Source organism: Meriones unguiculatus (assembly GCF_030254825.1).
Source record: "Meriones unguiculatus strain TT.TT164.6M chromosome X unlocalized genomic scaffold, Bangor_MerUng_6.1 ChrX_unordered_Scaffold_31, whole genome shotgun sequence".
Taxonomy (NCBI): Eukaryota; Metazoa; Chordata; class Mammalia; order Rodentia; family Muridae; genus Meriones; species Meriones unguiculatus.
The window spans coordinates 191,842-263,930 of record NW_026843707.1 but is presented as its reverse complement, the minus strand read 5'-3'; the positions used below and the strand labels follow the sequence as shown (position 1 = coordinate 263,930).

The window sequence follows — 72,089 nt, the reverse complement described above, 5'->3', positions numbered from 1 at the left end:
AGACAAAATCTAAGAATAATAGGAATAGAGGAAAGAGGATTCCAGACTCCAAGTTCCAGAAATTATTTTCAAGAAAATCATAGAAGAAAAATTTCCCAATTTAAAGAAAGAGATGCCCATTAACATACAAGAGGCCTACAGAACAACAAATAGAAAAGAAAAGAAACTTCTCAGGTCACATAATAGTCAAAACGCTAAATCCACAGAACAAAGAAAAAATAACAAAAGCACAAAGGGAAAAATGCCAGGTAACATATAAAGGTAGACCTATCAGAATCACACCAGACTTCACATCAGAAAATATGAAAGCCAGAAGGGCCTGGTCAGATGTCATGCAGACTCTAAGAGACCACAGATGCCAACTCAGACTATTATACCCAGCAAAGCTGTCAATCAACATAGATGGAGAAAACAAATTATGCCATGAAAAAACAAAACTTAAACAATATCTACACAGCAACCCATCCCTACAAAAGATACTAGAAGAAAAACTCCATTCCAACGAATATAACTACACCCAAGAAAACACAAGATATAGATAACTTCACAACAAAAAATTAAAAGAAAACAATTAATAGTAACACCATAAACTCCACAATAAAATGAACTAACATTCTCTGGTCACTATTATCTATCAACAGTAATGGACTCAACTCTCCAATAAAAAGACACAGAGTAAGAGAATGATTGCTGAAAAAGGATCCAACATTCTGCTGCATCCAAGAAACATGCCTCTGCAACAAAGATAAACACTACCTCAAATTAAGAGCTGGAAAGAAAATATTCTCAAGGAAATGGACCCAGAAAATAAGCTGGGGTATGTATCCTAATATCTAAAAAAACAGACTTTCAACAAAAATTAATCAAAAATGAGGAGGAGGGACATTTCATTCTCAATGAAGGAAGAATCCACCAGGAGGACATCACAATCCTGAGCATCTATGCCTCAAACACAAGAGCACTTGCATTTGTGAATGAAGCATTATTAAAGCTGAAATCACACATCAATCACAACACCTTAATAGTGGAAGACTTCAACACTCCACTCTCACTAAGGGAGAGATCATCTAGACTGAAGCTAAATAGGGAAATAATGACATTTACAGAGGTCCTAAAATCAAATGGACTTAATAGATGTCTGCAGAACTTTTCACCCAAACTCAAAAGAGTATACCTTCTTTTCAGCACCTCACTGAACCTTCTTAAAAATTGACCATCTAGTTGGGCACAAAGCAAGCCTCAAACAGATACAAGAAGATAGAAATAATCCCTTTTATCCTATCAGACCACCATGGCCTAGAATTAGACCTCAACAAAAACAGAAATAACAAAAAGCCTACACACACATGGAAAGTAAACAACTCTCTACTCAATGATAGCTTGGTCATGGAAAAAACTGAAAAATAAGAAATTACAGACTTCCTAGAATTCAATGAAAATGAAGGCAGAGCTTACCCAAACTTATGGAACACACTGAAAGCAGTGTTAAAAGGAACATTTATAGCAATAAATGCCTACAGAAAGAAGTTTGAGATATCTCATACAAGCAAATTAATGGCACGGCTAAAAGCCCTAGGAAAAAAAGAAAGAAAGAAACAGGCACACACAAGAGTATTAGACAGTTGGAAATAATCAAACTCAGAGCTTAAATCAATGAATTCGAAACAATGAAAATAATTCAAAGAATCATGAGACCGAGAGTTGGTTCTTTGAGAAAATCAACAAGATAGACAAACCCTTAGCCAAACTAACTAAAAGGCAGAGAGAAATTAACAAAATCAGAAACGAAAAGGAGACATAACAACAGACACTGAGGAAATCCAAACAATCATTAGGTCTTAACTACAAAAGCCTATGTGCACAAAATTTGAAAATCTAAAGGAAATGGACAATTTTATTGATAGAGTCCATTTACCAAAATTAAATCAAGATCAGGTAAATAGATTAAATAGTCTTATATACCCCAAGGAAATAGAAGCAGTCATCAAAACTCTCCCATCCAAAAAAAAAGCCCAGGGCCAGATGGTTTCAGTGCAGAATTCTACCAGACCTTTGAAGAAGAACTAACTCCAATTCTTTTCAAACTATTTCACAAAATAGAAACAGAGGGAACATTACCAAACTCATTCTATGAAGCCACAGTCACCTTGATATATAAACTACACAAAGGTCCAACAAAAAAAGAGAGAACTTCAGACCTATCTCTCTTATGAACATTGATGGAAAAATACTCACTAAAATACTTACAAACCAAATCCAGGAACATATAAAAGATATCATCCACCATGACCAAGTAGGCTTCATCCCAGGCATGCAGGGGTTCAATATATGGATATCCATCAATATAATACACCACATAAAAAAACTGATGAAGAAAAACCACATGATAATCTCCTTAGATGCTGAAAAAGCGTTTGACAAAACCCAACATTCATTCATGTTTAAAGTTTTGGCGAGATCAGGGATACGAGGCAAATATGTAAATACAGCAAGGCTATAGCCAACATCAAACTAAATGGAGAGAAACTAAAATCAATCCCACTGAAATCAGGGACAAGGCAAGTCTGCTCACTATCTCCATATCTCTTCAAAATAGTACTTGAAATCCTAGCTAGAGCAATAAGACAAATAAGGAGATCAAGGGGATAAAAATAAGAAAGGAAAAAGTGAAAGTATCACTATTTGCAGATGATATGATAGTATGCATAGATGAGTGACCCCAAAAATTCTACCAGTAGCCTTCAGCTACTAAACACTTTCAGAAAAGTGGCTGAAATCAAAATTAACTCTAAAAAATCAGTAGCCCTCCTGTATACAAAAACCAAAAGGGCTGAGAAAGAAATTAGGGAAACTACAGCCTTCACAATAGCTACTAATAACATAAATTATCTTGTTGTGACTCTAACCAAGCAAGTGAAAGACCTATTTGAAAACAAAACAAAACAAAACAAAAACTTTAAGTCTTTGAAGAAAGAAATTGTAGAAGATATCAGAAGATGGAAAGATCTCACATGATCATGGATTGGTAGGATTAACATAGTGAAAATGGCCATCTTGCCAAAAGCAATTTACAGATTCAGTGCAATCCCCATCAAAATACCAACATAATTCTTTACAGACCTTGAGAGAACAATTCTCAATTTCATATGGAAAAACAAATAACCCAGAATTGCTAAGACATTCCTGTACAACAACAGATCGTCTGGAGGTATCTCCATCACTAATCTCAAGCTGTACTATAGAGCAATAGTAATAAAAACTGCATGGTACTGGCACAGAAACGGACTGGTGGATCAATGGAATTGAATAGAAGACCCAGAAATGAACACATACACCTACAGATAATTGATTTTTGACAAAAAACCAAAATCTTACAATGAAAAAGGGACATCATCTTCAATAAATGGTGGTGGTCTAACTGGATGTCTACATGTAGAAAAATGCAAATAGATCCATATTAATCATCCTGCACAAAACTAAAGACCAAGTGAATCAAAGACCTCAACATAGTACCAGACACCCTATATTTGTTAAAAGAAAAACTGGGGAAGAGCCTTGAACTCAGTGGCTGGTTCTTTGTTCACCTCCCCCCGACCCGAGTGGGGAGCAGCTTTTACAGGCCATAGAAGACAATGCAGCCAGTCCTAATGAGATCTGATAGGTTAGGGTCAGAAGGAAGGGGAGGAAGACCTCACCTATCAGTGGACATGGAGAGGGACATGGGAGGGGAAGAGGAAAGGAGGGCAGGATTGGGAGGTAATAAGGGAGGGACTATAAATAAGATACAAAGTAAATATACCCTAATCAATGAAAATTAAATTAATTTTAGAAAAAAAAAGACCATATGTTGACACCAAGAAACAATTCAAATATCATAATTTCAGGTGCCAAGATTCCAGTGCAAAAACAAAAACAGGATCAGCCAAGACAATATGCTTCTGCCAGAAGCCAGCAACCGTATTGCAACAGACTCTAAGAAATTTAGCTGAAGTACAAGAAAAGGACTTTAAAATTACAATTATGAATATGTTCAAGGATGATATGCTCAGAAAGGATATGAATAAATGTCTCAATACAGACCGTAAAAACACAGTTGCAGCAATGGAAACAATTCAAGACACAACAGGAGAATTTAACAAGGAAATAAAATCACTAAATAAAATCCAAACTGAAATAAAACTGTAAATGAAAACTTAAGATGTCAAGAAAAAAATATCAGAAGTAAGTCTCAACAATAGATTTTGAAACACAAAAGACAGAATTTCAGGGCTTAAAGACAAGGTAGATGAAGTGGAGAGGTCAATCAAATAAAATGCTACATCTGAAATATATAGACACAAAACTCCAGGAAATCTGGGACACTAATATATAGACACAAAACTCCAGGAAATCTGGGACCAAAGCTACAAACAATAAACATAGAGGAAAAGGAAGAAGTTCGGTCAAAGGCAGAAAAAATGTTTTAAATCATAGAAGAATAATTCCCCAATCTAAAAGAAAGAGATACCCATAACGGTATGAGAAACATACAGAATATTAAATACACATTGCCAGAAAGGAAACTCCCAACGACACATAATATTCAAAATATTATATTTACAGAATAGACAGAGAGGATATTAAAAGCTGCAAGAGAAAAAGATCAAGTCACAAATAATGTCAGAACTACTAGAATCATACTCCACTTTTCAGTGGAGACTCTGAATGCCAGAAGGGCCTGGATAGAGCTCTACATGTTCTAAGAGAGAACAGATACCAGCCCCAAAAACTATACACCAAGAAGGGATATAGGGATGTAATAACATTATAGTATGTAGTAACATTCCCTATGGTGTATAGGTAATGTTATAATATTTTGGTGAATTTTTCTTTAATAAGTATGTAGTTACATTCCCTACATACTTATTAAAGAAAAAAAATACCAAAATATTATAATTCTAAACATTTAAGCACAAAATACAAGTGTACTCTAGTTCATAAAAGAAACATTAATACATACCACATTCTGATCCTAACACAGTCAAACTGGCTGACTTCAATACCTCCCTCTTTCCTATAGACTGGTCATCTAGACAAAAGACACACTAGAAGGCATTTATATAATTACTCATGTTTCTCAAGTGTTGGAATCACAGGTCTGTGCCACTAAATTAGGCTTAAATTTTAAAATTTTCGTTTAAAAGATTGAATTAAGTAACATAGTGAAACTTATCAATACCTGGGTAATCCTACAAACAAGAATTTAGAGCCCTCCCACATCAAATATTAATTCAGAAAATTGCTCTGAATTTGTTAACAGAACAGTCTGATGGAGGCTGACATTCATTTGACCCTATTCCATGATGACTCCAATAAGTGTTAAGGTGACCAATACTAACAAGCCTAAAGTTTATTTAAAATAATTCTTTAATTGAATACAAGTATGTTCTTATGATTCTTTGCATTTCTACTGTCATAACATCAGCATTCTCATGTCTAGTTTTATGAATTTATTAAAAGCTCAAGAAGAAATACATACTGGTGACATGCATGTACATGTTCAGTTTTACATAAAGAATACACCCTTGCTTAATTTTTGATCTCATAGGACTTAGCTTATCTTCACCATTTTCAGAGTCAGTGTTTGAAGATAAAATTTTCAATGAAATAAATGTTGCTTTTGACATATGTTCTGAAAGAAGACATATATGACACAGCAGAAGGATGTTTAGAGCAATTTCAGAAATTATTGGAAATTCTTTCCTACAGACTAAAATTCATTTAATGATTTTTTTAAATTACTAGCTTTATTTTAAAATAACTCTTGCAAATAAAGTCACATACTGAAATTAAACACATACTGATACTAAAATGTCTATACATTTCAATTAATTTCTATACAGTTACAATAACAATTCACAATAGGGCTGTGGAGCTTAACATTGGATTTCATACTTTCACCATCAAATCTATTTTTATGCACTTATCCACCATCAAAACAAAAACAACATCAAATAAAACAAACCCAAGAATGAACTAGAAAATAAATTAAGTTTCTATCCTCTTTCATAAGTTGTTTATTCTGTGCATTCAGTCTCTTAAAATTTCATGGCTACTTCACTGTGGAATGTTGTAAGTTACATACTTTCTAACACCAAGAAATCAGTGCACAGTCACAATAAAATAAAATCAAACTAAAACTCAGCAGTGTAGATTTCAGTGCTTGACATGTAGGATCCACTCAGAGATCCTCTGGGTTCCAAAGAATATTGGGACCGGCATTTTGATTGTAGATTTGTAAGCATAATTATTAAGTTGCAGAGTCAATATTAGGCTGTCTTGAAATCACCCTGATAAATAAGTTAGCCCAATTGAAGGAGCCATAGAGGTCAAGGGCAACACAAGAAAACCTACAGAATTAACTAACCTGGGTGTGGAGAGCTGAGACTCAGACGCCATCTACTGGTGCTGACATCCGCCCTCAAAACTGTAAAGAACCTCCAGAACGCATGTGCAGGTTGCGTTAGCACGCTAAGCACGCCAAGCCCGAGCCATCAGATGGGGTAAGAGTGAGCAGCCAATCAGGGTATGACACGTCACTTAGGTGCGACCAGGGCTTATATAAACAGCGCCACTTCGGGGCCCTCTCGCTCTCCTCCATCTCTCCCCGCCCGGGGGTTGCCCGCCCCGGCCGCGGGACGCCGCAGCGTCGGGACGCCACAGCGTCCGTTGGCCAATGTGAACGCCGCCCGCGCCCGCAAGGTGGCCGGGGCCCTGCTGTGGCCTCGCTGCCACCCCGAGCGTCGTGGGGCCGGTCCCACGGCTCTCTCCTCCTTTCATCGCTTGACTGTAATAAAAAGCCTGTTGCAGAAGGATCCTTGTGTCTGCATGCGTTCTTGCTGGCGAGACGATCACGTGGCTTTCAACACCTGGGGCTCACAGAGACTGAATTTCCACACAGAGCATGCATGGGACATAACTAGGTACTCTGTACATACGTAACAGTTATGAGGCTTTGTCTTCATGTGAGACTCCTAACAGCAGGAGCAGGGCCTTTCTCTGGCTCTCTTGCCTGCATTGGGATCCCTTTTCCCTAATTGGGCTGCATTGCCTAACCACAATAGGAGAAAATTCACCCAGTCCTGTTGAAACTTGATATGCTAAGGTGGGTTGATATCCATGGGAAGCCTCCCCTTTTCTGAGGAGAAAGGGAGGATAGAGGAGGGGAGGTAAGAGGGAGGGACTGAGCTTAGATGAGGATGTTAATTAATTAATTAAGAGTTGATTAATTAAATAAGAGTCCCAAACTCTTTAATTTGGCTTCAGGTAGGTTTTGAGGGTGGCAAAAGGCAGCTACTTATTTTTTTTTTTCCAAATATCACAACGATGGTATCTCAGGTAGGGTTTCTGTTACTGTGGTGAAACACCATGACTATAAAGCAAATTGGGGAGGAAAGGGTTTATTCAGTTTACACTTTCAGATCACAGTCCATCACTGGGGAAAGTCAAGAGAGAAACTCAAGCAGGGCTAGAACCTGGAAGCAGGAGTCAATGCAGAGGCCATGGAAAAGTGTTGCTTACTGGTTTGCTCAGCCTGCCTTCTTATAGAAACCAGGACCACAAGCTCAGGCATGGCCCAACCACCATCGACTGGGAAGGTCCCCATTGTTCACTAATTGAGAAAAATGACTTACAGATAGATCTCATGGAGGGATTTCCTCTACTAAGGCTCCTTCCTCTCTGATGACTCTAGCTATGTCGTCTTACAAACAAAAACATCCAGGACAGATTATTTCTAGTTCATTTGCTAATATTGTTCCTCTCTGAAACATCTTGAGCTGGACCTCCATAGTCCACATTGCTCTCAAAACTATTGTCTTCCAAGCTCCTACTAGGGTGATCTGTTAAGCTTTGGTTACAGTTGTAACAGGGTGTCAGACCTTAGTAGCCCTCAAAACCTTACTTAGCAAAACTCACACCATGATAGAAGTCCCTTTCAGGCTGTGAAACTCAGTACATAGATAGCACCATCTGTCAAAATGAAAACAAAAACCTAATCCATCCAAATCCATAGTTCTGAGAAAGTCTATAAATATATTAACCTTGCCTTTTGGGTACTGTAGTTCTGCTTCTGGCTGTTTTTTGTTTGTTTGTTATGTTTTGTTTTGTTTTTCTTCTTAACTAAAGTATGTCAAGTCAAGGCATGGTTTTTGTTCTTAAAACACACCTGGAGGAAGGCTTGGGGCTACGCTACGCTGTTATCTTAAACATCCAGTTTAGTTGCCAGTGGGCTAATAAAGACTTTTAATTGGCTTTAACCCATATCTGAGAAGCCTTTTATTGTGAATACTCCACAATGTTTCTGGAGGTCTCAGAGCCCCTTGGATAGTAGAAAAGTGTGGTGGTCAAGGGACACTTAAGGGTGAGCAACCTGAGATGTTCTAGTTCCTCAGGATTCCCTAATTGCTGCCTAATACTATGGAGGGATTTGACCACTTCCACCCCAAAAGGAAAAAATTTACAAAGTCACCTTGTTTATCACCTCTGAATATAAGTCTGGTTAAGGTACCATCTCTTTGGACACACATCTCTTTGCTGATCCAGTGTGAGTCATCACTGGGTCCCTCTTTCTGTTCAGGTGCATGAATGTGTGGTGATCATCCCCGTTTTTTTCTCTCTCTCTTTCTCTCTCTTTCACTTGCTTTGTGTATGTCTGTTGGGGGGGGTTGTCTTTGTGTGGAGCCTTGATAGAATTTGAGGCTGCATTAGAGACTCCACTGGAGCTTGAAAGAGGGTCCAGCCTTACTCCATGACAGGCATTAGTTCACTGTAAAAAGGAGCAGGCCTAAGTTTCCATTTCCCTGAAATGAATCAATATTTACTGGAAAAAACACAGAAAATGGGCAGCCGATCCCTCTTCTGGACTATCTGGCAGGACATATAAGGTTGCTTAAGTCATGACCAGCACAAAAGTCACCCACGCTTTCTTTCCCCCTATGCTTATAAGTTTGAATGTTCCAATTATACTGAAGATTACCTAACCCACTATGAAATTCCCCCTGGGTACCTATAAAAGAAATCTGTGAGCTCAATTTGGGATTCTTCAACATTTTGGTTTGTATAAGAGAGGACCCCAGTGCATTGGATTGCTGCAGAATAAAATGTTCTTTGCTGTTTGCATCCTATCAGAGTGTGGGGTGCTTTCTTCAGTGTGCACCTGTCCCTAACTTATGTTTTTCTGTCACTTTTGTTTCCCTGCATTGAACAGTGGAATTTTTAGGTGGGAGAACACCCTGGCTTGAAACCTGTACACCATACGATTTGAAACCTGAATTTTTTTGGCTCTTCCTGGTCACCCAGAGAATCCCATTAAAACAAACAAACAAACAAACAAAACCTCCTCAACTTGTCCCACTCCAGGAGCAGGAACACTTGCTTGTCTCATTGCTTGATACCCTCGTGACTCAAGTTCACAGCTTCAGCTTGTGTATAAATGAGAGAGGGACTGTGTTCCTCATCTAGTACCCCCTTCCATCTAAGGCAGAATGCACACAGTGAGGGGGAAATAGTTTCCCAGGTCAGCATCCCCTCTGCTCTGTGACTGCTCTGAGAAACCTTGGGGAAAAGAAAAAGCTCCTCTGGGCTGAGCCTGAAAGAAAAATGTTCCCCTCTTTTCTCTTTCATAATATCTGTCTCCTTTTCAACTACTGACCCATAAATCCTACCATTCTCTGAAAAAAAAGTAAAATATTACAGCCTCTGGGCTAGGCAGGGGATCACTGCTAGGCAATGAAGCCTGGACAAAGGAGATTTTACTTTCTATCAAACATTGACCAAGGAGACTTTAAACAATGTTGAGTAGGTTCTTTTTAGAAAGATTAACAACATCCACTAAGAATGTTTCTTTGTCATCCATTTGGCCCCATATATTAAAAAATTATAAAAGTTAGAAAAATTTAAAAGTATAAGCAGATCCCAATTGCTGGAACTACCAAAAAAGGTGTTTAACAACAGAGAACTTGTTGGGACTTGGGACAAGGCATAAACTGAAATTCACTGTCACCTTCTCTGATAATGAGACTGTTAGACTTATAGATGCCCCCAAAATTTTGATGTGTTACCTTCTGTTAGAGGAATATCTTCTCGCTGAATGCTCTGCCTCCAATTAAAGGATACATTTAGACTATCCCTCAGATTGCCAACTTAGAGTCTCAGGGGTATGGGCAGAAATCAATCTCCCCAAGAGTGATCCAACACCAAATTTCTATAATTGTTTACCTAACCAGTTCAACTACTCCTGTTCAGATTAAACAATACCCAATGAGCCTGGAAACAAACAGAGAAATTGCAACCTGGTTCTCTGACAATCACACTGGAATACATCTCTCCTGCTTATGAAGAAACCTAGGCCCTCCAATTCTCATTAATCTGATTCTTTCAGAGAAACAGGTATACACTTGGACCTGAAAGATGAATCCTTCAGCCTCCCACTGGCAGAGGTGAGTCAAGCCATCTTTGACTTTAAGTTGACAGGCCCAGAAGGAGGTTAGAGTGGGCAACTTACCTGGACCCAAAGATTTAAAAATTCTTCAACTCTGCTTGATGAGTCACTAAATGCTGACCTTCCATGAGACATTTCACAGGAAAATAATTATAAAAGGGCCACTGAGGGACTGCTGCCAGAGTTACAGAATGTAAGCTATGAAAGTCCAACTTTGTACATCAGAAGTTACCTATCTTGGCTACCAACTGAGGGGAAGCAAAAGGAGCTTATCTTAGAGTAGGATTACTGCTATCATCTTTCAGATCCAAACTCCAGTGACTAAGAAACATGTTTGAGAGTTCCTAGTTGCAGCTAAGTATTGCTCCTTCTAGATTCCAGAGCTTGTGGAAATAGCAAAGACTCTATACATTAGCACAAAGGGGGACACTGAGCCATGAGTCCCCCACCTGGACTGAAACTAAACGGAAGACATTTGAGGCTTTGAAATCTGCTCTGATTTCATCTCTAGCCCTGGCACTTCCAGAGGTCTCAAATTTCATCTGTTTGTCCATAAAACAAAAGATATTACAAAAGGGATTTTAATGCACACTTTGGGGCCATGGAAATTCCCTGTGAAATACCTGTCCAAACAACTGGACCCTTTAGAGGTAGGATGATCCATCTATCTAAGAGCCATGGTGGCCACTGTTAGTCTATTGAAGAAAAAAGAAAAAAAAAAACAAGCAAACAAGTTAACTTTTGGTCAGTATCTTATAACTCACAGCACCCCATACTGTTGAGGTCTTCCTTTGAAAAATACCAGAACACTGACTATATAATGCCTTTGTGACCCAGTACCAGGTACTATTTATGGACCACCCATGAGTCTGGTTTGAGAAACCCCACTGCTGTCAATTCTGCTATCTTCTTGTCTAATGACTGTCATGAGATGAAAGAAGAACCAGGTATGTAAGAGCTGCAGTAGTTACTCTAACTAAAACAAACTGGACCCAAGCCTCAGCCCAAAAAGCAAAACAGTTTTATCTGACCCATGCTCTCAGTTGGGGAAAAGGAAAATCCACCACCATATACATGGATGGTCAGTATGCTTTTGCTATCACACATGTCCACAGTATCATTTATAGAGAAAGAGAGCTTTTCATCCTTGTAGAAAAGTACATTAAAAACAAAAAGAAAATCTTGGCCCTCTTAGAGGTTTCCCTTACAATTGCTGTCTCCCAATGCCAAGCCATCTGACATGGCTGCCTAAAAAATGGTGAGACCTAAGACAAGTGAGACCTATTGACATCCTGATGACACACCTGACACTGTGCTACCAGAAACTGGTGGGACTCTGTTGACTGACCTTCATTAGGCTACTCATCTGGGGTTTACAAAATGTTCTGAGTTGCTCAGACCAAGATATATCATACTATGACTGTATGTCTAGCATGGGATTTCTCAGCTAGATGTCAGAATTGTCCTCAGGTAAATCCAAAACAGAGAACTCTTACATAGGAAGAGTTCCAAATGCAAGACCAAATACCATGGCAAACTGTAAACTGCCTTCACTCAGATCAGCCTGCTGGGGGAAGATAAAAGTACTTGTTAATTTTAATAGTTTTTCTGGGTGGGTACAAATCTAAAGCTCCTCCAGAAACTGATTCCCTGATTTGACTTTGGAGTCCAACAATGGGCTGTCTTTCATAGCCAAAACATCTCAATTATTAGCTAAAGTGTTAGATGTAGATTGAAAACATGATTGTGCATATAGATGCCAGAATTCTAGGAATGTAAAACTCTAACAAAACTCACTAGAATTCTGTGAATAGTGGATAGTCTTCTTTCCTTTGCTCGGTAGCTGCATCCCATACAGTGAGGGATTTATTCTCTAAGATGGTGTTTGGAGGATCTCCCTGACTGCTTCTGCTTCACAGGCTCAGAGAACAGTAGTTGGAGGAACTCTCTAACAATGTCTTTCTCAAATAATTACGATATATTTATTGGATTATCTGAGAGATCCAAATGACCTCTGATTCCACCACCAGGTTATCTCCATTGGAGTCCAGTGATACCATCCGGATCAAACACAGGAACTAACATGGAAAGGACCCTAAAAGCTGATTCTCTTCATCTGTGGCAGTTTGTGGTAGCTGGTATTAAAGCAGGTATCCATCTGTCCAGGTTGAGAAAGCAGAAGCCACAAACATGCTGCCAATGGACTGTCTCCAGACTATGGACCCACTGAAATTAAGGCTTTGTGGGCCCTGGAACCTTCCACTCCCTGCCCAGCTATCACCTCCTGAGTCTTATGTTTTTCACTATAGGTATGAATATAGGGTCATGGTCAAACCCCCACTGCCTTCAGGTTAACTACTCTGTTATCAGAACTTTAATTCTCATTCTAACTGGATTAATGGCAGGGCTCTGTATTTTAAAGTAAAACAGGATGAGTCCATGATTTGACTAAGACCATTGGGGAATGTAACAGAATCCCAGACTTTAGCAGACCCCGAGACTTTAGCACAACTGACTCCGTAATGGAAGTGTTCTTCAGGCTGTAAATTCCAGCACTGAGATAGCACCACCAGCCAAAAGAAAAACAAAGACCTAATCCATCAAAATACATACTTCTGGGAAAATCTCTAAATGTACTAATCTTGCTTTTTGTCTTCTGAAGTTTGACTTATGCCTAACCTTTCTTATTAACTGAAATATGCCAACCAAGAATATGGTGTTTGTGCTTAAAAGCTCACCCAGATAAAAGTTTCAGGCTATACTGGGATCTTGAACACCTAGTGTAGTCCCTGGCTAGCTAATAGAGTCTTTTTATTGACTTAATCCTACGTGCAAGCAGTCTTTTCCTGTAAATATCCCTCAACAGAATGCTCAATCATCATCCTAGTGTAAAGTCCAAAAGATTTCTACATTCCTCCAAAAAAAAAAAAAAAGCAATGGTCAGGCTCTCACTGTAATAAAAGCTCACTTCATGTTACCAACTTCTGTCTTACCTACTCATTGATTACTTTGACAAAACACTATGATCAAGTGAAATTACAACACAAAGCACTTAGTTTGGGGTTCATGGTTTCACAGCAGGAGGCATGACAGTAAGCAGACAGGCATGGCAATGGAGTAGTAGCTGAGAGCTTTCACAATTATCTGAAGAGAGCTAACTGGGAATGGTGCTTGCTTTTGAAAGCTCAAAGACATACTCAGTGACACACCCCATCTAATAAGTACACACAGAACTAATATTTGCCAAACTGTTCCATCAACTGGGGACTAAGTATTCATATGTTTGAGAATGGTTTATGTGAGGGGCATTCTCATTCAAATCATCAGATATATATATATATATGTTTTTATACATGGAAAGATTTTCTTTCCCATTCATTATGAGAGATATTTTGCTTCTCTTACTAGTTTAGGTTGACCATTATTGTCTTTTAGTACTTTGACTGTATGGCTTCTACCCGATTTGGCTTTCAATTTTTTTTGAGACATTAGTTGTTATGGTGGGTTTTATCTTTATATGTGACTGTAGTTTTTTCTTTCTCTTGAAGCTTTCAATACACTTTTTTGTTCTGTATACTTAGTGTTTTAACTATGGATATAATATGGCAGTTTTCTTTCATGGTTTTGTCTATTTGGTGTTCTGTGTTCTTCTTCTACACAGGACATGTATGTCTTTCTTTAATTGTGGGAGTTTTCTTCCATGATCTTGTCATTCACTTGAGATTATTCTCCTTCATCTGTACTTATAGGGCTTGATTTTTTTCATGTTGTTCCACATTTTTGTATGCTACTTTTCTTTGTGTGTTTTTGAAAAATATTTCCTATTCCTTGCTTATTAGGTCTATATCCTCTATCTTTGAGTCCTGATATTCAATCTACTTAAATGATTTCTGCTGCATTACATTGAGCTGCCTGTTTGTATGTTCTTTAAAATCCAGAATTTTTTTTATAAACCTTATGATTGTTATTTCACGTTCTGTGTCCTGAAACACCTAAGTAACTCTAAGATCATGTAGGCAATTCTGATTGGCAAACATTTCTACAGGACTAGTGAGTTTTGGAGGGGAGATTCTAGCTTCATATTTTTTATATTGTTTGTACTTTGGTCATAAACTCTGGGCATATGGACTCTGTCTGATATGGACAGAAATGGTTGGTCCAGAAGAAGGTCTGTGTGGGTGAGTTGAGCTTAGACATTTGAAAATGCTTGGGTGGCAGAAGCCCCTCAGTTGAGGAATGGATACAGAAATTGTGGTACATCTACACAATGGAATATTATTCAGCAATAAAAAAAAAAAAAAAACAAGGAAATCACGAAATTTGCAGGTAAACGGTGGGAACTAGAAAACATCATCCTGAGAGAGGTATCCCAGAAGCAGAAAGACACACAGGGTACATACTCACTCATAAGTGGATATTAGACATAATATAGGATAAACCTACTAAAATCTGTACACTTAAAGAAACTAAGTCCTCAAGAAGGAGGACTTTGGCTACAATGTTCACTCCCCATTCAGAAAGGCAAAGAGGATGGACATCAGAAGAAGGAGAAAACAGGGAACAGGACAGGAGCCTGCCACAGAGGGCCTCTGAAATACTCTACCCTGCAGGGTATCAAAGCAGATACTGAGACTTATGGCCAACATTTGGGCAGAGTGCAGGAAATCTTATGAAAGAAGTGGCTTTTCCTCTGCCTTGGTCTCTTTGCCTCAGTGCCTCTGCAACTGACTTTATCCCTCTTGTCCTCTGTCTGTGTCTCTCAACCTCTTTCAGGATCTCTTGACCTCTCTTGCTCTTTCTTGTATTGATCTATTGTGGCCTTGCCTCTCTAGGGCCCTGTTCGTATCTCTTGGCCTCTCTTTCCTCTGCCTCTGCCTCGGCTGCTTCCCCAGTGCTTTGACTTTGTTTTTTGTTTGTTTGTTTGTTTGTTTGTTTTTTGTTTGTTTTTTGTTGTTTTTTACACAGAGGACTTGCATTCTACACAGACAAGTTTCAATTCTTGGCAACTCTGTGTTTAGAGTGTATGTGCTTGTGTGTGTGTGTGTGTGTGTGTGTGTGTGTGTGTGTGTGTGTGTGTTGATGCAATGTACATTCATTGGATAAGAAGTTAATGTTTGCATCAAATGGAGATCATTGGTGAAAACCACATTTCATCAAAATGCAAAGTTGTGTGGCCCAATCACAAAGGGCACGTGTACAAACAACTTTGTATCTAAGGCTCATGGGTCATTGCAGAAGTAGAGGTGGAATTATTGTAAGATCTAGAGAAGCAAAGACTTTGCTGTGAGATTGTCTCTTCAAAAGATTAGAAACTATACCTATGAATTCCCACCAACATGGCTAAATAAATATGACCTGAACAGGGATGACACCAATAAAAATGCTAATGTAGAAAGGAAAAAGAGCTTGAGGCCTTAGCCCTAGACAGAGGACTACCAGAAAATTTAAAAAGGCTGAGAGCTGGAGAAGTACCCTTCTCCAGAGAAGAGCTCAATATTTATTCAATACCAAATAGTGATCCATAAAGACATGTCTTTACAAGTAACACTATTCAGACTGAGCAAGTTGTATTTACATGTTTGATATACATACTGTCATATTATATGTGGTATTATATGACTGTATATGATTATATAGTTGTCATATGACTGTATATGAGTAATATATACATACACACATATATATGATGAGAATTGAAGAAGAGACCACACACTTGAATAAAAGCCAGTGATAAGAGTGGTACATGGTATTAAAGGAAGAAGATGAAGGGTAAACTGACTAATAATACTATAATTTCAAAAAAGTAATAATACTATAATCTCAAAAAAGTGTAAACATTTAAATATCTACCTATATGATAGGTTATTTTTTGGCTACCTACTGTGAGCAATACCTAGTTTTTTTTTTTCTTTTATTGTGATATTGTGCTGCTCAGCTAAGCCTCCAATTTGCAGGTCAATAGATTCCCCCTACTTAACTTCCTAAATAACTGAAATTCGTTTTGAGAGCAAGAACACCTGCCTTACTTACTTTTGTATTGCTGTGATAAAACACCATAACCTATGCCAACTTAAAAATAAAGCATTTAAATTGGAACTTACAGTTTGAAAGGGTTGGTGCCCAAGATGGTAGTCCAAAAGCATGGCAGCAGGTACAGCTGAGAACTTCTATCATTATCCACAAGCAGAGAGAAAGGGACGGGAGGAATAGCTTGAATATTTTGAAACCTCAAAGTCTACTTTCAGTGACAAACCTACTTCAAAAAGCCACATACTTTAATCCTTCCCAAAGAGTCACACCAACTTGAGACCAAGTATTCCAATACATAGTTATGTGTGTCATTGTCATTCAAACCACCACTTTTCACTCCCCAGGCTCCTGACAGTATCATAATGCAAACCGTATTTAGTCCATTTTAATGTTTTCCCAGTCTCAACACAGTTTAAAAATCTAAAGTGACTCTGAAAATAGAAAAATCTCTTATTAATAATCTCTGTAAGATAAAAATAAATTACATACTTCCAACATGCAATAGCACAAAATATACATATCATTCCTAAAAAAGTCAAAGGAGCACTTTGATAAAATGCCAGACCAAAGCAAGATTAAACAAAAGCAAAAACCAAACAAACAAACAAACAAAAAAAAAAACTTTGGCAAATTCCCAATCCTGTAGCTCTATTTCCAATGTCAAAGGCTTTTCCTTCCCAGCTTTGCTGCTGGCAACATGTAGGTCTCTCTCTTAGGCTGCTTCTGTTTTCTTTATGCTGCTCTCCCTGGAAAGCATCCCTAGAATCTGGCAGTGACAGCATCCCAGGGTCTCCAATGCAATCCAGGTTTCACTTTCACAACTTCACACAATGGTCTTTCAGGGCCTCCTTTAACAACAAAGGAAGATTCTATAACCTTCCTTCCTATACCTTTCATGACTCTAAAGCCAGAACAATGTGGACAAAACTAGCAATTTAACTACCAACTGCTAACTGTTACAGGCAGATTATGGTCATGTTCTGCCCTACCACACCTTTTCTCCAGCTCGCATAATCATTTTACTCCCTCTTCCATAAGGTTCAATGACCCTTGAAGACAGTGAAATAATGTCCCACTTAGGAGTGAGCATTCAATAGTCATTTGTTCTCAACACTCTGATCAGTTATGCTGGTCTAACTGGATGTCTACATGTAGAAAAATGCAAATAGATCCATACTTATCACCCTGCACAAAACTAAAGTCCAAGTGGATCAAAGACCTCAATATAAAACCAGACACACTAAACAGCTTAGAAGAAATAGTGGGGAAGAGCCTTGAACTCATTGGCACAGGAGACAACTTCTGAGAAGAACACCAACAGCACAGGCTCTAAGAGCAACAATCAATGAATGGGACCTCATGAAACTGAAAAGCTTCTATAAAGCAAAGGACACTGTCTTCAGAACAAAACGACTGCCTACAGACTGGAAAAGGATTTTCACCAACCCTATATCTGACAGAGGACTAATATCCAGTATATATAAAGAACTCAAGAAGTTAAACAGTGACAAATCAAGTAATCCAATTAAAAAATGGGGTTCAGAACTAAACAGAATTCTTAATAGAGTAATATCGTATGGCAGAGAAACACTTAAAGAAAGGTTCATCAACATCCTTAGTCATCAGGGAAATGCAAATCAAAGCAACACTAAGATTTCACCTTACACCCATCAGAATGGCTAAGATCAAAAACTCAAGTAACAACACATGTTGGAGAGGTTGTGGAGAAAGGGGAATGTAAACTTGTACAACCACTCTGGAAATCAATCTGATGCTTCCTCAGACAAATAGGAATAGCACTTCCTCAGGATCCAGCTCTACCACTCCTAGGCACATACTCAAAAGAGGTTCAAGTACACAATAAGGACATTTGATCAACCATGTTTGTAACAGCTTTATTTGTAATAGCCAGAAGCTGGAAACAGCCCAGATGCTCCTCAGTGGAGGAATGGATACAGAAATTGTGGTATATCTACACAATGGAATATTACTCATCAATAAGAAAAACAAGGAAATCATGAAATTTGCAGGTAAATGGTGTGATCTGGGAAAGATCATCCTGAGTGAGCTATCCCAGAAGCAGAAAGACGCACACGGTATATACTCACTCATATAGACATATAATATAGGATAAACCTACTAAAATCTGTAAACCTAAAGAAACTAATCAAGAGGGAGGACTCTTCCTAAAATGCTCAATCCCTATCCAGAAAGGCAAAGAGGATGGACATCAGAAGGAGAAAAGAGGGAACAAGTCAGGAGCCTGACACAGAGGACCTCTGAAAGGCTCTGCCCTGCAGGCTATCGATGCAGATGCTGAGACTTATGGCCAACCTTAGGGCAGAGTGCAGGGAATCTTATGAAAGAAGTGGAAAACAGTAAGATCTGGAGAGGACAAGAACTCCACAAGAGAGCAAAAAACCCCAAAAAATCTGAGCACAGGGGTCTTTCATGAGATTGATATTCCAACCAAGTACCATGCATGGAGATAACCTACAACCCCTGCACAGATGTAGCCCATGGCAGTTCAGTGTCCAAGTGGGTTCCATAGTAGTAGGAACAGGGATTGTCTCTGACATGAACTGATTGGCCTGCTCTTTAATTACCTCCCCCTGAGGGCTGAGCAGCATTACCAGGCCACAGAAGAAGACAATGCAGCCACTCCTGATGAGACCTAATTAACTATGATCAGAAGGAAGGAAAAGAAGACCTCCCCTATCAGTGGATGTGGGGAGGGGCATGAGTGCAGAAGGGGGAGGAGAGGAGGTATTGGGACGGGAGGAGGGAGGGAACCACAGTGGGATACAAAGTGAATAAAGTGTAATTAATAAAGAATTAAAAAAAAAACAATGATGAAATAAAACAAGTCCACACTCTCTAAATAAATAAATAAATAAGATAAATAAATAACTTGCATGGAAAATGAAACGACAGGAAAAAAGAATTAATACTAAAAAAATCAAACAGTACTCAAGCTTGCTCTTGGATCTTTGAAACAAAAAGTCACTTTCTTCTTCTTCCTCCTCCTCCTCCTTCCCCTCTTCCTCCTTGTCCTCCTCCTCTGCCTCCTATTCCTCCTCCTCCTCCTCCTCCTGCTCATCCTTCTCCTCTTGCTCTGTCTCCTCTTGGTCCTGCTCCTCTGCCTCCAACTCTTCCTCCCCTCCTGCTCTTCTTGCTCTGCCTCCTGCTCCTCCTCTTGTTTCTCCTCCTCTTTCTCCTCCTCCCGCCCCTCCTCCTTCATCTCCACCTCCTCCTCCTGCTCCTCCTCTTCTTCCTCCTTCTCCTTGTCCTCCTTCACCTGTTTCTTCTCCTTCTCCTCCTGCTCCTCCTCATATCCTGCCTGATCCTCCTCTTCCTCTTGCTCCTCCTCCTGTTCCTCTTTCTGCTCCTCCTCCTCTTCTTTCTCCTCCTCTTTCTCTTCTTTCTTCTCCTTTTTCTCCTCCTGCTCTTCCTTTTCCTCTTCCTGCTCCTCCTCATCCTTCTGCTCTTCCTCCTTTTCTTCCTCCTCCTACTTTTCCTCCTCCTTTTTGCTCTTAATCCTCCTGCTCCTCCTCTGGTCTTCCTCTTCCTCCTCCTCCTCCTCCTCCTCCTCCTCCTCCTCCTCCTCCTCCTCCCCCTCCTCCTCCTCCAAATTTAGCATAAATATTCTTTACACTCCTGATCACATTATTTTTTCATTTTCTGGTCATGGATTTGTGAGCGCTAGTAAGATTTAAGTATGTTTCTGTATCTTTTATAGGTTTTGGTGTTGTTTGGTTTGGTTGCTTTTGTTTGGTATTTGGATTTTGGATTTTGGGCTTTGGGTTGTGGAGTTTTTGTTGTTGGTGGTGGGTTGGTTGATTGGTTGCTTGTTTGTTTGCTAGTTTTTTAAACAAGATTTCTCTGTGTAGCCCTGGCTGTCCTGGAACTCAGTCTGTAAACCAGGCTGGTCTCAGACTCACAAAGAATCTGCCTGTACCTGCCTTCTAAGTCCTGGGGTTAAAGGTGTGTGGCTCCACAGGCAGGTTTATCTTATGTTCTGATGTTAAGTTAGAAGTCTGTTTTCCAGATACAGAGATCCCCAAGCCAAACATTAGTCAGAGCTTGGTGATCCTGAGGAAGAGGGAAGGGACTGGTTGTAAGAGCCAGAGGGGTCAAAGAGACCACAAGAAAACCCACAGAATCAAACAACTTGGGCTCCTAGTAGCTCACAGAGACTGAGCTTCCAACCAGGAAGCCTGAATAGAACTGACCTAGGCCCTCTGCATATATGTTACAGTTGTGTAGCTTGGTCTTCTTGTGGGACTCCTAAGAGTGGGAGTAGGGGCTGTCTCTGTCTTTTGCCTGCTTTTGGTACACTTTTCCTCCTAGTGGGTTGCCTTGTTCAGCCTTAATATGAGGGGAGGTGCCTAGTGTTATTGCAACTTCATATGCCATGTTTGTTTGATACTCTTGGAAGACCTGCCCTCTAATGAAGAGAAATGGAGTGGGAGTTGGGATCAGAGGAAAGAGGGGGACTCAGAATAGAGGATGGAGGAGAAACTGCAATCAGGATGTTAACACTCACACACACACACACACACACACACACACGAGCTAGGCTTGCTTACAGCTTCAAGTGGAAGGGAGCAAACTATCAGGGAAAGGAGTGGGGATGCATGGGGCAAGGCTGAATTCTGGAAAAGAATCAGGCACCTAGAGTGTATGTGATATAATAGAGTCCATTATGGCAGAGAATCAGAGACCAGAAGCTTTAGTAGTTGGTCACATTGTGTCCAGTTAGGTAGAAGAGAGCAGTGAAAGAGGGCACTCAGATAGAGTTCTTCTTTTCATGCAATCTAGAACCTGAGCCTAGACAACAGTTCTATTCACTTCTAGCTTGTATTTTCCCATTTCAATTAACTGAATCAACACAATCCTTCAGGAGCATGCTCACAGCCTTGTCACCTAGGTGATTTCAGAGCCTGTCAAGATGACAATTAACACTAATCATAATAGAGTACCTTAGGTCATTGGGAGTTAATGTCAAATGATGCCCTGAGACCACAGGTCTTTCCTTTTACACTCTGATCCTTGTATCATGATGTAAGTGATTTTTCTATATCACATGCACCTACCACATTGTGCTGCCTCATCAAGACCCAACGCATGAAAGGGACACTCTGTCATGGCTTACCAATTTGCCAGCCAAAATAAATGCCAACATGAGAGAAGAATTTAAATGGAAATTTTCTATATTGAAAAAAAAATTCATTTTCTCCTTAAGAGTGCTACCAGAGAATTGAGCCTTTGAGAATACTATGGTGGTCTATATGAGAGATGATCCCATGGTCTCAGACATTTGAATACTTGGTTCTCAGTTGGCCTCACTGTTTAGTGAAGTTTAGGCTAGAGTAATTATGTCACTGGGGGAGGTTTTGAGATGAAAAGCCTCACTATTTATAGTGTACACTCTCTGCTTTGAGCCTATGGTCCACAATGTGACCTTTGGATTCCTGTTTCTGCCTCCACGCCTGTTACTTGATGCAGTGCCTCCACTATGTCTTCATGGTTCTTGACCCTTTGGAGCCATAAGCCTGATAAACCCTTTCATCCATAAGTTACCTTTTACAGCAAAAGATAAAGTTGCTTATTACACAAAAACAAAGGTAATATAAGTATGTTTCTCACTAAGAAGATCCCTCTGTGGTAGTAAATATTTATTGCCAACTTGACAGGATCTAGAATCACCAAAGAGATCTCTAAAGATGAGAAGACTAGATCTAAATTAAATTAATGAATGTGGTAAGACCCAGCCTAAACATGATCAGCACCAGTCCATGGGCCTTGAATCTTGGACTACATGAACAGCAGAAAGCAAGCTGAATACAAATTCATCCGTCTCTGTTTCCTGATACCATGTGACCAGCTATGTGCCACTCTTGCTGACATGTCTTCCTTTCCTTAAACTGTGAGCCATAAATACACCCTTTCTTCTTTCAGCGGGTGGCAACAGTCTCTAGCCAAGGGAGTTAGAATTGTGTAAGGAAGAGAAAGAGTGCTGAGCACCTGCATGCATGTGTGCACTGATTCCTTGCTCTCTGATCTTGACTGTGGTTGACTGTGGTTGTAATGTGGCTAGGGGCTTCAAGTAACTGCCACCTGCACCTTCATGCAATAATGGAGTATACCCTGGAATTGTAAGCCAGACAAACCCATTCTCACTTCAGCTGACATTCTCAGGGTACCTTAGAGCAGCATCTGGAAACAAACAAAAAAGAGATCAACATTGTAGTAAATGGGAGAAAGCTGAAAGCATTTCCTTTAACACCAGGAAGCCAGTCAGGATGGCCACTCTCCGCTCTCACTGCTCCTAATCAATATTTTGCTCAAAGTCTTAAAGAATCTAACGGAAAATTCTTAGATATGGCAAATACTTTTATCAAGGTAGTAAAGTATGAAATTAACATTGAATACCCATCAGCCTTTCTTTATGATATAGTAAATTGTGAGGAAAAAACTAGGAAAACAAACGACAGCAAGTGCTGGCAAGCATGTTACATGATGCTCCTGGGAATGTAAGCAGTTGAAGCCACTATGGGAGTCAGTATGGAGATTCTTCAAGAAAATAAAAGTAGAACTACCACATGACCCAGCTCCAAGAGTCTTAGATAGATAAGTGAAATGCTTAAAATTGGCATAGCACAGAGATACACGCACATTCTTGTTTATTAACACTCTATTCATTAGTTCCAGGACAAGGAACCAACCAAGATGAACATCAGCATAGGAGCAGATAAAGAAATGTGCTACACACATATCTTAATTTTATTTGGCCACCAAAGAAAATGGAATCATGATATTTGAATGGAAATACATGTACCTGGAGACAGTTATGCTAACAAAGTAAGCCAGACTTATACAAATCCATATGTTTTCTTTCATAACAAATATAATGACATGAAGGTATAAAAAGATATATTGAGAAAAAAGACACAATGAAACCTGTCACTTTCTATGCTGGCTCAAAAATAAATTTAAAAACTAAGAGATAAAAAATTGATCAAGATGGATGCACATTTTCCAACACAATATGAAAATAGTATTAGTCTACCTCTAAAGCCAGGCTGAACCACTACAAGGACCCCCACAGACTAGAAATATCTATGAAAACATTCCTCAAGATAATATTATCAAATCCAGCAAAAGCATGCAAAATATGTGACATCATATTTGTGTGCGTGTTTGATTTGGATTAGGGTTTTACTCTGTAGGTCTGTCTGGTCTGAAAATCACTGTGTAGCCCTGTCCTAGCTCAAACTTGCAGTCCTCATGACTCAGCCTCCAAGTGCTGGCATCTCATTTGTACACTAGTATGCTTGGCAGATTAGGCAGCACTTCCAGGTAAGATTTCTTCTAGGTATGCATAACATTCACATTTCAGTTATGTAGTGTACCATGTTAATGCAACTGAGGACAAAAACTGACCATTTTGGCATTTCACAAAAGCACACACAATCATGAATAAAAAGCAGCCAAGAAGGGGAATGAGTCTGAAGAAAAATGAATCTACCTCTGTTCAGGGGAGATGGAGGATTAAATACAATACTCATGTATAAAATTGTCAAAACCCAAAACATAGGCCGTGGGTGGTGGCATATGACTCTTATCCCAGGCCGTGGGAGGCAGACATAGGTGGATCTGAGTTCCAGGCCAGGCTGATCTGCATAGCAGGTCTCTGTGTCAAAAATCAATAAACAAAATATAGCCAACAACTTTGGGATTGCAGAAAAGACTTCCAATATGTAAAGGTGATTCACTATAATCTTAAAGCACACATTGTGGTGAAAGAAGAGGATATTTTTCTCTATTTAACTTTCTTTTTTTTTCTTCCTCTATTTTTTAAAATTTTTTATTTATTACAATTTATTCACTTTGTATCTCAGCTGTAGCCCCCTCCTGCATCCCCTCTGAATCCTGCCCTCCCTCTTTCTTCTCCTCCCATGCCCCTTCCCCAATCCACTTACCGGAAAGGTCCTCCTCCTTTTCCATCTGACCCGGGATCCTCCTTGCTTAGCTTCTTTAGGTATAGAGTTTTAGAATGTTTATCCTATATTATACTTCTAATATCCACTTATAAGTCAGTATATACCATGTGTGTCTTTCTGCTTCTGGGATAAATCACTCAGGATAATCTTTTCTAGTTCCCACCGTTTGCCTGCAAATTTCATGATTTCCTTGTTTTTAATTACTGAGTAGTATTCCATTCTGTAAATGTAACACAAATTCTGTATCCATTCCTCAGTTGATAAATATCTAGGTTGTTTCCAGATTCTGGCTATTATGAAAAAAGCTGCTATGAACATGGTTGAGCAAATGTTCTTGTTGTGTACTTGAGCATATTTTGGATAAATGCCCCAGGAGTGGTATAGCTGGATCTTGAGGAAGCACCAGACTGTTTTCCAAAGTGGTTGTACAAGTTTACATTTCCACCAGCAATGGAGGAGGTTTCCCCTTTCTCCACATCCTCTCCAGCATGTGTTGTCACTTGAGATTTTGGTCTTAGCCATCCTTATGGGTGTAAGGTGAAATCTCAGGGTCGTTTTGATTTGCCCTTCCCGAACAGCAGTGTTACTCTATTGACAATTCTCTGTTTAGCTCTGTACTTCATTTTTCAGTTGGATTACTTGATTTGTTGTTGTTTAACTTTTTGAGTTCTTTATATATTCTGCATATTAGCCTTTTGTCAGATATAGGGTTGGTAAAAATCCTTTCCAAGTCTGTAGGCTGTCATTTTGTTCTAATGAAAGTGACCTTTGTTTTATAGAAGCTTTTCAGTTCATTAAGGTCCCACTTATTGATTGTTGATCTTAGAGTCTGTGCTGTTGGTGTTCTGTTCAGGAGGTTGTCTCCTGTGCCAATAAGTTCAAGGTTCTTCCCCATTTTTCTTCTAACAGGCTTAGTGTGCCTGGTTTTATGTTATGGTCTTTCATCTACTTGAACTTTAGTTTAGTTTTTCAGAGGCCCTCTGGTAGGCTCCTGTCCTGATTCCTATTTTCTCCTTCTTCCAATGTCCATCTGTTTGGTTCTCTGAGTGAGGATTGATCATTTTACCCAGGGTCCTTATTCTTGCTTAGCTTCTTTAGGTGTACAGATTTTAGTATATTTATCCTATATTATATGGCTAATATCAACTTATAAGTGAGTATATACACCTTGTGTGTCTTTCTGCTTCTGGGATACCTCACTCAGGATGATCTTTTCTAGATCCCACCATTTGCCTGCAAATTTTGAGATTTACCGTTTTCATTGACAGATACATTAATTTCTTCCATTGTGTCTTCCACCCCTGAAATTCTTTCTTCCATCTCTTGTAGTCTGTTGTTTATGCTTACCTCTGTAGTTCCTGTTTTCTTCCCTAGGTTCTTCCTCTCCATGATTGCCTTTTGTTTTCTTTAATTTTTCCAATTCTAGCTTCAGATTGTGAACCACTTTGTTGATTTCTGCACGTCTCTGACTGTATTTTCCTTGAATTACTTCACCTGTTTATTTTATTCCTTTGTTTCTTTTGTGTCTTTCCGTGATGTAATTATTTCCTCTCTGAAAGCTAAGAACTGTTTGGCTGTATCTTCCTGTGTTTCTTTATGGATAGCCATACTCTGTTTGACTATCTTCCTCTATTTCTTAATGTTTTTTTCATTTGTTTCCTCTATTATCCTCTTCATAAGCTTAGATGAAAGGTCATCTTCTTGAATTCCACTTATGATAGGGTGTCCAGTGCTACTTTCCCCAGATATCTGGGTTCTGGAGATGCCATATTGCTTTGGCATTTGTTGTTGTGCTTTCACATTGGCCTTTACCCATTTGCTGTCTCCGGTGTTGGCTGTTAGTTTCTGGTACCTGCTGGAATCCTGGGTTAGCGAGAATCCCCTTGGCAGGAAGATGATTGTTCCTGAAGGAAGCCTCCTCAACATTTGGAGTATGGTCACTGATTGGCTGGTGTTTCTCAGGAACTGCCAAAGCTCATGTCAGGCATGTGGACTTGTGTGGTAATTATGGTCATTGGCAGGCAGGGGGACTCCCCTCTCACCAGGAGAAGTCCTGAAGACAGCTGCCCTGCCACTGGATTTCTTGCTCTGAATTTAGTGAGCTGCTGCTGCTGCTCTTACACTGTGTTTGCTGGGTGCAGCACTGTTGAAGAACCAGGGATCATCGCGGTTTGATAAGTTTGGCTAGGGAGACAGGTTGCGACTTGGAACAGTGTTTGGGGGCTGATCATATAGATCTCAGACTTCTGTAGGTCTGAGGTTGGAGCTCGGTTTCCTGGTACCCAAACAGTAATCAGTGGCAGGTTGAGTGCAACACTCATGCATAAGGCAGGAGGCTAGAGCCTGGAGCCTGTGGGAACCCACATGAACTTTTACAGGGATTAACTGGTTGCCCTGAGGTCAGACCTGATTTTCTCCCATGGTGGGGTTTCCTCCCAACAAGGAGACCCTGTCTGTGGTGTTTTGGAGTCCACTGCTCAGTCTGTGATGGTGAGTAAAGCATGCAGGAGCAGGCAAATGGCTCAGTGCAGGCCACTTGGCACCCGAAGGAACCCGGGGAACTTTTCCTGAGAAATTTTAGAGGTGTGGGGTTGGGTTCAGCTGGATGCCCTAAGGTTGGACCCAGGAAACACAGTCTCTGGTGCTTTGGAGCCCACAGTTCTGTCTGGGACAGTAAGTTGGGCACATAGGAGGTTGTCTGAGCTGGAGGCTGAGAGCCTGCTGGAGCCTGGGACCTTTTCCAGGGATTGCCTGGGGGACCTGAGGTCAGCCTCAATTTCTTCCTTTACCATAAGGTTTCTCTTGACTGGAAAACCCCAGTCTCTGGTGTTGTGAGGCCCACAGTTCAGTCTGGGAGTGTGATCAGAGCACTCAGGTGTGTGGTTCTTGGATGACGACCAAGTGACTGCCTCGACCTGGGAACTCTCCCCGGGTTTTTCTGGGTGACTTGAGAATGGACCTGATTGCTTCCCACACCTTGGTGTTTTGTCTCACCTGGGAAACAAAATCGCTGGTGTTTTCTGGCCAAGAGTTTGGTTTGTTGGAAGCTGTACAGTTGCTGCTCTCCTGCTTGTCTGACACAGTGTCCTCTCTGCACTGCCATCTTAGATTCCCCCTTTTTGTCTTTCAGACTGAGGCAAACACAGATATATACACTTAGATGTATTATGGGTCATCTCTTCCAAAATGCATGTTGAAATATAATCCTCATTTGAGAGATTAAGTAGTGGGCTAGGTGTGACGTTTAAAGATTGATTGTGCTCTGCATGGGACTGACCTAGGCCCTCTGCACATATGTAACAGTTGTGCTCCTGGGTCTTCATGTAGGACTTCTAATAGCAAAAGCAGGGGCTGTCTCTGACCTTGTTGCCTGGTTTTGGATCCTTTTACCTTAACTGGGATGCCTTATCTAGCTACAATAGGAGAAGATGTGCTTAGTATAATGGAACTTGATATGTCAAGGCAGATTGATATCCATGAGGTCTCCCCTTTTCTGAGGTGAAATGGAAGATTAAGGGATGGGTGAGTGGGCAGGGAGAGGGAGGAACTGGGAGGAGAGGAGAGATGAGAAGCTGCAATGAGGATATAAATTAAATAAATAGATTAATTAATTAGAAATTGATTGTGCCCTTCTCTCATGAATAAGTTAGTAATTCATCTAATTATTGAAGGAATGGGGGCCAGGGATATAATCCAGTGATAAATAAATTTATTAGCAGGTGCAAGATCTTATGTTCAGTTCCTAGTACTAGAAAGCAGGAGGAGAAAGAGTCAGACAGACAGAGAGAGGGAGAAAAAAATAAGAAAATAAGGAAGAAAGAAAGGAAGGAATGAAGGAAGGAAGGAGAAGAAATATAGGTGGATAGGTAAGTGAGTTAAAATATTATCTGGGGTGTAGGTCTATGTTGTATGTTTTTTCCTGGGGTTGCATGAACAAGCATCTATTCACTGAATATAAGGCACCGATGGAAGTCTAGTGATATCGCTCCAGCCACAAATAGCTTGGTGAACTAATGAGTTTAATTAGGGTTGTTATTCATTAGAACATGGGTAAATTTCAGGCAGCCATACTCTGAGGAATTCTCCCCACCTGCCACTATCAATTGTTAACCTTCTTATATATGCTTGGAGAGAGGTCTCATGACCCACTTGGACTTTTGCCACTTCCACAAGTGAAATTTTGTGGGCTTGATTTTCTGAGAATCTCATGCAGGTAGGTAATTACAGCTGTTCTAACTTCAAGATAGCTGTGGCCCTATTATCATTTTGTTGGATGTAGTTCCACACCAATTTTTTTCAAAAACCAGTTAAGCAAGGACACTCCCATGCTTCATGTCTCCTTGCCATATAATGGCTTCCTCCTGGTCATCTGAGACCCCTGGTAGCAAGAAGCCCCTAAACCTTGGGTAAGGATTATAAATAAAATAAATATGTAAACCTTATTTAGTTTGTGCTTGTGATTCCATGTTATTCCATGTGAACAGACAAAGACAACATGTATTCTAATAGTTATAGAAGTAGTACTCATGCTGGGCCCAACATGGAAATGAAATATATACCAGTTTGTAAAAAGATAAAGGAAAGGTGGCATATTGGTGGAGAAAAAATATTATTGAACAATAGACATAGAAATTTATAATACTGATACTATAGCATACATGAAAGTCAAAAACTTTAAATTATAATGTGTGTGTGTGTGTGTGTTGGGGGAATGTTGTATATGCCTAAGCATGTGTATTGATATTTGAGGACAATTTGCAAAAGTTGGTTCTCTTTTCCACTCTGGGTCTTGGGGACCAAATTCAGGACATCAGGCTTAGCAATAAGGACCTTATATACTGAGCCATTTTCACTATCCCAAAGCCTTTTTTTTGCTAAGTATCAAAAGACCACTTATGATGTGAATCACTTTAAAGAAAGCCATCAGAAAGGGAAATATACAGAGATAGGACATAAGTTATGGATTGCCTGGGCCTGGAGGAAATCATAGAAATTACTTGCCCTATGGAATATTGAGGGGTTTTTTTCTTGATTGGTATAAAAAAAAGGGGATTGTGGTGATGGTTGTACAACTGTCAATTTACTACAAGTGCTGTACCCATAGTTGTGTGGATTATTGTGTCAATTGTGCCTCACAAAAGCTGTTTTTAAAATCAAATGCACATGTGAAATTCATGGAAGAAAGGTATGCAAGCATTTTTTTTTTGTCACCATCCCCTGACAGTAAGGAACATCCCCCTTTTTCCTTGTTATGAGTTCTGCTTGCTTATTTTGCCTAATTTCCTCCTGTATTCACAGGTACTTGATGCTCTAGTCAGACAAAATCACTGTGCACATATGAGTAGAAAGCATACTACTTAGTTTGTACAGTGTGTGTGTTTGTTTACATATGCACACACATCAAGAACAGGTATTCTCCCTATGAATCTAACTATCAACTAGCAAATCCAGTAGCTATAGGTAGGTTCTTATAATCCATGCTGCACACTAATTTTCTATTCATGAATCTCAAATACCTGACTTTGATCTCCATGGAAATCAACCTCAGCTCTCAATTTTAATCTCTTTTCCCAGGAAGAAATCAAAGTGGGGAGGGCTATTGTCTCACATTAGGGCCTTCAAACTGAGCTAGTGACCCTTTGGGGTTGAGAATCAGAGTGGTTTCCAAGACAACAGTATTCAGATGCCTTCCTGCCTGTAAGGCCCTTTCTCTCTGCCTGCCTGGCTAGCAAGTGAGAAGAGGGACATTGTAGAATGCACACACTGAATCTTAAAGATTGTGTTAAGTATGGCTGTAAGAGTAAATATCTCAAACATAGCTCTACAAAGAGAAAACACATTATCATTAAAAAGAAAAAAAAACCTGACTACAAAAAATAAGGCTATGGAAGCTGTGTTGGTTAATTTTTGGCAGCTTGACACAAACCTAGGTTTAACTGGAAAGAAGAAATCTCAGTTGAGGAATTGCCTCCATTGTACTGTCCCATGGAAGTTGTTCTCAACCTTCCTAATCCTGTGGCCCCTTAATACAGTTCCTCATGTTATTGTGACCCCCAACTATAAAATTATTTTCATGCTACTTCATAATTGTAATTTTGAATTGCTATGAGTATTTTTTATCTTTTTATTAATTAATTCAATTTGCATCTTGGTCATAGTCCCCTCCCTCTTCTTATATCAGTCACACCTTCCCTCCTGTATCTCCTTCTCCCCTATTCCTTAGAATAGGGGAGCCCCCCCCCAAGCAGACACTCCAGCTCATCTATTCACTTGGGGACTGAGTTAGTCTTTTTACCCTGTGGAAATTCCATCAGGAAGATGTGATAAAAAAAATCAGGCAACATAGTCCATGTCAAAGATATCCCCCACTCCCCTAACTAGTGGGCTGACATGAAGCCTAAGATGCCCACCGGACTTATCTTCTTGGGGTCTGTGCATTGTAGTATGTCTATCCTGTACTACATGACTAAAATCCACTTATAAGTGAGCATATACCATGTAGGATTAACAGAGTAAAAATGCCCATTTTACCAAAGGCAACCTACAGATTCAATGCAATTCCCATCAAAATACCAACACAATTTCTCACAGACCTTGAAAGAACAATTCTAAACTTTATATGGAAAAAATAAAAACTTAGACTACCTAAATCCTGTACAATAACATATCTTCTGGAGTTATCTCCATACCTGACCTCAGGCTATACTACAGGGCAATAGTAATAAAAACTGCATGGTACTGATATAGAAATAGGCTGGTTGATCAATGGAATTTAATTGAAGTCTCAGAAATAAACCCACACACCTATGCACACCTGATTTTTGACAAAGGAGTCAAAACCATACAATAGAAAAAAAAGACAGAATCTTCAACAAATGCTGCTGGTCTAACTGGATGTCTACATGTAGAAAAAATGCAAATAGATCCATTTTTATTACCCTGCACAAAACTCAAGTTTAAGTGGATTAAAGACCTCAACATACCAACCGGATACGTTAAATCTAGGAAAGGAAAAAGTGGAGAAGAGCCTAGAACTCATTGGCACGGAGACAATTTCCTGAACAGAACACCAAGAATTCAGGCTCTAAGATCTAAAATTAATTAATGGGACCTCTTGAAACTGAAAAGCTTCTATAAAGCAAAGGACACTATCATCAAAATAAAACTACAGCCTACAGACTGGGAAAAGATCTTCACCAACCCTACATCTGACAAAGGGCTAATATCCAGAATATATAAAGAACTCAAGAAATTAAACACCAACAAACCTAATAATCCAGTTTTAAAATGGGCACAGAGGTAAGCAGAGAATTCTCAACAGAGGAATATTTAATGGCAGAGAAATACTTAAAGAAATGCAAATTGAAACAACTCTGATTTCCCATCTTACACCAATCAGAATGGCTAAGATAAAAAACTCAAGTGACAATACATGCTGCAGAGGATATGGAGAAAGGAGAACCCTTGTTCCTTGCTGGTGGGAGTACAAACTTGTACAACCACTTTGGAAATCAATCTGGTGCTTTCTCAGAAAATTGGTAATAGCACTACCTCAAGATACAGCTATACCACTCCTAGGAATATACCTAAAAAATGCCGCACCATTCAATAAACTATGTTCATAGCAGCTTTATTTGTCATTGCCAGAATCTGCAAAACAACTTAGATGTCACTCAACGGAGGAATGGATACAGAAATTGTGCTACATTTACACAATGGAATACTACTCAGCAATTAAAAACAAGGAAATCATGAAATTTGCAGGCAAATGGATGGAACTAGGAAAGAGCATCCTGAGTGACATAACTCAGAAACAGAAAGACAGACATGGTATAGACTCACTTTCTTTCTTTCATTTCATACTTGAGCAACTTTCTAAAATGCTCTGCATCTTTCAGTCATGCCTTAGTCTATTTCTCAGCCTAAAGGACATTTCCTCCATTCAAAAACATCCTTCACCACCAAGATAACACTTCTAATGTTATGCTTTGCAGCTAGCTTCCTCCAAAAAGCCTTCTTTGGTGGTTGAACATGCCCCTAATATCATAGCAGTTTATGGTGTGAGCTGGATCTAATGGTCAGCTTGTTTGCCCTTTGTATGATTCTATTAGCAAAACCTGTGAGGAGTTGAGTAGGACTTCTCCTATGCACTCAAAAAAAAAAAAAAAAAAAAAAAAAACCAATTAGCAAATGTAAGAATAAGGAAGGGGTATAAAATCCACAGGGGACCTAAGTGCTTGTAAGCTAGTGACCTAATTTCTACAGGGAATGAGGCTGAGAGAGGCTTTCTGAACTGCTTGTGGTCAGGGAAAGTATAAGTCATAGGACTTAAAAGATGAAGTAGTCCACATGCTGCCTAGCCCTTGAAGTCAAGGCCTCTGGACTATTCGTAGACATGCTCACTAAATGGCAGGTACACAGAGCTCAGGGTTGCTGCTCCGTTCTCATGGGCACAGGGGCATTCATTCTGTATCCATTACTCCTGTCTGAGAATAAGTGACAGATGCCAGCACAGTCTTAAAATTGTTAAACAGTTCAGACATCTGTATCAACTTCTCCCCTTTTCTCCAGGCCCAAGGAAAATAACAGAAGAGAGGTAAGAACTTAAAAGCCAGAGGATGGGGGAGACTGTCATGAAATGGCTGCCATCCAGATATGACACTGCAGTCACAAGCAGACACACATAGCAGCTATGGATACCTGCATATGTTTGGGCCTTCCCACTTTTCACCATGGACAGGGGAGGCGCCCCTGTGGCCTCATTCTTTCCTCAGGAGCTATTGACTGTTAATGGTTGTTAGAAGAGGAAGTGTTTTTTTCTCCAATGGGGCAGGCACTGTTGGGACTAGAAGGGAAGAAAGAGTTCACAGGGAAGGGAACGGGAAAAGCAGAGTGTAATAGAGTGTTGACTAACAATGCAGTGTGTGTGTGTGTGTGTGTGTGTGTGTGTGTGTGTGTGTGTAAAATTGTCAAAAAATGAGTGGGCATCTCTGCAAGGACCAGGTGAGAAGGAGTTCACAGAGAGAAGGGGGATAACAGAAGGGAGTGAATATAATCACAGTTAACAATACACTGCCTGTGTGTATATAACTGTAAAAAATAATAAAAAACAAACAATCAAACAAACAAAAACAGGTAAAAAAAAAAATCTCTGGCTCTGCAATAGCAGAACACAGCAATCCTCTCCACTCATTCGCTTATTAAATGCGCAGGGATCTGAACTTCCACAGCAGAGTCCTGGCACTGCTGAGGTAGGCTCAGTTGTTGGGGTTGGGGATAACCAGTGTGTCTTAGAGATCACAGCAGGAAATTGTCTCCTCAGCAGACTGCAGAGAGCAAGGCTACTCTTAAGTCCCCAACCACAGCCAACAACGCCCTGAGACAGAGGAAATAATTGTGGGGAATGAGCAGCTGGAGCCTTCTGTGACAGCGGGGACTGTTTGTGGTCATACATCGCCATCTTGTGGCTTTCTCGGGCACTGCCCGCTTGCTCAAACGCACTTTTCCCACGCCCTGTTTTTTGCTGGTGACGCCCCCTGGTGTATCCATATGCATATGCCCAAATGCAGGCTTGTAGCTCAAAGTTTGTAGCCCAAGGTTTGTTTGTAGCTTTCAAGGTTTGGTTATGTTGTTATTGACTATAGATGTGTGTGTGTGTGTGTGTGTGTGTGTGTGTGTGTGTGTGTGTGTGTGTGTGCGCGCGCGTGTGTGTGTTCATTCTGCTGCTCATGTCTACAGAAATTTGAATGAAACACTGATCTTTCTCTCTTGCATTTTAAGTGCATGTGATTATGAACACTAATATTATAAAGTGCAAAAAGAAAACAAACTAGGAATCTATGAAACCTATGTTTATGGTGGAAGCTTATATGGGTGTTTTCTGCCTTTTTTCAATATCTTTTTTTTTTTTTTTTTTCTGAAACCGGTGGTGTATGAAAAAAAGGATGCAAACAGACACTGCCATTGCCCACCAGTGCCTGGAAGTTGGCATCTGATGTTGGCAACAGCCTTTTCTATAACAACTTCTGGCTGAAACTGAGATGTTGTCGGGGGTGGGTAGGAAGGCTGGAATGATAGTAACTGGTGATCCAGACAGTTATTTTTTGATGCTCACTGCCCAGGTTCTACAGAACCACCTGGGGCTAGTGAAGTGCAGGCCACTTTGGAGCAGTCTGTGTCGCACAGGCTCACGCTGGTCAGAAATTATGTCAGAGACACCTAGCGATGGCGTGTGTGGAACAGTTTGTAGTATTCAGTTGACTGGAAAACTGATGGGACAGATATAGATTAGGGACAGAAGGTAAACTTAAGGGAATTGGGGGAAGTTTCTTTATCTTGGGTATACACTTGAACCTTACACTCCATGGTCCTGGTAGCTGGGGGAAGGTTGGAGTCCCAAGACAAGGAAGTGAGAGAGACAGTTTCCACCCTCAGTAATAGATAGGTTGGGAAACTTGGCCTTTTGATTAACAAGAGTACTTATCGGGAGTCAGTTTGACCTGAGAGAAGTGGATCCAAATAGACTCCCTGAAGATTACATGGATTTTTTTGAAGTCTACACTTAAAAGACAACCAAAGAAAATATAAAATCTTGAGCCTGTGACTATGATGTCATCAGTGCCCTATCAGGGCTAGCTTATTAGAACTCCTTTGCTTAATGATAAAACTCTGAACTTTTTGAAGTCTTAGTATAACAACAGTAAAGCTAAGAAAATAATTTTTTTTATTTCTACATACCTTTTTTGTTGTTTTTAGTTTTTTTTTTAAGGTCTTTTCTTTTTCTTTTTTACCTTTCTTCAAGACAGGGTTTCCCTGTGTAGCCTTGGCTGTCCTGGACTTGCTTTGTAGACCAGGCTGGCCTCAAACTCACAGAGATCCACCTGCCTCTGCCTCCCTGAGTGCTGGGATTACAGTTGTGTGTCACCACATTTCCATATACTAGCTATTTCTATATACTTTAAATCGCTTCCTTATAGCTTTATAAGTTCCACGTACACATCTTAAATATTTTTGACCATTACAGCTTAAGTTTTCACATCCTCAGATCTTTAAAGATTGTATTTATATACCTTACAGCACCTTTTTAGACCCTCAGAACTTACATAAACTTTAACTTTTTTTCTATCCAGTCATCTACCATGAGACATATGTGGTTGTCATTGCAAGAAAAGTTCTTTTAAATAAAGGAGAAGTAAAAAAGTTAGTTTGAAACCTACTGTGTGAGTTTATTTCTATCAACATGAAGTCTGCCAATGAGATAAACTTTGTTTGTGTCTTTCTCAGCTGGAGAGTTAGTAGCTCTAGAAACATGTGAGGTTTTGTTTGTCCATATGAAGTCAACTGTGAAGGCAGCTAGAAGTCTATAGGGGCCAAGGAGTAGAATGTGATGTTCTGAATAAAAATGGCCCCCATAGACTTATAGGGAATGGCCTTATTGGACTTGTGACCTTATTGGAGGAAGTGTGTCACTGGTAGTGGGCTTTGGGGTTTTAAATGTTCAAACCAAGCCTAGTGTCTCACTTTCTTCCTGCTGCCTTCAGATTCAGATATAGAACTCTCAGCTACCTCTCCAGCACTATGTCTGCTTGTATACTGCCATTCTTCCTGCCATGATGATAATGGACTAAACCTCTGAACTGTAAGACAACCCCAATTAAATGATTTCCTTTATAAGAGTTACCATGGTCATCTCTTCACAGAAATAAACTTTAACTAAGCCGGGCAGTGGTGGTGCACACCTGTAATCTCAGCACTCAGGAAGCAGAGACAGTCAGATCTCTGAGTTTGAGGCCAGCCTGGTCTACACATCAAGTTCAAGACAGCCACGGCTACACACAGCACCATGTCTCAAGAATCAGGCAAACAAACAAAAAAACAAAAAAAAAAAAATAACCCATAGTTAACATAACCTCCTAAGGCCAAACCCACCCATTCATCAAAACAACCTGAACAGATGAAGGACTCAGTCAGCTAGAACACATAAAATTTATTGAAACCATTGAAAGGGGAGTGAAAACACACATGAGTAAACCCCACAACCAATGAGGCAAAAGTTCTGAAAAGCCTCTCTTCTTCTACAGAGAGTACCTTATTCACACCCCCACCCCTATACTGGGGATCATCACTTACGTTTTATTTTTCCTAGGGCCCCAGAGAGACCTTCCACGACAATGGTCTCTGCAATGTCCTTGCTGTTTAGGAAACCATCTCAGGGAATAACACAGTGTGGGGTGGTGGCCCTGCCTTATTCTGGTACAAAATAGTCATAGGGCACTGGAAAGCACAGCAAGGAACACCCTACCCTAGCAACCAAGGAAACTGAGTCACAAGTGACAAGAGGAGAATATCACACAACAGGATCCTCAGGGCCCATCCATTACTGGTTCTGGTCTTCCTGCCCTTCTCAGGTCAAAGTCAGTAAAGATATGAGCATCAGTCCCACTCTCTTCATCTTCTGTCCTTCTCACTGGTTCCTAGTACTGTGTTTGAACTCTATGGTGAAGACCTACACAGGTCTTCACATACACATACAACAAGCACCTGGCCTAGGTTTATATCAAGAAAGTATACCTAGAGAAGATGCTACAGGACAGGAGGGGAGTAAGTAGAGCCTTGGCTGAGTGAGGCTCCCATTAGTTTCAGTAGGCTCTGCCTGGCCTGAGCCCAGTACATTCTCATCTCTCTGGGTGGCAGGAAAGACCTGGGCCTCATCAGAGTCAGGGCCTGCCTTTGGGGCATCATCATCAGGAGCAGCCCCAGCAACTTGTTCAAGAGCAGCAGCAACATCCTGCCCAGGATCTTCACTGGCTGAGAAGGCCTCTCTAACAGCAGGAGCCTGCTCAGCAACCCCAACACTGACAGGGCAGCCTCGCCCACATCCAGCTCCCTGCCAAGCACTTTCCCTCCTCGTCCCTCTTGTACCATCATATTTTCAGGCAGAGTTGCCTCTCATGTCCGAGTCTCCCTAATGAGCCTGAGCAGCACCACAAAGACAGGTAGCCGTCTCTCCAGCTGCATCCTCCGCAGGTTGTTCTGCAGCATCTGGTCGGGCCAAGCTCTCATCAGCACCTTCGGGGCCCTGGTCTGATCCACCATTGCAGGCTGGATTGCCATCTGTAGCAGACCTTCCAGGAGCATCACATAGGCAAAGAGGGTCTCCTCTGGCTGCTGGGAGCATGTCAGGAACTTCAGCGGTGCTGTCATCACAGTGTCCTTGTTACCAAACACCTGCACCAGTGCAGCCAGGCAGTCCTGCACAGGGGTGTCTGGATGATCTTCCAGAAGTTCACACAGAAGATCCAGGGCAGGCCTCCCAAGCTCTCTACCAGCCTCCTCCTCCTCTCCTTCTCAGATATGTGGCACCACAGGTACAGCATGTTGTTGGTATGGTCCAGCCAGCACTCAAAAGACTGATAACCACAACCAGGCTCTTCCCTCCCAGAGAAGTGTCTCAGCTCCTGGTAGTCCATGTTTTCCAGGATGGGCTGCAGGGTTTGGCTACACTGCTGGGACCAGGCTCCAGCCCCGTGTGCCCTTCCTGCCATGTCAAAGGCCCCTTCCTCAACCTCACCTGCAGCTCCTGCCAATCCCACAGCTCCTATAAAGCCTGGAACTCCCATGTCACCTGCAGCTCCCTCCTTGTCTGGCATTCTTGCTTCACCTACAGCTCCTGCCTCATCCTTCTCACCCATAGCTCCTGCTCCACCCACACACAGCTCCTCCATCATCCACAGATCCTTCATACCCCGAAGAGCCATTATCACTCCCAGATTTCTCATCACCTGCAGACCCCTCTTCACCTGCCCCCTCCTCTACAACTCCTCCTTCTCCTGCAGCTCCCACCTCACCTGCAACTCCTGCCCAACCACGGCTTCCAGGCAGAGGAAGGCCTTTTTACCTCCCTGGTGATGAAAGCAAGTAGACAGATTCCTCTGCAGCTGGCCTGATTGTTAGTTTAGAATCTTATTAATTAACCTAAGGACTGAGGCCTTGATGTAGGGCACCGTGTGATGCCTAAGACTGGGCCCTGTGGAATAATCTACTTAAGACAGATATGGACTGTTGCAGTGTAGAGACTCAGCATGATCAAAGTCCGAATTGAGAATCTGTACTAAGCCAGGTGGGGACAGCCTGGAGAGAAAACAGTTTTCACAGAGTCTTGTTGAATATTAATATTTCTTTTTGATTTATCTTTTAGTTAATCAGCAGTTATTCCTAAACCAGCTGTATATCGAAATCACCACACAAAGACTAAGATTTATTTAATTAACTTAGATGACATTGCTGGGCAATTATCACTCCTTCCCAAAATTCCAAGCCCGCATAGCTTCCTCCCCTTCAGATTTCCCACATTATACTTGCTTTTTAGTCATATCTTAGGTCCGGTTCATTTCTCCTGATGTTTCCTGGTCCTCTCCTCTCTGAGCTCTCCTTCTACTCCTTCTTTCTCCTCCCCTCCAGACCAGTATGGTCCACCCTATTCTCTCCATTGCTCAGCACTGGCTGGTTGTTTTTATTGGCAATACAGAGAACAAATGGTAGCATGTTTACACAAACTTGAGACAGGTAATGCTTAGAATAAACATCACAATGCAATATCAGGAATGAAACCAGATAGTGGGGTAGAGAAATCAGCATTTGAATGAACAATTGTAAACTGTATACATTTCAGAAGAACTTGACACCAACAGGCATCTATTAAAGTTATTTTTATAAAATTGTGTTTGTTTTTCAGTTTCTGTCTTAACCCAGTTATCACCCAACTATTTGAGACTCTATTACATTATTTTTTTATCAAGCATTACAACACACCACTGAGTAGTTATTACTCCATTCTTAACCCTCTAAACTAATTTGGTTTCTTCCCAGTTTAAATCCCAGAAATACTTGTACTTTGTGGTTTTTCTAATCCAGCTCCTCTTTCTGCTCTCTCCTGGACCTCTGCCTATGGCTCAGTCTCCTACTTCCTCTTCTAACTCCCCGTCCCCTGGCTGGCAGGAAGTCAGGCCCTGTTCTCTCCCCTGCTCAGCAACTGATTGTAAGGTGCTTTATTGGCATATCAGGGGACAACTGGAGAGCAGTGTATAAACAACATTGAGACAGGAGATTCTCAGAACAAGAATTGCCACCAGATATGAGAGGTATAAAAATTAGCATTTCATTTACACAATAACTTTATGCCTACAGGCATCATTGGAGAAGTGAATTCAGGTCCAAGAGGGATATAAAAGGTAATCTTTTGCAGTCAAGAAGCAACTTTGGAAGCCCTAGCTCAGGCTCAGCATAAAAAAAGTACTAGCCATTTCATACAAGAGCAGCCAATAATCACCAGGTTATAGGAAAAAAAAAAACAACTACTGATTCAAAAAACATTTGGTTTATTGATAACGCCTCTAACAAGTCGGCAAGAAAACTGCAACTAAGTATGGCTGGCAAAATAAACACTGGCATTTATGGCCCTTTGACTTCAGGGACAAAAGGGATATAAAGACAAAAAAAAGATAGATTATTTATCTCCTTGGGAAAAAAATAATGTGGGAGAGGGATATAGATTGAATTACTGAATCTCCTTCTAAGAAAGCAACAAGTCTCACATAATTTTACTTTGGTACAGATTATTGTATATTGACAGAAATGTAAGGTTATTTTGTTCAACTTTTGCTTAATGTATTATAATTATGTAACTCATTTAAAAATGTAATGTAAAGTTCTTCTCTTTTCAAAGCTAGTGTTTCAAACTGTTCAGGATAATTAGAAATGCAAGTTAGTGCTTAGTCACCTATAAATAATCTTACTTGTAGTCTTGTTAGGTACTAGTTTAGTTAATTACAGAAATAAGCTTTATTTATTCTCATATATGTTTTCAGTTAAGCAGATAATAGCTAGAAATAAGCAACAGTCACCTATTCAGATGTACTATAGATAGATGGTCTTCAAATACTTCAGAGATCTACAGAATATGGCATTTAAGATGGTTTAATAATAAAAAGGCATTTCTAATAGAGAGACATATCTGTTCCTACAGGTACCCCCCAATCTACTTCAAAGAAGATGATGGGCACTGAAGAACCTCCACTTAGAGTTTGCTTCAAATGTGACAAAGCTGGCCATTGGGGGCGGGGGGAAGCCCTTAGCTAGACTGCTGTTGCTGACCAAACTGTAGATAAGCAGGACACTGGGTAATCAACTGCCCAACTTTGCAGAGACAAAGTAAGTCTGTCCTTCAAAATTCCTGCTTCACAGATAAGTCTGTCAGAAACTCTGAGCCAAAAGGCCAAAGATTATGGCCCAATGTTGCTGAGTAATCTTGGGTGAGTGTCCAGGCAGCCAGCTATCACTTTCATTTCTATAGTTTTGGAAGCTGCTTGATCCACAGTTCCTGTTTACTTAGGTAATATTTATCCTTCTTGGGTCTCTGATGAGGTTGAAGACTAGATAGTTAACAGTCTTACAGCTTTTCTTATTAAGATTAAAGACATAAAAGCTTAAGTTCCATAGGATCTAAGAAAATATTTTATCATTTAAGAAGGTTTTTTAGGTTGATAAATGCAAGTTATGATAAAAAATGATTTAGGTACAGAACTTTGGACTTTGGATATATAGTGGAATAGTTTCTTCAAGTTTGCCAAATAACAAATTAACTGGAGATTGTGAATGTGATTCTTATCTGATAGTTCTCATAATTGTTCTTATTGTGTATAGTTTATTGCTTTTAGAGAAAAAATATGTTGTTATGCAAATATGTTTTTTTGTTTCAATCCCAGGTGTGGGATATGGGGCTATGTCACATCATCCACAGCTGCTAAGTATGATTTGCCTTGTGCACTAGCAGGGATGTGATTTTGCCAGCTGAGGATAGTTGGTTTGGAATTCCAGGAACTTTTCAGAGGGGACAAATGCAAGAGCCCCCAAGAGGGGTAGGGGGTACTCTGAAAAAACAGAGTGTTGCTCTGCTGCCACTCCTGGTTGCTGCTGATGCAGTGTGACAAGAAAAAGATGAAGGTATCCTGATAATGAAGACTGGACTTGCCCCAAGGAATTCGATGCCCCTAATCAGCAGGAAGTAGTCTAAAGAGGTCTATGTCTCCTTTTCCCTCTAACCTTCTTTCTTGCCTACCTAGTGTTGGTGGTTTGGAAGGGATTGGGGTGGAGAAGGGAGGTATATATAGGAGTCCAATAAAGTAGATTAAAAATATTCCTACAGCCATCTAATTTTATTTAGCTTTGATTATTAGCAAGAAAATTGATTTTTTTATGAAACTTCTATGGCTATTTGTGTGTATTTGGGTTTTTCCTATCTTTTCCTCGTTTTTTAAAACAACCACATACTTTTACTCTTTTTCCTTAAGAGAGGCGTATTTGACACCACACATTTTTTTCTTTTTCATTATTACTTCTAGCAGTTTCATTTATACATATCAATTATAGTTTAAACCTTTTAATATGGGGGGATAGGGTCATAAGCACAGAAAAGATGGTCCTGACTCTCACAACTGTACCACTCAAGAGAGCAAGCCCTTCACCTCGCCTAGGCAGCACAGTGGAGCTGACCCTGGTGTGGGGGTGCTGGTAAGCCAACCCCAACGGCATGAGCATGAAAGAGCTGGCCGGACAACATGTCTGCCATACTGTGGAGTGAGTGAAGGAGAGATGCCTTCCTCCCCCATCCTCCTCATCACCTGCAGCAGGATAGCTGGTCATGGGTAGTGAGAGTAGGAAAACTGTCCCTGTCTCTCACTGGCTGCAACAGCAGGGAGAGCAGACCCTGTACCTCACCTGGGAGCACAGTAGAGCTGGCCCTGGTTACATGGATTATGAGTAAGTCAGCTTATTGCCAGATAATTGATTAGTGTACACAGAAAACATAGTCATTAGCAAAATATAAAAGCTTAAATGGATGTCAGATGCAGTTAGGTGTGTCCTAAAGAGATGCAGTTTGGGTGTTCCTCTAAAAGCCTTCATGGATAAGAATGCTGAAGTCCCTGCCTGTTTTAAGGCATAGTGCTTAGGAAAGGTTTTATTGCCTTTGCTCTATGACCTGAGACAAAGTCAGCTAGGTGGCTTTGGGCTGCCCCCCCACCCCCAAGTAAAGAAAGGTAAAATCATTTGGCCCTTACTGACTTGGCTTGGAGCCACTCCCTCCAACCATGACAGTGACATGGTTCAGTCTGCCAAGGGTGTAGGGGAGGAGCTAGAAACTTTTCTTTTTATAACAATTGGACCTTTGAGAGTTCTCTCTCTTTTTGGCTTGGAAGAGCCCTCATGGAAGGAGCTCTGGGTAAGAGAAAAGGATTTTCTTTCTGGGCTTGAGGGAACAACAGAGAAGCAGCTGGCAGGACACAAGTAAAACAGTGTTCTGGGAAAGAGCTAAGGGCTGTCTTGTGTTTGGAGGAACTCCAGAGAAAGGTAGATTAGCTGGGTAGTATGACACAAACAGGAAGAGAATCCTAAAGAGCTAGTAGTTTGGTGTAGAATCAGGCTTATAAATATGTATTTAGTATATAGTTAAGAAAAAGTTATATAAAGTTAAAAGGTATATAAAGTTACCTCACTGAGCAATCAGGTTTTTACCTTAGTTTATACCTTCCAAGTCTTTATTGTTACAAAAATTATGCTAATTTAAAATAAAGATAAATATTACACCAGCCCCAAGGACATGAGATCAGGAGAGCTGTCCCAGTCTCTCGCATGCTCAAGCAGTCGAGAACGGGCCCTGCACCTCACCTGGGCAGCACAGTGGAGCTGGCCCTGCAGGCTTGGGTGCAGAAGGTCTGGCCCTGAGGGCATGAGACTGGGAGAGCTGACTCTGCCCCTTCCCAACTGCAGCATTGGATGAACTAGCCAGGACAGTGCTGGAGAGCTCACCCTGGTGGTGGTGGTGTGGGTGCAGGAGAGCTGGCAGGATGAGCAGCTCAGCTACCACTCAGGCCTAGGTCCAGGCTTTGAATTGGCTCACCCCAACATCTACCCTGCCAGAGCCTGCCAGCAGAGTTGAAGGTTCTTGAGTCAGGAATGAGGATAGAAAGGAAAATTAATAAACCAACCCACTACACATGGGATCTTTCCATGAGACTTCTCGTAGAAAACTATTCGCACCTTGCTTTATTCCAGTAATCCCCTTTTAAGCCAGAGCAAAAGCACCACAGTACAATGAATGAATTCACAGGGAATTCAAATCTTCTTTACCTTGACCACCTGTCTGTGTGATCTTCACACAAACAAAACGTGTGAGCTTAACAAGACATCCCACCTGCTGTCTCAAACAAAAGGAGATAGACTTATCTCTGACTCCAGTGAAAGCCAGGGTGAAAGCACTGAGATCAAAATAACAAAGCAGCCTGGCAGACCAGCGACTCCCCACACTTCCCTATTGATAAACTGCTAGAGCACGTGAAGGGGCCCAGTCCTACAAATCTAAAGCTGTAGAATTTCCATGGCATACGGAAGCAATAGGATATCTGAGAGGAGTCCCTGTGAGGATTCAGTACTAATGGTATGCCAGAGGCCTCAAACCAGACCAATGACTCATTAAAATGAACATTTGCAAGCAAAGAAGTGTGGACAAATGGATTTACTGTGGGACACGCTGTGCTACACTACAGCTTCCACGATGAGAGTTTTCATTTTCTTTTTCTTTCAATATTTTTATACATTTAATAAGATAATATCAGATAAAATAATAGAATAGGCATAAATCAAAAAGAAAAAATCAGGGCAAACTGTCATTGTCCTTTTTTTTGTTTACAGGATGGAGTCAGAAAATGGAACAAATTAAAATGACATTAGGGAAATATTCTAAAACCACCCCAACATAGCTAAGTTACATAATGTTAGGATTCAAATGACAAATTAACTAATACCTACTTAGTCTACAAGTGAAAAGGAGGCTCCAAAGTGTGTTCTACTTAGTATAACAACTTTTACGTGAAATATATAGCGATGTGTTTTTAGAAAGCACCATGGCAACTTTTAGACATTCTGTTTATTCAGTGACTAGAAAATCTTGATACAACTAGGCAGCTCTGCTTTCCTAGTAAGCTTCTCAGGGCTCACACGGGCCAGCTTAATAGAGAGTTAACATCTCAGTTTTCAGAAGGCAGCAATAATTCTATTTTGGCTTGTATTCTATTTAAATGCTTACTGTAGTTAAGGAGACATTGAAGCATATTAAGTGAAGGTAGTTAAAATTTAGTAGTGATGATCATGAGTCTCTCGTAACCTACACACACTGTATAATGATTTGTGGAATGAAACCAGTGTTGATTAATTGGAATTTCATATAACCACACATAAAAAAAGTTTAAGAATGACCATCAAAGACAATCATCCTAAAGGTACTATGCTGACATACTAAAATCCAGGTAGCCATAGAGCTGAAGCACATGACTCACGCTGTGTTTTGTCTAGGAGAAAGCCAAACAGTTCTCAGATACAGCTAAGCCTATATCAATATCCTAATCACAATGACTTATAAAATTATCAGGTTCTCATTAAAGAACCGAGTCTAGGAAAGTCAGTAAATCTGCTAAAAGTAAACCAGGATTAGGCTACATCTGTCTTAAAATCTGAAGAAGACATCAGCTAGAGTGAGGTTCCCAGCCATGGTGGAAGATAAAAAGTCTACATGTACCATATTCTTCCTGGATCTGGGAAAGCTTCATGTGGGAAACAGATAAGTTGCCAAAGAGGAAAACTGGAAACATTCAGTTATGATGCATTGTACAAGGTTGTTAGACCTCAGGAATGGTGTGATCCATCAGGCTTTTCATAATGCTTGGTGCCATCCATTTCATACTATGGTTGAAGATAAAAGCTGGCATGATTGTGATGGTAACTATAGCTGTTGGCATTATATCTGCACTCTGAGCCTCCTTCAAGCCAATAACATTCTGTCCGTGGATCTCACAGATGTGATGATCAGTGAGAAGGCTGTTTCTGGCAGTAGAACTATCTTTCCCTATGGATGTGTCTTTTCTGTGTTTAAACCAACATGGGCACTGCTGTCCTTATGCATAGTAACTGTCCATTCAAAGGGCCTGTCACAAATGATCATGGTAATCCTCTCTCCAAATGCCTGCTTGAACACCCTGTGTGCTTTATCAGAGCTCCAGTCTGCAGTTTTCACCACTGATCTGGAGTACCTGGTCCCCAAACCTCAGACCAACCAAGGAAGCTGGGGAATTAGCCTAGAATTGCTGAACAAATATACCATTGTCGATTGGCTTAAGTATCCATACACAAATTGATTTCATGAACCCCTTGCTTAATTTCTGCTCTCCAAATTTCAGCATCACTACCTGTCACCGGTGCTACCATATAGTTTACACTGGACAGTCTTGCTACCAAGTGCCCTTGGGTTGGTGCTGAAGAGACCATGAGCATATTTGCAAATATTTCTTCTTCATTTAAAGTCAGTTCCATGTATTGAGAGAACTCCAATTACAGTTTTGGATAGAGATTTCCATCTGGAAGAAGAGCAGAAACATCCATCAAAAGAGCTTTGTTGGCAGAGTTGGCAGAAAAGGCATTTTGAGCCTGAATTACTTTGTCTACCTTTAAATCTTCAAGAGATGGATAAAAGGATTTTTTTTTTTTTTGCAGGTGTTTTCTGCTCCAAGGACAGAGCTGTTCCAGCCGCCCACTCCCTTTTCTTTCTTTTGGGGGAGAGGTTGCAAGGGTAGAGATGAGTGGAATTGGGGTACATAATGTGAAATTCACAAAGAATCAATAAAAAGTGGAATAAATAAATAGATAGAGAAATAAATAAATAAATAAATAAATAAATAAGTATTCGTAAAGTGAGTGGAGTTGATAGTAACCAGGAGGTCCTGTTTAACTCAGGTAAGAAGGGTCCTATGAAGTTTCCTAAGCCAAGGGGAGGGTGGGAATGGGCTGCTCTTGTTTGTCATCCAAACATTCTCTTTTTCACTGAACTTCCAAAGCAGGAAAAACTGTCGTTTTCAAGTAAAAGCTTATTCTTTTGTCTACATGCTCTTCTTAGCATTGCAGAACATTTGGTCCTTTTAGAAGTCCCTAGCATGGGTCTGCCCTACTTCTCTAGTAATCTCCACTTCCCCAGCAATTGTGTCTGAAAAACTTCTCTCTGAGAACAAAATGAATTTTCTTCTTCCTTACACTTAAACTTTACAACCAACAACAAAACTTGAATATTTAACTTTTGAGAATACTTTCAGCTGAGAATCCTAAACTAAACCTATTTTTTTTAGAAACCAAACTTGGAAAAGAAAGCGTTCCTTGGGAGGCCATGTGTTAAGTCCAGCTTAAATCATCAGGCAAAAATGAATTAAAAGTATATACAGACTTCCTTGCTCAACAGATGTTATTGTAATACATTGCTCATATTTTGTGCAGTTTGTGGCACACCAGCGATTATTCTGAATATATATCTCTAAAATGTTTATTAACAGGGCTGAAGAAACGGCTCAGTGATTAAGTGTATTCACTGCTGCTTTTGCAGAAGACCCATATTAGGTTCTGAGCACCCACATAGCAGCTCACAACCATCTGTGACTCCAGTTCCAGGAGATCTGATGCCTCTTCTGGCCTCTGATGGCAGCAGAGAGGTATGTGGTATGCATATATGCACACAGGCAAAACAACCATACACAGAAAATAGTAAAATAAAATTTTAAATGTTTATAAACATGGTTTATAACCATGTTTCATTAAAATATTTGACTGTGACACAAAAGAACATGTATATTGACAGACTCAAATCAATTTAGCTTCTCTGTGCCATAAAAAATAAGTTAAAGCATACAAACATAACTCTATATTCTGCAATTAATGTACGGATTTTTATACTACTTACAAATATTCTCTATCATATAGGGTGGAGGAGATGGCTCTCCCAAAATGGATACCCCTTCCTCCCTTTCCCTCTTCCCATTGCCATCTTGAGGCAGGCTACTGCCTGCTGTGGGACCCCCACCCACCCTGTTAATATCATAGTGACTCAGCTGTTCAGGGAGTCCTTTTTTTGCCCTGGTATGCTTGCCTCCACCCTTTGCTCCTGTGCAAAGCTGTGAGTGGGGTATGTATTAACATAGGCATCCAGAGGCCCTGACTACCTGGTCAGCCACTTGTACAGGGAATGTGAGCTTCTGTGCCATCCGAGGTGATGCTAACTCATCTCCCACCTGGTGTTGTGAACTCCTTGTCTGCTTTCCTGGTGCGCAAGTAAGCCAGGTGCCTGGTGCTTGCTCTCCTGTAGTTGTGTGTGTGAGTGTTCTAACCTGATCAGGTGCTCCCCAATGTTCCCAAGCCCAGGTCCTGGCAGCCAGCGGGACCATGAATGTTGACAAGGGACTGGCTAATGCTCACCTTTGACTTACTTCAATCTGGAGCAGATAGGAAGACCTGATCTGGGGATGGGTGGGGCCTGGGGAATATGTTGTGAAGTTTCACACTTATCGTTCCTTGTGATTATGTTTCCTAGGGCTGGTGGGGTATTCCTTGTTGTGCTTTGCAATGTGCTGTGACCATCTTGTGCCAGAATAGGGCAGGCCCACCCTACAGTGAATAATCCCTGTGAGAGTTCCCCAAAGTTCGAGGAAATTGCAAGAAGCAACTCTTGGGCCCTTGGGGAGAGAGAAAATAGCAGAGGGATCCCAGTGTGGTGGGCAGACAAGGCCATTCTGAGAGGCCCCAGGAGGGTGGCCCAGATCCTGCTGCTTCTAGTGGCTGTGGAGATTTCCTCTGTTGTCATCCCCTTCTCCTCAATAGATTCAGGAAATGTTTCTGTTCAATAAACTTTATAAATGTTCCTCCTGTTTCTGGCTTCTTCTGATGTTTGGATAGGGTGGGGCAGAAAGTCCAACACTAACACATGTTCAAGACAGACCACCTGTAGTCTCCTGGGTGGGCGGGAGTCAGATGGGTGGAGCATACATTTCCCAGGGCACTCAAGGAGGCCCCAGGAATAAGTATGTTAGGCTTAGAAAGGATGGCATTGGACATCAGAACCTGAGGCCCCACAATGCCTGGAAATGCACCAGGAGCTTTGTGTATCTTTCCCAAAATATCAAACTTGTCAGTGTGCATATGACATCATGTATGGATATGTGTGAGTATGTTAGTGATTGTGTAAGAGTGAGTGTACTGTTTCTCAGCTTCCTGTGTATTTGAACAGACTACCAAGTGACACTATATTAGTGTGTAAAAGTACTGACTTTGAGTTTGTGTTGTGTGTGTCAGTGATAGTGAATCTGTTAGGACATGATCAAATGGAGATGGGTGTGACTGTATTTATAGTAATGAATGCGTGTATTTGAGTTTTAGTACACATTTTCAAGTGTTAGTGAAAATGTGTTTTTGTGTGAATGTATGAGATATTAATGTACATGTTAATGAATGCATGTCACTGAGTTAATATGTGACTGTATGTATGCATGCTAGTGAATCTGTATGTTTTGAGTCTATTCTTTATGAATGTGAATGCGTGAGAGTGAATAGTTGAATACACATGAGTTTGTTGTATGTGTGAGGATGACTAACAACATAATTGTGTATTTGAGCAAATGTGTGTGAATGGCTACTGATTGCTGGGATTTTTATTTCCCTGCGGAAATAAATAACAGTGTTGAAAAGAAAACAGAGCAAGAGACAATTGACTTTCAAAACCAAACCTCAACAGAACAGCCATGACACTGAGACTTACCAAAGTATGTGAATTAATGATGGTAGCTCCCAGACTAGGAAGCCTAATAGCTAGCCTTCATCACTCATATCCTAGTCCTGGAACATTCCTATTTTCAGATTGTCTACCATTGTTTACTGTTGTTATTGCCTTACTTAAATTCAATATGAGTATCCTTGCTTGGATCTCTCTGTGGATATTTGTGTTCTTTTCTTCTAGCAGGACTAGAATGGCTAGGGCACATTATTAGGCATATATTTTACTATATATAAGAAACTCCACACAGATTTCCAATGTTATTGTGGTAATTTACACTCTGCTCATATAGGTTCTTATTTCCTGGGTGCTTTATAGGTGTTTGTATTGTCAGCTTTCCACTTTTAGACAGTCTGTTGCATGATTCATTATGTCATCTTACTGTGTCATTTAATTTTTAAATTTTTTGTGAATGAGATATTTGTGTGAATGATGTTCAAGAATGCAGATGTTCATGCATATGAAAGCTGAAGACCCACATCAGGTGTCTTCCTCTTTGGTCTCTACTCGTATTTTTTATCTCTTAAAATATTTATATTATGTGTTCATGTGTTTCATCTGCATGTATGCACGTGCGCCATATGCATGCCTGTGGAGGTCAGAAAAAAGTGTCATATCTCCTTGGTCTGGAGTTACAGATGTTTGTGAGTCATCCAGTGTAGCTGCTGCAAACAGAACATGGGTCCTCCACAAAGCAGCAAGTGTTCTTAACCATTATCCAGTCCCATCAGTATATGTTTTCACTGAAACCAGGAGCTCACTGATTTGGCTAGGGTGGATAACCTAGTGAGTTCCAAGGATTTGTCTTCATCTCTCTGGTTCTGTGATTTTAGGCCCGTGCAGCAGCAGCAGCTAATTACATGAATGCCAGGGATCCAAATTCAGGTCTTAATTACCTTATCACACCACTTCTATTACACAAGAACACACACACGAACTCACACAGTCACATGCACAGGCACATGCTTGTTCATACACATTGTATAAATGATGTCCACACAGTATAGACTCCATATATGTGATGTCTGTTAGTTGGCTTGTTTTAGTTAACATGACAATCTATAGTTTCACTCTGATGTTAACTTTCATTCTTTACGGCTGAATGAAACTCAATTTTGTAAATATACCACGTTTTCTTCATTCATTCATCTGTTGATAATCATGCAGGATGATTCTTTATGTTGTCTATTGAGAGTAATGTTACAATAAAGATAAGTGTGAAGAAAGCTCTGCAGTATTATAACTTAGCAGGAAAACCACATAGCTTTAATTTCCATTTTTAAAAGACCCTACATAATGATTTTAATAATGAAATAATTAGAGTTCCAACAAAGTTTCTAAGGATACTTTTAAGTAGTGGGGTACTTAGGCCTCTACCCCTCCCTTCCATCAATGCCCCCCCCCACCCTTAAGTAGGACAGAGAAAATGTTAGTGGGGAGAGGGACCCAGACCCCTTTACTTCTCCCTGCTGTTTAGGGTCAAGAGGTTCTTTTAGGGCTCTATACCAATCTCGATCAACCACAGATGCAGCTAGCAGTCTCCTCCACACCACTGGCCCCCAAAGTGTTTCTCTCCGTCTGTCTGCTCCAAACTGCCACACCATCTCTGGTCTCTCCTAACTGCTACAGGACACACCGAATGCCACACACACTAATCCTCTGCCTTCATATTTATACTTTCAGAGTACTCAGCCCTCTCCGTGTCACACTTGGAAGGCTGTTGCAAGTTGGCAAAGGCCATGCTCTGCAGGAGACAAATAAGTGTTGGACAAACTACAGCCCAACTAAAATCCCACCCGTGGAATTAAAACAAAAGCATATTTATATAACATATAAAGAAACCAAAACTTCCATTACAGTTTTAGTATATAAATTTATTTTTCTTTCTTATATATGCGTTTGCCTGTTTCTCTGTATGAACATCACTTGCACAGAGTGCACATGGAGGTCAAAGGAGGACATCTATATCCTAGAACTGGAGACATAAGTGATTGTGAGCCACCTGCTGTGGGTGCTGGGAAGTGAAGCTGGGTGCTCTAAAAGATCAGCATGTACTCTTAATCTCTGAGCCACCACTTCAGTGTCCCTTGTTTTCTTTTTTTTTTGAAACTTTTAATTAAATTATTATTTTTTACATTAGTTACATTTTATTCACTTTGCATCCCAGCTGTAGCCCCCTCCCCCATTCCCTCCCAATCCCACCTTCCCTTCCACGTCTCTTCCCCTTTGCCTCTCCACGTCCACTGATAGGGGAGGTCCTCCTCTCCTTCCATCTGACCCTAGCCTATCAGGTCTCATCAGCACTGGCTGCAATGTTCTCCTCTGTGGCCTGGCAAGGCTGTTCCTCCCTCAGGGTTGGTGGTCCAAGAGGCAGCCACTGAGTTCATGTCAGAGACAGTCCCTGTTCCCCTTACTGTGGAATCCACTTGGATACTGAGCTGTCATGGGCTACATCTGAGCAGGGGTTCTAGATTACATCCTTGAATAGATCTTGGTTGGAGTATCAGTCTCAGAAAAGACCCCTGTGCCCAGATATTTTGGTTCTGTTGCTCTTCTTGTGGAGCTCCTGTCCTCTCCAGGTCTTACTAACTCCCCCTTCTTTCATATGGTTCCCTACACTGTGCCCAAAGTTTGGTTATGAGTCTCAGCATGTTTTAATACCCTGCTGGGTAGAGTCTTTCAGAAGTCCTCTGTGGTAGGCTCCTGTCCTGTTTCTTGTTTTCTCCTTCTTCCAATGTCCATCACATTTGTCTTTCTAAGTGAGAATTGATCATCTTCCCCAGAATCTTCCTTCTTGTTTAGCATCTTTAGGTGTACAGATTTCAGTATGTTTATCCTATCTTATAGGTCTAGTATCCACTTATAAGTGAGTATATACTGGGTGTGTCTTTCTGCTTCTGGGATACCTCAAAACAAGAGCCTACAGACTGGGAAAGGATCTTCACCAATCTTATATCTGACAGAGGGCTAATATCCAGAATATACAAAGAACTAAAGAAGTTAAAAAGCAACAAGTCAAGTAATCCAATTTAAAATGAAGTGCCAAGCTAAAAAGAGAATTCTCTGTAGAGGAATATAGAGGGGCAGAGAAACACTTAAAGAAATGCTCAGTGCCCTTATCCATCAGGGAGATGCAAATCAAAACGACCCTGAGATTTTATCTTACACCCATCAGAATGGCTACAATCAAAATCTCAAGAGAAAAATACATGATGGAGAGGTTATGGAGAAAGGGGAACCCTCCTCCATTGTTGGTGGGAATGTAAACTTGTACAATCACTTTGGAAAGCAATCTGGTGCTTTCTCAGGCAATTAGGAATAGTGCTTCCTCCAGATCCAGCTACACCACTCCTAGGCATATATCCAAAATATCCTCAAGTACACAACAAAGACATTTGTTCAACCATTTTTGTAGCAACTTTATTCGTAATAGTCAGAGCCTGAAAACAATCCAGGTGTCCCTCAATGGAGGAATGGATACAGAAATTGTGGTACATTTACACAATGGAATACTAATCAGAAATTAAAAACAAGGAAATCATCAAATTTGCAGGCAAATGGAACAATCTAGAAAAGATCAGTCTCTTGTTTTCTAAGAGACAATATTAATTATTCAAGAATTCCACACATAGTATTTTGAACTTTTTTGCATCCCTCCCCATCACCTCTCAAATCCACCCTAATTTCCAAACCTACCCAATTTTGTGTGAAGTTTTTAACCTGAGATACATTAGTGCTGCCTATGAACATTTACATGTGTGGCTGGCTACTCTCTGGAGCATTGGAGCATGTTAGACTTATCATGGGCCACACCTTTGAAGAAAACCAACTCTCCTTTTCCCAACATCTATCACTTGCCAATAGTGTCATTCCCACCAGTGCCATCCATGCTGTGATTTTTGTCTGGCTTGAGATTGCATGGGTCTGGTACATGCTGTCATAATTGCTGTGAGTTTTTGTGTGCAACTGACCTCTTGGGTTTTAACAGATAGGGGTTTCTTCGGGAACAGGATGACGCAAGATGTAGTTGCTCAAGCTGCAAATGCCTCCAGAAGTAGCTCCACACAGCTGATCTCCTCTCCCCCTGAATGGACTTTTTTCTTCAAAGTATTATGAGAGTAACACATCGAGGAGAGACAGTCGAGCAGCAATACTCTCTTGTTGGCCCTGTCAAGTGCAAGGGCATATTAGATGGGTTTAAAATAAACAGTGCTTGGCCATCCTCACTTTCTGTGTGAAAGACTGGGTACTTACATTCACCATCAGAAGTTTCATCTCCAAGGTGTCTATGAGACCCGTCAGCTCTTCAGCCATGGAATTCTCCCAAGAGTACTTCAGAATCTCAAGTTTCTAAAGTGAAAAGACATGTGCAGAAATCAGCCCTGCTCACCTTGGCTTACAAATGCTATCCGCAACATTTACAAGGGAAGAAATACATATACCATTTACAACATGAAGTTCAAAACACCCACCAAAGTGACACAGACATTGGCAGTCCTCAGCCCACTGCTTAATGTTCAGATGATGAGGTATTTCCTGTGGGCATGGCTCAGGGGAAGGGTGCTTGCCCAGTATGTGTGAGACCCTGGAACCTCTCACCCCACACAGCAAAAAGAAAAGCAAAGGAAGCCAAATGGAAACTGTGAGCACGAGGCATGAGCCCATTTATTGTCACTCACCCACTTCATTGTGAGATGGAATAGCTTGTCCTGTAGTATGACCACAGCACACCATAAAATTAAAACTCAGGGTTTCTTCAACCCCCACCTCCACACACACATTGCCTTTAGTAGAAACAGGGCACGTCATAAATGAACATTTTTTAGGTTGAAAGTATTTTGTCAAAATTTATTTTTATTTTATGTGCATTGGTGTTTAGTCTGCCTGTATGTCTATGTGAGGGTGTCAGCACTGGGACTTCCAGATAGTTGTGAGCTACAGTGGGTTCTAGGAATTGAACCTGGGTCCTCTAGAAGTCAGTGCTCTTAACCTCTGAGCCATCTCTCCAGTCCCCTAAATGGTTTTGTTAAACCCAGTGGAGAGGTTCTAAAACTTTGCAGGACCTCTTCCACAGTCCAGTGATGCAGTGACCATAGAAACAGGAACAACAAAGAGATCTTAAGATTGGAATGAGCAAGCAAGTTTCTGGGCTGCTGAGTTGTCAAACAATATTTCAAAAGGAACAGATACTGGAAGTGTGTGTGAGAGAGAGCGAGAGCGAGAGTGAGAGAGAGAGTGAGAGAGAGAGAGAGAGAGAGAGATAGGGGTTGGTGTTGAAGGGGACAATCATAAAAAAGCAAGGGATGGATCCTATCAACTCAGGTGTTTTGAGTCATCTTAATTACTCTGGATGAACAAAATTTTAACAGCAACTTGAACAAACCCATTCAAGTCAAGTCTGAACAAAACCAGAGAATGCTGTATTTAATTATTTTGTAAATAACTATGAACCTTTAGGTAGTATAGGTCAGTGTGCCTAGGAAGAATTAGCAAAGACAGGCCTATTACAGAGGGTAATTCTCAATTCACAATCCCATAGTCAGCCTTCTGCATACCTTTTCACTGTGTGCTAAGTCAGAGCACTGTCTCACAATTGTAATTGGCCATATGAAGCTATGTTTCAGCCATGCAACGATGCAAACTGAAAATGGACTGAGCAAGTTAAGAAAGTGTAGGTTCTATATATTTATGTCACTACTCTGTTCAGAAATGGATTGCAGGGTCTGGGAAGACAGCTTCAGTGGACAAGGAGCTTGCTCCACAAGCATAAAAAGCCAACTTCAGCTCTCCAGCACACATGTTAAAAGACACGCATGGTGACACATCAACCTGGGGTGGGACAGGCAGAGCCTAGGGACCTGGTGAACAGTCAGCCTGGCCATAGTGGCAAATTCCATGTCCACTAGCCATCTTGTTTCAGAAAGGTAGGATGGAGCCAGGCATGCATTTTAATCCCAGCACTTGGGAGGCAGAGGCAGGCAGGTGGATCTCTGTGAGTATGAATCGAGCCTGGTCTATACAGTGAGTTCCCAGACAGCCAGGGCTACATAGTGATAAAAAGGCAAAACAGACAAAGGGAAAAAAAGAGATGTGGTGAACAGTGACTGAAGGTACCCACAGTTGACTTCTGGCCTCCACACACACATGCACAAACAGGTACATATGTGTGTCCATGTTTGCACATACTTACCAGAGGTAAACAACATTGTGAGACAAGATGGGACTCTCTGAAAAGCATCAATGCCCTTTACAATTTGAACAACTCTGGATGAAATTACCAAGGCAGCAATTCCTGCTTCAATGACTCTCCTAACCCTGAGTGAATCAAAAAATTAAACACTCATTTCGTACTTAGGTTTACATGGATCATGGGGCATGTAGATAATGCTGGAGGGTGTTTACAGCTAACTTTCCAAAGGTCAGTGTTCCCGTCTACAAGTTGCTTTGTCAGGATGTACAACACACCTCCAAGTACTGTTCACACAGAGATTTAAATTCTTCCATTTTCTCCTTCTGAAGAACCAGAGACTGAAGAACAAAGTTGCATTGCTCCTTAAATATTCTCTACGGGCAAAGACAGTAAAAGATATATGAACAATTCAAGGGAAGCCACAAAGCTCACAGAAACACAATTCTGTATTATATTTGTGCAAAGCAGATAGGAAGAATAACTGTAATATTTTTTTTCCATTTAACACAATGACTGCATTTACATGAGTTACTTGATAATTCCAAATAACAGTAATGTGAAGACCACTCATTTTATCCGAAGTGTTCCTACTTAACAATATTCAAAACATTCCTATTAGTTTCTGAAGACTTGAAAACCTCCCAGTAGAGGCCTCCAACTCTGGTGAACTCTCTGCATTAAAAGAAGTTACCTTGAGTTGTCCCCATTATTTGTCATCCCCCCACATAAAAGCCCACTCCATTTTCTCCTTTCCATTAAGAGTACAGTCAATAGCGCCATGCTTAACAGGGATGGATTCTTTAAGACCCACTTCAGATGCTTTCCTGGACCACTGTAAGAATACATATGGAAAAGAAACTTCTGAAACAGTTCTGTGGGGATGGGGCCTTCAGGTATCTCTGCTGCTAATGCTGGGAAACCAAGGCACAGAGGTAAACTGTTTCCTGAGTTAGCATAATTGCCAAAGAACTGGACCGTGACTGCCTTCCACACGGTGCCATGCCAGAGGACATGCTTAGAACTACTGGACAGAACAGGACCTCCATCTTCCCCAGAACTCCAGCCTCTGCTTCCCCACCTTTGGAAATCAGAATCTTCAGGAGGGCAGCTCCATCTACCACCAGGAAGAGAAAGGCCCCAAAGGTGTACCTGTCCCCCAAACCTCATTCTCCTCTTCAGGTTAGAGGCAAATCAGTCACCATCAAGTGTCCATCATGGCAAGAGGGCTTTCCCTCTTTGCCTCTGGGACTGGGCTGATCTGAACTCCAACCACTGAAAGCTAAGTTTCCACCTGCTCTGCCACAGTCACACCGACTACTCCATGCTGCATCCTTGATCACTGTGTCAGAAAGCTAGGTTGGGCCTCCTGCTCCTTGGTGTCCTCACATCATAGATCATGAAGGACTCCCTCTCATGATGCAATCCTATACCTTCTCCTGCACTTTCCAGGCAGTGTCTTCTCAGCCCCTGACTCCACCCCCATTCTGGCTCCTAACCCATCACTGACTTTGTCTTCTCTCTGTTGTGGATATTTTTGTTTAAGATATGTAAACATGTTTTTCTTATAATCCCAAGTGGGGGATTTTGCTTTGTTCACACATGTTAATTGTCTCATGCAGAGCATGGTCTTTGCCAGCTGGAATTAGTTGAATTCTGAGGACTTTGAACTTTACAAATATGGTAGCCAAGAGGAAGAAGGCATGGTGGCTTGGAGGAGATGGAGGAGGACTGCTCGCTGCCCTTGCTGGTTGCTGGTTACCTGGATATCTGGATTTCCTGATGACTGATACTGGTGTTGCCCACAAAAGAATCCTATGACCCTACCCAGCAGGAAGAAGTAAAGAGGCCTATAAACATTTTCCCTTTTCCCTACCTGGGGATGGGGTTTGGAAGGAAGGTATAAGCTTTAAGATACTGACAAAAGTAGTATTTGAAAAACTAAAGCCTACATCTCTCCCCAGAAAAAGAAGCAAGCCAAGGAAGGAGAAGTATAGCCAGTCTCTCCTCAGCACAGCCACCACCCTCCCTAAGCACATATTCTGTCCCTCTACCTCCTGACTTGCTGATGCTGACACAGTGGACTCCTTCAAAGCTAAGCCTGATACTCACAGAGAGCTTTTCTGCCTGTTTCTTGACTTGACCTGCATCCATGTTTAACTTCTAATTCAAATTCGTAATCTGAAGAGAATATTGTTCATAAAGTATCTGCCTGTAAAAGACAACAGTGTCTACTGTGTGTGAGATTCCTTCACAACATGAAGAAAGTGCATTCAAAGCATGACTGACTTGCCCTCACTAACTCTCGATGGAGGAATGGGGAAAGGGAATTTAAGTATTCTGACAGGGAAAAGGAGTGTGACATGCACTATGTGGTCTTACACTAACAGTATCCCTTCCTCCTTGGCTGAGAGTAAGTCACTTCATTGCTCTTAGAGCTAGAAAATTTGGGAAGAAGATCTATTTTTTTTACTAACATTCCATACAGAGCTTCTAGCCAGTGGGATCAAAGCTATTCCTCAATCTCTTGCCATCCTTACTCACTAATCAACTGTCACCAGGTCTGGCATCAAAGCACCAAGAAGCAACCCTACCTTAGTCCATACTGGACTTTGAAAACATCCTCAACTTTCTTCTGCATGGTTTGGAAAGACTTGTTGATGATAGCTCTGAATCTTTCTCTGTTTTCCTTAAGAAAGATCTTAAGGGGTCCTGTATTGAAAAACAATCACATAAGCATGACCATAATGTTCCCTCAACAGTGCTGGGAATACACTTGTTATCAAAAGATGGAAATAATCTGCCAATGGAAAGATTACCTGCCTCCTTTCTTTCAGTCAAGAATTTCAGGGATTATGACCTTTATGTGAAATTAGATAGTTGGACTTTACTGTCTATATATTACATACCAAACAAATTGGAGGGGACTTAACAAAAAAGGTGCCGAGTCACTGTGTAATTTCTTTATGAGATGTCACTTATAAAGTATAAAATTAATCAATTCATTAGGTATGCTTCAGTTCCAGGACAAGTTCAGAGGGACTGCTGGGATGCTTTATACAAAACACAAACGTAGTCCATTTACAAAATCTCCAAAGGGACAGAGATTACTGCACAGTGAGATGAAAATACTGTAATTATTGCAGCCATTGAGGCTTTTAGACAAATTTAATAAGGTAAAGATCCTGAATAATTTAAAGAGAAAAAAAGACATTGATACATAGGAAAAGTCTGTTTAATTTGGGATGGAACCCAGAGCCCTGAGCATACTAGGCAAGTGCTCTCCCACCAGGGTACATCCCTATCCTGAGTCCAGGTTAGTTTCTAGATGTGACTCTCATTAGAAAATTCTGCAGAGCTCCCAGCCGGTTCTTAGTTTGTAATGTTTTCAAACAGTTCACGTGACTAACATCGGATAGCAATTTAAAGCAGGATTCAGTCTGATCATACAATGACCACAGGCAATAACAGTGCTGACTTCATCTTTCCACTTCCTGTGCTATTTTTTGCACGTTAAGCAGTGGGCAGCTATTTAAGAGGGCATGACACTCACCACCCAGCCACTCCCCTCCTAAAATAACTGGACTAGATTACAAATGAGTGAAGAGAAAATGTGATGTTAAAAACAGATGTATCACTTGTGTGAATAAAAACCTGGAAGATAGTATCACTTGTGTGAATAGAAACCTGGAAGACAGATACTTTCACCCAATTTTTAAGTATCTCACAGTGAGCAAGAGTCTTCACACTACAGGTGCCATGTTCTTCATATCGACAATTAACGTGAAGTAGAGAGTTAGCAATCTAACAAATACTATTTGACACCAAGTGTTTGAGAACAAGGCAGTAAACACACTTTAAAGAAGTCGTGCACATGCATCAATACACAAACACAAACACCACACTCACAGACACACAAATAGATACTCACACACACAGATGCTCTCTCTCTCTCTCTTTCTCTCTCTCTCTCTCTCTCTCTCACACACACACACACACACACACACATTAGACTTGAGTCTGGGAATAGCTGGTACATGACTTCCAGACAGTCACTGACACCCATGTGCTCCCAGAGAGGGACGTTGACTAGAAAGGGCTGCCTTATGAGCCTTGAAGGTTTCCTGTGGAATGGGAATTTCAGGGAGATGAACCTGAAGCCACAAACAAGCTTGAGTCAGTTATTAGCATCTGAAATCTGCTATTCCAACAAATGTTCAAGCACCACATCCACTCAGCGTTCTGTAGTGGAAGTTCTGGTTTCTTTAAAAACGCAAAGTTATGTTATGTAAACATGTTTTTGTTTTAATCCCAAGTGTGGGACTTTAGTTTGTCCACAGCTGATATTGTCTCCTGCAAGGCTTGGTCTTTGCAAGCTGGTAACAGCCTGCCTCATGCAGCACACACAGGGGTGTGGTCTAGGTCTCTGAGAGATATAAATACAAGAGCCCAGAAGGGGAAAGTGTGGCAGTTTGGAGAGATCAGAGATGGACAGTGTGGTGGTTTGGAAAGACATGGGAGAGATGCTTTATAGCACAGTAGCTTGGAGGAGATAGATGTAGGAGACTACTTGCTGTGTTCACTGTTGACAGAGAATTAGTATGACCCCAAAAGAACCCCTTGACCCTAAACAGCCAGGAAAAGTAAAGGGGTCTGCAGCCTCTCTCCCCACTAACCTTCTCTCTCTTACCTAAGGTTAAAGGGTTGGTGGAAGGGAACCACCCCAAATTGAAAACAATTTTAAAATGAGCACAACAGTGTTCCACCTACCAAGAGATTTTAGGATATCCCCTGGGGTGAACCCAGCCCTACAGGAGCCCATCTTGTTTTTGCTGTTGTTGTTTGCTTGTTTTGTTTTGTTTTACCTGGAGTGATTGCATCTGCATTTTGGGTGTCATCTGGTGTGACATTTGGATCCAGCTTTGGGTGCATGCCAGCACTGCAAGGGCCTTCCTTTCTCTGCTTGACATGGCTAGAATCTTTGGGAAATACGACTCCTAGAACTAGAGATATCAGGAGGAAGTACAAAATAGCAGTGGAAACAGGGACCAGGACTCCAAAGAGGGTGGCCAGAGGTCCAGGCCCTTGTGTTGGAGCGAAGAGAGGGCAAGAGGATGTCCCCAATGTCCTGCCCTGTCCCATTTCTCTACCTGAACCTGGATCTCCCTGAACAACTACCTCTCAAGATCAGTAGTACCCTATGCTGCTTTCCCAACCCCTGGATAGGAAAATCCTGGGTCTTGCCTCCATTAAAACAAGGTACCTAAAGCTGGTGTCTGGTTGGGACGTGGGAAGTCACTGGTGCCTACTTAGTCACTGAGGCCAAGGCTCCCAGCTCACATGCTATCCCACTTAACCCTCCAAATCCTGCAACCCTCATGGCCTGTCCCTAGCCTTGTCATCTGGAACCTTGTCCAGTCCCATTTGGAAGTGAAGCTCCTGGTATCACGCCAAAGGTTTGCCTTGGACATGCCTCTTTGTGGTGCCACTGGGCTACCACATGAGCTAAGGCTTCTCTCTGATCCCTGTCCCAACTGGTGACCATCATAACAGAGTTCCCCAATAGCAAGTCATCCACCCAGCATACTCTCCTGCCCCTGGAGCCTACTTCTTTTTAAAGAATGGCTGGTCATCCCTATCTAGGCCCCACCTCCCAGAGCAAATCTCTCTGAATGGCTGGAAAGGCATATACACCCAGAAGGAAGTGGCTTTAAACTGGTGCCTGTGGGATATGGATGCAGAAGCTGCTGGCTGGTGAAGGGGCCCATTCCTCCCCCATCCCCTTTAGGCAGGCATTTCTGTTGCTGCCAGGCGCGTGGCTGCACATAAGCAGGACCCAGATGTCCACTGAGGACTACAACCGGAAACTGGAACTTGTGGAGGGGAGACCGTTACTTTCTCTTCTACACCCCACTCTTACAACCACCTCTCTTCAAACCTGCAACTATCTGGACCCCTTTTTTCTCCACTGCCCTCAGTGGTCTATCTCACTACCGGGTAGAAGTCAGTCTTCTAAACTTACCAACACAGATAAACAGCTTTAAGGGCTGTGTGTCTGCCTCCTCCTGTGCCCTCCTTTCCACGGAGTCCCCTTTGTTATTTCTTTGTGAGATAAGCATGCTTGCAGGTAAGCTTCCTGGAACTGAAATGATTAAAAACCCAGTATTCTTCAACTGTGCATTGGCTGACATAGCACTTGCGCGTGTGCAATCAGTACCCGCGCAATGCGCATGCTTCAAGGGGCCAGCATGCCTCGTCCAATCACTGTTGCCTTCTGGTGAGGGATGGCCCATGGCTTCATTTCCTTGAGCTACAGCTGCAGCCTGTTACGCCCATCTCTTTATCGAGATGCTTCTGATTTGCTGGAACAGAAAGAAGCACCAAGGTATGCCAGAGGCTCAGGGTGAGCTTCCTGTGGGTCACAACAGGCAATGATAAGTGCATGCGGAAGGAGATCTGAGGCTGTACTCGAGGAATAGGCAAACCTGTCATTTGCGCAGATACAGTTGGACACAGCCATTGCGCACGTGTGAAAGCTCTACTGTACTTTTCTCTCCAGTTGGTGCTCCTGTGGCAGTGTGGCCTGTGGCTGTATCTTAAGAGGACCCAGTTTGGCTCTTAATAGTACACAGGGGGACAGGTGTCCAAAACCATAAATCCTTAACTCTATCATGACACTTTCCTGCTTGGATACCCGCCCTCTCTTTCTAGAGTCCACGTTCTCATGTATACAGTTATGTTTGCTGAAACCAACCCCCTTTCATGGAGAAGACCTTTCAATTCAGGTCTTGTACCAGGCGACCTCAGTTAAGGTTTATATTGCTGTGACACAGCACCATAACCAAGGCAGCAATAGAAAAGAAAGAGTTTATTTAGGGCTCATGGTTTCAGAGGGCCAGGATCCATAAAGGCACAGAAAGGAGTTGGTAGACATGGTATCTGCAGCTGGAAGCAGGGGCTGAGGGATTCCTTCTCAAATGTCAAAAGGAGGTGATGAGAAAAAACTCCAAATGGAGTGAGTCTTTCAAAACCTCAAGACCTATTTCCTCAAGCAAGGCCTAGTCTCTCAAGCCTCTCCACAGAACCACAGTTTGATTTCAGAGTGGAAAGCAAAGAAAAAAATAGGGCAGGGAAGAAACCAAAGTCTGACCTGGACAGATAAACCTGCAACTTTCTGGGATGAAAATTGTGCTAAGGGAAGGAAGCTGGTCAGGGCTCTTCCTAGAGTGGGTGAGGGGCTTGGGTAGGAGGAAGCAGATGCAGCTGTGTGTGTTTGGGGGAAGTATTACAGGTAGATTAAGACATTCTTGAGAAATGTATGATCTCCTCTTTCTGGGATTGGTTCCCCAAACAAGGCAGTCTAGGTTGGGAAACTGCCTTCCCCAGCCAGGAGATGTGGATGTGATAGACCCAGAGCACTATGGCAATGACAGGTCTTGGGAAAAATCTTGTTTTCTACAGCCAGGGCATTATAGCATCCACTAACAGGAGGACCAAATATTCAAATGCTTGAGAGTATGGGGCACATCTCATACAAACCAGCAAACGAGTGAGGCTGTGGTGGAAATTCCCCAAACTGCCACATATTAAAAACAATGGAATTCCCAGGGTGAAGGTTGTCCCTGTGAACTGAGCCCACTCCAAAGAAACCAGAGCCCCTGAGGAGATGGGGTAAAGTCCATTTTAACCCAACAACCAACCTTTACTGCCACATGTATACTTCTGTTCTTGTATTCCCTGCTTGCTTTCCTCTGCTCCCCTGCCTGATAAAAAGCTACTAAACATAACTCTAAGAGCCAATGCCACAATGCCATACTAGAGTGATCTGGGTGTGGACCATTAAAGAAATAACTTTTCCTCTTCCCAACTGAAAAACGGCTGGGTGACTCAGTTTTGCAGAAACTCCCACAACAAAGCAGGCAAAAGTGTTTGGGATAGACTGGTGATTTTTGTTTATGGATGGAGGGCCCTGGAGGTACAGCGGCAAATATGTCTGGTCCACCAGGCCCGCACCAGCCATGGGAACGCTTCAGGCCTTTCTCCTCTAGCAAACAGTTTTAAGGGCTGTGTGTCTGCCTCCTCCTGTGCCCTCCTTTCCACAGAGTCCCCTTTGTTATTTCTTTGTGAGATAAGCATGCTTGCAGGTAAGCTTCCTGGAACTGAAATGCTTAAAAACCCAGTATTCTTCAACTGTGCATTCTCCCACTGTTCTCCATTGTTCTTTCACTTTCTCAGTTGGGGCCAGAATGGAACCAATGAGGAACAGTCAAGATACTTATGGTGTGAGGAGGAAACAAAACCATCTGGGCTGTTTGTTCTGTTACTCCTCCCCAATCTCACCCCACCCTCATGTGCTTTGAGGAGTTGGTTTTCAGTTTTAATGTTGTGTTTTGTTTTGCTTTTCAGAAAGGAATTAATTGCTTGGCAACTTACTTTTGTAGTCCCTGAGCAGTGCACTGCAAGAGCTGTCAAATCAGTGGCCCCTCCTTCCTGCCCCAGCTTATGCCACAAGGTGCTGCCATAGTAGCTATCAAAATGGTAGCATCTGTCAAAATGGAGGGACCTATCAAGACAGCAACACCTCAGCCTGCTACCATCCTGAGGTGCCACCAAAGGAGCTGTCCTTTGGTGTCTAAGGAAAGAAGGTGCAGACACCATAATCCAAGATTTTGTATGGGATTTTGTATGGTGTCTACATCTTCTTTCCTTATCATCTTCCAGCCTTACTGAGATACCACCTCGGGATCTGTCCACAGTGGCAGCATCCCTTTCCAGCCTCCCCTAACAGTGACACCCAGCCCCCTGCAGCTGTGAAGGTCTTCCCATCCCAACCCATGGGCCTGATGCAGGGGAAAGGGGGTGAGTCCAAGCTCAGGACTTGAAATCCTAAAATCCTCATTCTGCAAATATCTGCCATGAAAAGCTCCTCCCCGTAAGAAATCCCATAAAACTTCTGCTTTTTGTTACCTTCCTTGCAGTGCTCTCCTAGGAACAGGGACAGCAACTCCTGGATTCCTCCCTCCTATCCTTAGACACGATGCTCCAATAAATCTCTTTTATGAAATTTGCTACCTGGAATGACTCTCATCTGAAGAAGCAGCTAAGAAAACAATGAAAAGAAATGGGAAGAAGTGGAGTGGAGCTAAGGTTGCTGAGCTCCTCACCTCAGCTGGAGATACCCTCTCCTAAGAGCGGAACCACATGCTGAGAAGGATTCCTCTTAGAGCTCTGTGGTTCCTGGTCAATCCTGTCTCAGGATGCCCTGCCATGGGGACACTGTTGCACTTCAGAGCTGTGTGCTTCTTGGGCTGCCATGTTTAAGGACTCCCTTAGATGGGGACAGTGTCCCACTGCAGATATGTGTAGTTCCTGGGATGCCCTGCCACAGGATGCCCTTCTATTAGGACTACTGTCTTACCTCAGAGCTGTGTGGTTCCTGCGTTGCTATATCTCAGGATGTCTTTCAATAGGGACACTGTGACATTGCAGTTCTGTGAAATTCCTGAGATACTGTCTTAGGATGCCATTCCATTGGGACACTCTTCCACCTTAGAGCTCCTGTGTCTCAGAATGTACACTGTCCCAACTCAGAGCTGTGTTGTTCCTGGGCTCTTGTGTCTCAGGAGCCCCTTCCAATGTGAAACTGTCCCATCTCAGATCTGTGTTGTATCTGGGCTCCTATGTCTCAGGATACCATTCAATTGGAACACTGCCCCACCTCAGAGCTGTGTTGTTCCTGGGCTCCTGTGTCAGGATACACTTCAATGGGGACACTGTCCCATCTCAGTGCTGTGTTGTTCCTGGGCTCCTGGTATCAGCATAAGCATCTACTGGGACACTGTCCAAACTTAGAACTGTGTAGTGCCTGGGCTGCTGTGCTTAAGGATGCCCATCCATTTGGACACTGTCCCCCTGCAGTACTGTATGGTTCCTGAGGCCCTATTTCTCGGGATACTCTTCTATAAAGAGACTGTCCCACCTCAGAGCTCTGTTGCTCCTGGCCTCCATTGTCTCAGGATACCCTTCAATTGGGACACTGTCAAACTCAGAGCAGTGTTTTCCCTGAACTTCTGTGTCTCAGGGTAGCCTTCAATTGGAACCATGTCCCAACTCAGAACTATGTTGTTCCTGGGATCCTGTGTCTCAGGATACATTTCCATTGGGACATTATCCAAATTCAGTGCTGGGTGCTTCCTGAATTCCTATATCTCAGGATACACATTAATTTGGACACTGTCCAAACTCAGTACTAGCTTGTTCTGTGCTTCTGTGTCTCAGGATTCCTTCCATTCTACACTGTCCCACCTCAGAGTTGTGTGGTTTCTGTGTTCCTATGTCCCAGGATACCCTCCCATTTTCACACTGTTCCATGTTAATGCTGTGTGGTTCCTGAGCTCCCGTGTGTCAGGATACCCTTCCACTGGGACACTGTCTCACCTCAGAACTGTGTTGTCCATGGGCTTCTGTGTCTCAGAATACCCTTCCAGTGGGACATTCTCACATTGCAATGCTTTGTAGTTCCTGGGGTCTTGTGTCACAGGGTACCAATCCATTGGGGCACTGTCCCACCGTAGGCCTGTTGTTCCTGGGCTCCAGTGTCTCAGGACACACTTCCATTTGGACACTGTCCCAACTCAGTGCTGTATTGTTTCTGTGGTTCTGTGTCTCAGGAAACCCTGTCGTTGGGATACTGTCCCAGCTCAGACCTGTGTTGTCCCTGGGCTCTGGTGTTTCAGAAAGCCTTTCATTAGAACAATGTCCCACCTCAGAACTGTGTTGTTCCTGGGCTTTTGTGTCTGAGGATACCCATCCATTGTGACACTGTCTCTCTTCACAGCTGACTTGATCCTAGGCTCCAGTGACTAAGGATACCATTCCATTGGGACACTGTCCCACCTTGAGGTGTTTTGTTTCTGTGTTCTGTGACTCAGGGTAGCCTTCCACTGTGACACTGTCCCTCCTCAGAGCTGTGTCTCCAGTGTCTCATGTTACACTTCAATAGTGACACTCTCCCTCCTCAGTAATGTGTGGTTCCTGGGCTCCTGTGTTTCAGGATGCCCTTCAATTTAGGCACTGTCCTAACTCAATGCAGTGTTGTTCCTGTGCTCCTGTGTCTCAGTATACTCTTCGATTGGAACATTCTTCCATGGCAGTGCTTTGAGGTTCCTGGGCTCTTGTGTCTCAGGCCACCCTTTCATTGGGAAATATCCCAACTCAGAGCTTTGTAGTTTCCGTGCTCATATGTTTCAGGATACACTTGCATTGGTACACTGTTCCATGTTAGTGCTGTGTTGTTCCTGTACTTCTCTGTGTCATGACCCCTTTCAATTAGGACACTGTCTCAATTCAGTGCTATGTTTTTCCTGGTCTCCTGTTTCTGAGGATACCCACCCAATGTGACACTGTCCCACCTCAAAGCTTTGTGGTTCCTGGGCTCCAGTGTCTCAGGAAATACTTGCATTGGGACACTGTCCCAAGTCAGTGCTGTGTTGTTATTGTGCTTCTGTGGCTGAAGATATCCATCCAATGGGGCACTGTCCTACATTAGAGCCTTGTTATTCCTGTGCTTCTGTGTCTCAGGGTAGCCTTCCATTGGGACACTGTCCTAACTCATAGCTGTGTTGTTTCTGTACTTCTGTGTCTCAGGATGTTATTTCAATGGGACACTGTCCCACTTCAGAGCTGTATTGTTTGTGGGCTCTTGTGTCTGAGGATACCCAATCATTAGTACACTGTCCATCACAGAGCTGTGTTGTTTCTGAGCTTCTGTGTCTCAGGGTAGCCTTCCATTGGAAACCTGTCCCAACTCAGAACTATGTCTCTCTTGGGCTCCTGTATCTCAAGATACAATATCATTGGGACATTATCTGACCTCAGTGCTGGGTGTTTCCTGGACTCCTGTGTTTCAGGATACCTTTCAATTGGTGTACTGTCCCACCTCAGAGCTGTGTTGTTCCTGTGTTTGTGTTTGCAGTTAGCCTTCCATTGGAAGCTTGTCCCAACTCAGAGCTGTGTCGTTCCTGTGTTTGTGTTTGCAGTTAGCCTTCCATTGGAAGCTTGTCCCAACTCAGAGCTATGTTGTTCTTGGGCCCTTGTATCTCAGGTTATCCTTCCATTGGGACATTGTCAGCCTCATAGCTGTGTGGTTCCAGAGCTACTGTGTCTCAGCCTTCCATTGGAACACTGTTCAACCTCAGAGTTGTGTGGAACCTGGACTCCTGTGTCTCAGCATATATTTCCATTGAGACACTCTCCCACCTCAGTGCTGGGTTTTTCCTGAGCTCCTGTGTTTCAGCATATCCTTCAATTGGGGCACTGTCCCACCTCAGAACTGTGTTGTTCCTAGGGTAGTTCCTAGGGTATTGTGTGCCACGATACAATCGCAATGGGACACTGTTTCACCTAAGAGCTTTGTGGTTCCTGGGCTATTTTGTCTTAGATTTCCTTCCTTTGGGACACTGTTAGTCCAAGTTAGTAATGTGGGGTTCCCGCGTTACTGTGTGTCAGTATGTCATTCCATTGGGACACTGTCCCACCTCAGGGCTGTGTTTTCCTGCACTTCTGTGTGTCATGAAACTCTTCCATTTTTAAACTGTCCCATATCAGAGCTGTTTTGTTTCTGGGCTTCTGTATCTCAGAATACACTTCCGTTGGGACACTGTCCCATCTCAGAGGTGTGTTGTTCCTGCACTTCTGTGTGTCAGGATATGCTTCTATGGGGACACCTTCCAACCTTAGAGCTGTGTTGTTCCTGGGCTCCTATGTCTCAGAATACCCTTTGATTGGGACACTGCCTCACCTCAGAGCTGTGCTGTTCCTGAGTTTCTGGGTCTCAGGATAGCTTTCCATTGGGAACCTGTTCCAACACAGACTGTTGTTATTCCTGGGCTCCTGTGACTTAGATCATCCTTCCAATGGTACACTGTCCCATATCAGACCTGTGGGGTTGCTGGGTTCCTGTATCTTGTGATACTCTTCCATTTGGACACTGTCCCACCATGGTGCTGTGTGGTTCCTTAGCTCCTGTGTCTCAGGATGCTCTTCAATTTGGACAGTGCCCTGAGAGACCAAAGGATTAAAAATCAGTGGCTATTATTTTAAAGTTTAAAAGCACAAGCCTGAACTAAGGCCAGCCAATTGGAGATATGTCCAGCCACCTTCAGGGAAGAACTAGCCTTAATGCCCTGAGGGGAAGAACTAGCTTTACTGCATTCTTTCCTGCCCACTAGAGATACAGTTGCTAGGAAACCGACCCATCCCCCTAGGGAGGGACACCAGGTCATTAATGATTTGGGGAGCTTCCTATAGTCAATCAATTCAAAATTTAACATCCCTTTTGTGTTTCAACCAATAGATGCTTCCAGATCTTCTGGGCCTAGTGGTCAAAGATGGATGCCCCACTGACACAGAGGAATTTGGGGTGACTATCCAGTTAGCCATTTTTTAAAAAATAGATTCAGAAGTTGCTTGGTCTGTACATCCTGCTTACTCAGGTGAAATTTATCCTTCTCATGTTTCTGATGGGTTTGAAGACTAGATTTATCAGTTTAACAGCCAAGACCCAGGCTGTCTTCTCAGTTCTCTAAATGTGTGAAAATCAGGCCACAAGCCTCACTTTCTTAGATCTGCTACCACTAGGTCTAGACTTAGTGGTACCAGACTCAGAAAACAGGTTTTAAAGTAAATTTTCCTATTCCTTCATCTAAAAGAACTCCATTTATAGTTACTGCTCCCAGTAATCAACCACCCCTGTCTCTTGATGAATAATTGGATTGGAAAAACTATAACATTTATGTAAGGACTAAGGATACAGAGACTTAAGTTGTGAGGATCTAAAAAATGGTTTATGGTCTTAGATGGTGTTTTAAGGTTGGTAAATATGTGTCATAAAGATTGGAGGACGTGAAAGCTTAAATTTTGATAAGAAAGTGATTTAAAACATATTTAAAAATGGAAAAAAAATTCAGATTCCTCTCCCTCACTATGCTACTATTGGATTAATACTTCAAAGTTCAGTGCTTTAACATTAATCAAGGGAGCTTGATAAATTGTTAGTTTACCTCTGGTAAAGCCTTCCACTATGCAATCTACTATTATCATAGTCATAATTTCAAATTTTTAGATTCCTTTGGTTGTCTATTAAGTATAGATTTAAAAGTGCTTGTCATTGTGCTAGATTTATATACATCCAGTCTTTCAGACAGAGGGAAGAAAACTCTCCTTCATGGTCAGTAGTAATACTGAAAATCAAGATCAAGTGAGTTTTTGCCCTTTCTGCTCCACTGGAGGTTTCTGTCTTTCCTCACCTCTTAAAGAGCATTCATAGCTTTAATGCAAAACCATTTCCCAAGGTTCTACTATGACATAGAGGTGCAAGTCCATTGCCTTCTGTACAATGTGGGTTTCAGCGCAGATTACAAACAATGGTGATGCTAACATGTCTGGATGAAACTTATCTCTTTTTATAAATCTAAAAAGATTCTTGTAAGCCTCAGGAAAATGACTTGAATCTATGTCTCATGGGTCAAATGGATTCCAAATAAGTGCCCCTGTCAATCAATAGCTTAAGGTTTTGTTAGGAAATATAGAAAATGTGGAGGTTACACGCGGGTCCACAGATCACACCACGAGATCAGTTCCACGCGGGAGGTTTATTAGGGGAAGGGGGTTACAGAGAGGGAGATAGAGAGAGAGAGAGAGAGAGAGAGAGAGAGAGAGAGACAGAGAGACAGAGAGAGGGACAGACAGAGCCAGAGAGAGAGGAAGAGAAAGAAGGGGGGGGTGGCCAGTTCTCTTATAGGGTGACCTAGGGACATGCGTAGATAGCTTAGGTGTCTTCACAACTGCCTGATACCTGGTGTATCACGTCCCTTGGGGCTGGCCATAGAAGTGCCTGCTTACTGATCCCAACAGGTTTCCCACCTATTGCCTATTCCAGAGGGTGAGATTTCTTCCCTTTTCCCTAGTTTTGGGACTCATCTTCCCCAACTCTAAGACCATAGGCCTAAAAGTTACAAATGTACACCCAAGAAAAATTTTCCCCAAACTTCTTAAGTTTATCTTCTGCCCATAATTAATTGTGTGTTTATGTATTATATACATACATATTCCAGCATTTACCAAGTCTGGGTGTTTCCTCAAGATCTGCATTCGGAACAGTTTCAAAATAGCTAACTCAAGGTGGTCCAGACTCACAGATTGCTTCAACTTGGCCTGATCTTCTGTAGCCTCAGATGGTTCCACAAACCTGGATAGCAAGTGAAACAACCAGCCTTCCCAGGACTTAGCCAGCATTCTAATTTCCTTAGGTTCCTTAAAGAAGCTGTTACCCCCCAGACAGCAGGAAACAGTCTAAAGAACACAATGCATTAATTCCTGCCTCATCATCACCTCTTTCTAGCTCCTCAACTTTAATTAAACTTAAAGGTAGGAATGTGAATATACAGACAATCCCACTAGCCCTCTCTCAGGGTCCTAACAGCTGCTTACTTTATGACCTGCCAATGTGGCCACAAAGTTGACCAGGTATGTGTAGCTGGATAAAAGAACCCACAAGCCACCCAGCTCTCTTTTTTTCTCTCTCTGTCCTGGGTGGCCCCTCTCTCTGTTTTCCACGACCCCTCTCTCTACCTCTCTCAGCCCTCATGGCTTTCTTTTCCATCTGTCTACCTGTCTACAGGTCCACTTCTCTGCCTTTAATGCATCCCATGGTCCTCACTTCTCCCCACTCCCCCAACAAACCTCTTTTATACCAGATCTGTTGAATGACATAATTTCTCAGGGGTACATATTGGCTTGGGCCTGCCAAAGGTACCTCCTTACTGAAGTATATTTCTTTTTTTCATTAATTTATTTATTTAATCACTTTACAGCCTGATCACAGCCCCCCTCCTTGTCCCACACTCAAGGCCAACCCCCCCCAACTCCCCATTCCCCATAGGTATGTGCCTTGTATTTCTGATCTCTCTAAGACTTTAATCATAAAGGGGTGTTGGATTTTGTGGAAGGCTTTTTCAGCATCTTAATGAGATGGGTTTTTTTCTTTCAGTTTATTTACATGGTGAATTATATTGATGGATTTCCATATGTTGGACCAGCATTGCATGCCTAGGATGAATCCTCCTTGATCAGAGTGAATGTTATATTTGATATGTTCTTAGATTCAGTTTGTGAATATATTACTGAGTATTTTTGCATCAATGTTCATAAGGTAGATTGGTCTGAAAATCTTTCTTTGTTGGTTCACTGTGTGGTTTAGGTATCAGGGTGACTGTGCCTCATACAATGAGTGTGGCAATGTTTCTGTTTTGTGGAATAATTGAGTGATGCTGTATTTGCTGTTCCTCTTCCCTATCTTTTCCATCTCCAGGATTACCTCAGATTGTGTTTTCTTTATTGCTTCTCTTTGCATTTTCAGGTCCTGGACAGTTTTATTCATTTTCTTTACCTGTTTAATGGTGTTTCCTTTTTAAAGACCTGTTTGATGGTATTTTCTTTTATTTCTTTAGGGGGGTTATTTATTTCTTCTTGAAAGGTCTCTGTCATCTTCATAAGATGGGATATAAGATCATTTTCTTGTGCTTCAGGTGTGTAAAGATATTCTTGGTTTGCTGTAGTATGAGAGTTGAGTTCTGGTGGTGCCATATTGCCCTGGCTCTTGTGTGTGTTCTTGCACTGGCCTCTAGTCATCTG

The 72,089-nt window shown here is 41.7% G+C and overlaps 3 pseudogenes; all 3 read right to left on the bottom strand.

Annotated features, from left to right (window-relative positions):
• Window positions 1-37,072: 37,072 nt before the first annotated feature.
• Window positions 37,073-45,176, bottom strand: LOC132651539 (paraneoplastic antigen Ma6E-like; annotated as a pseudogene).
• A 69-nt stretch (window positions 45,177-45,245) lies between these two features.
• On the bottom strand, window positions 45,246-50,951 carry LOC110544804 (syntenin-1-like; annotated as a pseudogene).
• Window positions 50,952-53,241: 2,290 nt separating this feature from the next.
• Window positions 53,242-61,917, bottom strand: LOC132651538 (X-linked lymphocyte-regulated protein 3A-like; annotated as a pseudogene).
• Between the last annotated feature and the right edge of the window lie 10,172 nt (window positions 61,918-72,089).